The following is a 72,089-nucleotide window of genomic DNA, read 5'->3' as shown; positions in this document are numbered from 1 at the left end:
TTTTTGGTTTAAACTTGCTTTTGCTTCCTTGATATTGTTAGAGTATTGTTTGTTTGTATTATACTCTAGGTGATAATTTTCAAATAGCACAAAATCATGTTCGTGTGATACTTTCTAAATTGTCAGCAAAATAGTGGTAAGAGAGCAAAATAGTGGTAAGAGTGTAAACATTTGAGTGCTTTAATTTCTAATACCATATTTGCTAGTTCTTTTTGTTTTTTTGTTGATTTAAGGAAGGATGAGTCAAGACAAAAATCTGGTGGATAATGATGATGAAAGTGAACCGGACATGGCTAGTGATTATAAGCTCTTCAAAAAGTCAGTTGGTGGTGAGTTTGGAAGGCTCTATAGGACTTTTGAGAGGATGACCAAAGTTATGGAGAGTTTGAAAGTCTCACAGCCTTCTACTTCTACAAGAATGTCTCAAAGAACACTTAATTCCAATAAGCTTCAAGTCCAAGATGAAGAGTTAATGCGTCAGAGATTCATCTCCTCATACTATTATAGGGATTTGAACAACAAGTTAGTAAGACTAGTGTAAGGAGGGAAGATGAAGAAAGAAAATGAGAAAGAAGATACTAAAGTTTTAATCTCAACTTCCATAGAGATTGAAATTAAAGAGGAATGTGTAATGTATGAAGTTAATGTAGTTGTTGCTGAAAATTCCATCAATGAGCTTATAGAAGAGATTGTGAATGATAGTGGACATAGGGAGGGTATGATTAATGAGGTGGAAAAGGCGAATGAGGTTGTTTTGGAAGTTGTAGAGGAGAATGGATCACATCTATAGGATCTTTCTATGACTAACATTGTTATGTCTAGTTCATTTGTTCTTGATGTGCAAGTTGTTGATGAAAATATCCATGATAAAAGTTTTATATTATTTTCACTTATTCAAGAGGAGGTCTTTGAAGATGCATTGGTTCCTAAAGCTTCCATCCCTAACATGAACATGAGCAAGATTCGAGGATGCATCTTTTCTAAAAAAGGAGGGAATGATACGAATCCAATAGGGCAAATTTTCATCAAAGGTGTGGAGCAACCTTATATCATTCAAATGGGTTTAAAAGGAGTTCAAAATCATATTCATATGATCCAAATACATTTGGGGCTTGCTTCAATTTATATGGGACAAATTTGGTGCAATACTTGTAATATGGGCTTAGGAAGCCTAATCAAACCTATGGACTAAAACTATACAAAGGGAAACTAAAGTGAAGATCAAGAAAGGCATTTGTAAAGATGGGCTTGCTATGTATTATTATTCAAATACTTGCTTCTTAGCTTTGTTTGGACTTATATTCTGCCCATAATTTTATCTTCTAAGTTTTAGATATTAGATCATATTTTGGATTTATGTTTTATTGCTTATGAGTTGATGTGTTATTTTAGTGTGTAAAAGGGCTTGGTCTTGTGTGTGGTTCGGCCAAATATCAAGACAAACAAGGCAATGGAGATTTCGGCCAATAAGAGTAATCTTTGAAATTTTTTTTTTTTTTTTTTATTATAGATTTTAAATTTGTCAGATTAGGTAACGATTCAACAATGAATAAGGTGGAGCCATGGACACAAGAACCTTCACTGAAATCAACAAGGGAGAAGAAAGGAAAACTTAAAAAATTCTAGAATATTAGAATTTACCTCACTTTGGTTCTGATGCCAACTGACGTGGAACCCTATGACACAAGTCTCAAATCCACACGCACAAGTAGATATATAATTCAAAGATTTGATAAAACCACCTCCTATGGCACTAAAGGATTTGATACAAAATCAATTTAGATACAATTTCTTTAAATATGCACTTTAGAAAATATATAAAATTTCTTTTATCGCCTAATTTGAATTCAAGCAAATTCAAAATTTAAATTAATTCTCACAAAATTTTGGCCATCAATTGAGAAAGATAAGACAATATAGATGAAATAGGAAATATATCACAATTTTCAGCCAAATTAAGAAACAAAACACAAATCAGAAAGCAAATCTCAAGTGTTCGTCCAAGAGAAATTCATGAAGAAGATCTCACCAATTTCGGCCAAACATCAAGACAAATAAGGCATTGAAGATTTCGGCCAATAAGAGTAATCCTTAAAATTTTCTTTTTTTTTTCTATTATAGATTTTGAATTTGTCTTTCAAAAGAGATTAAGTAACGATTCAACAATTAATAACGTGCAACCATGTACACAAAAAACTTCACCAAAATCAACAAGAAAGAAAAAGAAAGGAAAACTCAAAAACTATAGAACCTAAGATAAATTAAAATTTACCTCACTTTGCCTCTGATACCAACTGACGTGAAACCTTATGGCACAAGTTACAAATCCACATGCACAAGTAGATATAGAATTCAAATATTTGATAAACTTACCTCCTTAGACACCCCACACTTAGAGATACTGAAACACTAATGATAGAAGGATTTAGATGAGAATCCGATAAATGCCACTGCCTACAAGTGTTCCATATCTTTATATACTAAAGAGAAAAATTAAAATCTTAAGACATACTTCTTAAGTTTGGCTGAACTACACATAAGGTTCAAGCCTATTCACACACTAAAATAACACCTTAATTTATAAGTAATAAAATATAAGTCCAAAACATTACCGAACACTCTAAATAATAATACATAGCAAGCGCATCTTCACAAAAAGCTTTCTTGATCTTCATTTTAGACTTTTTTTTGTATAGTTTTGGCTCATAGATTTGATTAGGCTCTCTAAGCCGCAAGTGTTTTATCAAATCTGCCTCATATGAATTGAAGCACGTCCCAAGTGTATTTAGATCATATGAATATGACTTTGAATTCCTTTTAGACCCATTTGAATAATATAAAATTGCTCCATATCGTTGTTGGAAATTTGTCCTATTAGATTTATATAAGTTGTTGCATTTACTATATTAAAAAATCTAAATGTTTTATATTAAATGAACCTAGATTGTAAAAAAATGGATGGTATAAAAAAACTTAAATGATAAATTAAATAAAGGGATTGTGAAAACAACCGCCTACTAATAATAATATATGCAAAATGCACCAGTGAACCAAAATAAATGTAATTCTATCTTCACAAAAGAAAATTTTATATCAAATAAGAGCTATAAGTAATTTAAAAGAAATTCAAAAATATTGAAAAAAATTAAATTATAAAAATAATAAGAGATAAAAGTATATCTTACATAAAAAAATTTATAAAAAAATGAGTTATATAGATAAGAAGAACACAAAATAAGGCTAAAAAGTTTTTGTCCCTCAACTTGAAAGCTAGCATGAAGCAGATCAAAATTCTCCCACTACATTGACTATAAAGAAAATTTTAAAATATAATTACTAAAAATATGAAAGCGAAAAGCAAAATTATAACAGAAAAAAAGAATACCTTCAACTTTCTCTTTATTTCAATAAATATATATAAATAACTCAAATAATTCTTTTTAAAAGTTTAGTTTATCAGAATTAGATTAGATCATGAGATTAAATGATAATTTTAAAATTATCAATTATTCATTGGAAAATATAATTTAGTTGGCCAATCAAAACATAGAAAAATTTTAAAATTTTATTAAAAAAATAGAATGCTGGATTTTAAATAATTCAAAATTTTAAAAGTTAACTTTTGGCATGATTGATTAGATTAGATTATAATACATTTTAAAATTATCAATTATCATATTATATATTAAATATTAAATTAAAATATAGAAAAGTAAAAAAAATTAAAATTTTCTTAAAAAAGAAAAATAGAATCCTAAACATTAAGAAGATCTTGAACTTTCTATTTATTTCAGTTTTAATATAAATAGCAAATTACGTGCATTCTTATCAATTTACCTAGTAATTAAAGAGACGTAAAAAAAAAAAAAAAAGTAAAAATTTAAGGATAGAAAATTGTTTATAATGACTTAAACTCATATGAGAACTAAATTAATAAATTAAATATTTAAAACGAGATTTACACAAAATTAATTAAATTATATGTAATACATTTAAACACAAACATTCAATCTATCGAATAATTAAATGTAGAATTATAAAGTTTATTCAATGCATATTATTAATATATAAAAAATTATTCAATTCGTTTTATAACTTTTGTTTATTTTATTTTTTTATATATTTTAAAATTTTAATTTTTTAAATAAAAGGAGAAGATAATAATTTTAAAATAACTAAAAAATAAATAAAAATTATGAAAAAGAGAAATTTTAACCATAAAAATATACATTTATCATTAAAATGGTAGCTTTTTATATTATGACTGTATTAAATAAAACTTGATTTATATAAATGGTAAGTGAATTTTACTAATCATAACAATTATGAATTTTATTTTTATATGAATTCGAGTAATTTTATGTTTTTATCTTAATGATAAAAATTTGGGAAAAAAGTATTTGTAATTAATAATAAAAAATTTTAAAAAATAGAAAAAAAATAAAACTATATTATGTATCGGTAATTAAAGTAATTTTTTTTCTCTAAATATGATTTACTATAATATTAAAATTAAATAATAATATTCTCAATAATTTATTTTTTTAAATTAAAAATTAAAAATTAAAAAAATAAAATCTAAAATCTTTCAAATTTATTTAAATATATTTTTTACCTATTTAAACAGATGAGTATATTTTCATTCTCCGTAACTTATTAAAATCTGTAAATAAAAAAATAGAAATAATCATATCGTTTGCCTTTTATCGATTATAGCTTGTGCTTTTAATTTTATTTAATTTAACTAATTTTAAATACAACTAAAAGATTTTTTAGGACCTAAATTTTATTAATTTGTACAATTCAGTCGGTATAAAAAGAAATTAATATTAATTTATAATTAAAAAAATATTTTTATACTGTGTAGATGAATAAAATTTATATTTCAATTAAGTTTATAACAGTAAAAAATAGGAAACTTTTGAAATTAAGCTAAATTAAATAAAGCTAAAAGTATTAATTATAATTAAAAAATAGCATTTTCTATCTATTTTATATAAAAAATAAAAAATAAAAAGTGGGACAAAAACGCAACAGATGTTTTTTCCGTTTTCTTATAGTAAACCAAAATGACATATTTTCACAAAAGACTAACGGAGGTTTAGCAGAGGTCTGAGGTGGCAGCTGCTGCTTCTCAATACAAAACGACATAATTTTGAATACCTTAAATTTAATTGTTCTAAAATTTTCAAGCTTCAACTACACTAGTGTTTACTTATTTTGAATTCTAGAAAAATAATAAATTTAAATTTGATTTATTTTAAAAAAAATAAAATAAATTGAAATTTTATCTATTTAAATTTCAAATAATTTATGAAGATTTTAATTATTTTATAATTTTAATAAATTTTATATTAAAAATAAATAATTTTAATTAAATAAAATTATTCTCGCATTAGCTAGTTTATATATATTTAAATAAATGATTTATCAATTCTTAATGAACTCAATATTTATAAATTCTACCATAAAAAATTAGATTCAAATTTATCTCATTTGACAGTTGAATTTTTATTAAGTTTAGCATCAGATAACTCACAAGTAAGTTATTGCAAAATGAGAAAAAAGAGCTTAATGCTAATATTTTCAAAAAGTAAAGGTAATAAAAGAAATTATGAAAAGTTTGGGGACATTACGCAAAAAACACAAAATTAAAAAAGTTCGCCAGGGCAGTGGGAAGACCGCGAGAACTTGAAACATCCGCCAGAACGGGTTGTCTGGCAATGCAATGCCAGCGTTTATTCAATTATTATTATTTTTAATTTTTTTTTTTTTAAAAAGGAAAGAATTTAAGAGAGAGAAACACATACATTTCGTGATTCGCATATACAGAGAGAGAGAGAGAGAGAGAATCTGTGTCTTGGTAGAATCCGCCTTTTTCCCCCGAGATATATGTATATATATTTTGACATAATTTTCTTTGTTTAATTTGGCCGAGTAGCGGAGGAGCTCTGATCCTTTTCTGATCCAAAAACCTCTCAACCTCAAACCTCTCTGTCTCTCTCTCTGTTTTCACTTGTTTTTATTGCGTATTTTTTAACAAATTTGATTTCGTTGCTGGGTTTATGCTCATACGTTCAAACGTTAAGTAAATTTGTTAAGACAGGTTGAAAAAAGAAGAAAAGAGAGAGAGAGAGCGAGAGAGAGAGGGAGATACAAAGATTTCGGCTTTGGATTGAGAAAATGAATTCAAATTTGGCTCCCTCTTCTTCTTGTTCTCAACGCATGACCAAGGATAAACCCAGGAGGCTCTATCAAGTCTGGAAGGGGAGCAACGTCAGTATCTCTTTCTTTTCTTATCACTTATTTTTTGGTGGTATAATTTGATGATGGATTGAATTGGATTTTTTTCTTTGTTTTGCACGAGTACTTTTATCGGGTATTCCGTTCTTTGTTTTCTTTTTTCTTTTCTTTTTTTTTTTTTGACATGGGATCGATCTTTCTGTGCAGAATTGACTGTGCTCTGATCTTCTTTATATACAGGTCTGAACTGATAGTGATAGAGTGATTGCCATATAGATTAGGGCAACTGAAAATCAGAACTGAAACTTGTATTAGAAGCCATAGGTATGATTACTGGCAAGAATACTCTCCAGGTCTGGTTGCAGCTCATGTTAAAAATATTAGTTTAACCAGATTTCGTTATAGCCTACTCCTCTATATTAGTTGACAATTGCTGGGTTCAATTGTTCTGTAGGCAATTTTTATTGGGTTCTATTTCCCCTTCTCGGTATAATACATCTTATGTTTTCTTAAAGTTGAAGGAGCATAGCCTTTTGTTTCCACCAAGTTATCCATCAAGGATTGTGAATCTAATTTGTGCATCAAACCAACCTGTTATGTTATGAACATCTTTATTTTTTAAAACTAGTGGAAAGAAATCTGTACAATAACCTTAAAGATAGCAGTTAGTTGCAGCAATGTCTGTTGAATTGCTTTCTGTTTTATTGTGCAAGCTTTGTTATTGTGTCTGCATTTTTGTATTCTATCATGTATTCACATTTAGTAATTCAGTTATGTGATTAAATTTATTGATCTTGGCATGAGACAATCAGTGCCTGTGTACCCTATCCATTAATGGATGCATGCTCATGTCAATTTTGTGATTACAGTAATAAGTAATTGTACTTTTAGCGTACTGCAGCCTCTCATTTACTGTATTCAGGTGAAATTGTCCAGTTTTTTCATTCTTCATTTTCTGAAATATTTAATTCATTTCTAAGCAACAAATGATTCACTTAGTTAACTATACCAGCCTTAGAAGCTGCTTGATGTTCAAGAATTCTGTAATCATTTGCTTGGTTTAATGAGAGACTTTGTTCTATTCTTCAAAATCCTTAGCTTGTATGAATCCTTAGCTAGTATGAATCCTTTCACTGACACAGATTTGCTGTTTATTATTTTGGTTTTGTCAGAGATTTCTTTTTGGTGGGAGATTGATATTTGGTCCTGATGTGGCATCAATGTTTTTGTCTGCACTTCTTATTGCCGGCCCAGCAGTTGCTTTTTGTATAAAAACTTACTTCAAGCTTGTGGACAATAACACAGAACATCCTGAGCATTGGTATCCTGTGTTAATTGTGGGCTCCATCTTAACTATATTAGTAAGCGTTTTGTTTTTGGTATAGCCTTGAGCACTGATAGCAATTGACAATATTTTAAATATCTTTTTTGAAAAGATACCAAAACATTGATTGAATTGTTCCCTATGAGCCCTTACTGTATGATTTTTTTTTTCCATTATTAACCTACATAACCTTTGCACATTTTTCTTTGGACTCATTCTTAAGCTGTAGTTTTGACATGAAATAACCTTAAAGCCATGAAAGTCTTAATGGGCCCATTGTGGTGTGGAATTTTTTGCACATAGTATTTCACAGTATACAATTGCCTTTTTGGGTGATATAATGGACCTAAATAAAAGTCAACATATTATAAAGGTGCTATAACTAAGAAGTAACAAGTAAATGACATGTTCTGTTTTTCTTTCCCCCCTTTCTTTAAAAAAGATCCTATTTTATGATTTTGCTTTGTAGCATTTTCCCTTTTTTTGTAGCATCGTCCTATTGTGAATTTGTGATTCATTTGTAGGATCAAAATTTTCTTCTACACCATATATCTTATTTGGAAACATACACAATTCAACTGAGTATAGTACTTGGATATATTCAATTCTCCATACTGTGAGTCTGATAATTAAATATGGATTGGAGAATCATCTCAATTCTTAATAATTCCACCTCAATGACTGCGTTTTCTCATCCCTCAAATGACCTTAGTACTTTGTTGGCCGGCCCTTTTTATATTTCTGTGCATCTAAGCATCCTCATTTCTATAACGCTCACTTTAGGGCCATTTACCATACATCTGAACCTGCTGTTTATTCAGAAAAAGGAGAAGTGGGTATTTTTTTTTATGCTGTGCTAAAGTGCTTGTTGTATAAACAGTTTTTTCTATAGGTTTTCATCTTCCTTGATTTTCTAGTTACATGAAAAATTACAGCCATGAAGACTTTTTTTCTTCTGGCTTTTAGAGTTTCAGTGATAGCTTCCTGCATAATAAGTTTAAATTTTGACATTGAATTCAAAATTTCCTCAGGATTTAGTCTTTCTCTTCTTGACCTCTAGTCGAGATCCTGGAATAGTCTGTAGAAATTCACGGCCTCCCGAATCAGATGAAGCATTTGATGCTGCTACTCCTTCTATGGAATGGGTCAATGGCAGAACCCCTCATTTAAAACTACCCCGGACAAAAGATGTTGTGGTGAATGGCCATACAGTGAAAGTTAAGTACTGCGATACTTGTTTGCTTTATCGCCCCCCTCGCTCTTCTCATTGTTCAATCTGCAACAACTGTGTTCAGAGATTTGATCATCACTGTCCATGGGTTGGTCAATGCATTGGAGTAGTAAGTTCAATATTTTCTTCTTATCTCATATTTATATGGAATTTTTTTTTTGGGTTTGACAGATACTATTACTTGGGCTCACTGCCAACTTCTATTGCTCTGACTCTCTCATACTTTAATGCTATGAATACTTGGCTAGGATGCAAATGTAAGGGGGAAAAAAAAACTTGTGTTCCACATGGATAAATTTCTGAACTTATATTCAAGTTTGAGCAACATAGCTCCCAACTCAGAAACTAGAGCAAGCCCTAGTGAACATTAAATAATGTCCTGAAACCTTTTCATATTTTTTGTCTATTGACTGGATGAGTCACAAAGATCAACTAAAGATGAGCGATCGAAGTAAATGTTTATCTTTTCTTATTTATATTTTCTGTTTTTTACATTTATAGGATTTTTTGGATCTTCTTTTCGTTCATTTTTTGCTCCTTCATTTCCTCTTTACTCATCATCTTCTTTCATTTGGTAATTAGGGAATGTCATTCTTCACTTCCTTTTATTGGCAAAGGTCCTATTTTACTGATAAAATTGTAAGAATATCTTTTTCCTCTAAAATCAGTGTTTACAGAGATTTGATTTGGAGTCTGGAACTAAGTAATCAGAGATGTTCTCATTTCAATTGAATTTATTGCGTTGCTAATTAATAGAAAGGCATATTTCTGATATTCATATGTAGCAAAAGATGAAGACGCCTTGAACAACCTTTTTCTTTTATTAAGCTGTGATCATTTAACTGTTACTTGGATGCCAATCAAGTAAGTATGTTCGATGTATTCTTACAAGGAGCGTACTTGCAATTGGATATTTAAAACTGAATAACATGAATGAAGGCACAATTAGAGCCAGAAAATTTTGGTACAAGGTTCAAAATAATTATAATAATTAATAATCTTAATACGCTGTGAATGGATGAATGATTTTCATTGATTGTTAACAGATTCTAAGCTGGCATTATTGCCCATTATTACATTTTTATTTGGAGCTGATAGCATTACTGCATATTGATGTGGTTTGCAGCGCAACTATCGGTTCTTCTTCATGTTCATATCAACAGCAACCATCTTGTGCGTATATGTCTTTGTATTTTCTTGGATTCATATTGTCAGTAGAAAGGAGCATGTTTTGAAAGCCATATCTCAAGATATCCTCTCTGATTTTCTCATAGTATATTGCTTCATAGCCGTCTGGTTTGTTGGTGGCCTTACAATTTTTCACTCCTATCTGATTTGCACAAACCAGGTGACTATCTTGACACTCTAGATGCACAAAAAAATTGATGGGAAGTGCTTTTTCTTCACTATTTGTTAATTGCATTTTAACGGCATGTCAATGTATAAGTTATTTGTTGTTTGGTGTACCTTATTCATATATCTTTACAAATTATAGAATCTTGATACAGTTCACTATCTTATTCCATATACTTCCATCATGTTCAATAGTACAAAATGATCATTAATAGACCTGCTGTGTTGAAGTTCTATTTCTATTATTTAGTTTTGTATTTGTTTATTGTTTTATTTACTTGATCATGTGTGTATATTTAAGTGTGTATTTTGCGTGTATATAATGTTTCACAGTTTGGTTATATGTGTTGTTTTTTTGGTCTTGCAAAAGCGTTATCCATGGAATGGATATTAGCAAAAACACATTAACCGTATATCTCTTGCTCTCATGGTTATATGTGTTGTTTTTTTGGTCTTGCAAAAGCATTATCCATGGAATGGATATTAGCAAAAACACATTAACCGTATATCTCTTGCTCTCATAGTTATTAAAGCCTCTAAGGCGCACCAAGGCGCCAAGAGGTCTTGGAGCCTAGGCACGCCCTAGGCTCACGCGAGCGCCTGAGCCAAGCAAGGTGAAAAAATAAAAATAAATAAATAAATATGAATAACTTTTTAAAATTTAAAAATACAAGATAACTATTTAAGTTTATGTACTTTCATTATCATAGAATTTTCACTTTTGATGAAATGTTCAAATTTTTTATTATAAATTGTATTTATTTAATTGATTTATTTTTAATATATATTAACAATATAATAATTATTGATGACGACAAAAAATCGTATAAATTTAACTTACTTTCATAATTGTCTAATAGTATGCAATTTAAATGGTAGTAACAAGAAATTTTAGTTGTAAAAGTAATTCAAAATACCTAAAAATTTTAATCACATAAAATAAAGAAATTGTGATTAATTTTTAATGTTAAAAAAAATGAAAAAAATGCATGAGGATTTGATAACTCCTAGTGTCGGCAATCAAAGAGAGATTGGGCAGCATACTTGTATAGAAAATAGAGATTAGAGAAGAATCCAAGAGAAGAAAGAGACGAAGAGGAGAAGAAGAAGAATCAAAAGAAGAATAAAGAAGAAAGAAAGATAAGAAGAAGAACAAGACGATGAAGGAGGAGGAAAGCAATTGACCTCTAGTTATTCAACTTGAAGGAGATTGGAGCGCACAAGGTAAGTCCATGTTCTTCCTCCTCCTTTGTTCTTCATGTTTATTTCTCCTTCTTCTCCTTCTTCTTCTTTCCTTTCCTATGAGTGGCTGGATTTGTGATCTGGGTGGGAAAAAACAGTCATCTTTGAATAGGTTGTGCCTTGCTTTGCTGCAGTGCGCCTTAAGTCTTGATGCGCCTGGGTGCGCCTTATTAATGTTGCCTTCCTTACCTGGTGCAAGGCGTAGGACTTTGAGCCTCTTGCGCCTTGCACCTCAGGCGCACTTTCACTACTATGCTTGCTCTAAGTTTGTTAATTCACCTTAATAAATTTTCAGCATTTTGTGAAGGTTATCTAGAATTCCTAACATATTGTCATTATTAAATTTAATGTGGATTATTGATTTTATTGTTGTGGTCCTGATTCAGATAGAATGGTGAATCAGAGTTTAGTTTTAGAAGTACATGAACTACAGGATTCAAGAAGATCCAACCAGAGAAGCCAACTAAAGCAGTTTCTCGAATTTTCATTACATGTATGATGAATTGTAGGCAAGAATGTCAAACTCTAATAAACCTTGATCCCAAATTAGCATCCACTCTGCATTCCACTTGGTTTAGGGCTGCATCTGTTTTTGATATGTCCCTTGCATTCTTCTCTTAGGCTTAACCCTCCTTTGTATTGGTACATTAACCCTCCTTTGTATTGGTACATTTGCTGGTCTATGGAGTGTATATGTGATTGTCTCAGTCCCCCTTCACCAAACCTCCTTAATGTTTGCAACACTTCCACCAATATATTCTCTTGTGGCCTAGTTCACCCATATATTTCAATGCTTTTGGTTTGGCATCGTCATGTTTGTCACATTAATTTTAGGCCTCATTTTGTTTTTTCACCTTCAAACACGGGTTGCCATACTTAGTAGTTGGTTAATCACCATCCTATATTTATTCTCCTTCAACTTCAATGTACTGGGAAATCAAGCGTGGACGAAGAAGAAAAAGATTTGTGTAAAGCTTTATTATTCCCCTCAAGTTGATTGGGGTTGTATAGGATTTACATAATACACTAAAAAGGAAGATATACTGTAAATAATATTTAGCAACTAATTAAGCTAATTAGTATCCTAATTTCAACGGCTAATCAAACTATTTACACCAAATATCTTTACAGATCTTCACACTCCTTTTCAAGCTGGAGCGTACATGTCATGTGCTCCAAACTTGTTACAAATATACTCAATATGAGAACCTCTAAGAGATTTGGTCAAAATATTTGCTGACTGATCATTAGAGTTAACAAAACTAGTGGTAGTACAACTTGACTCAATCTTCTGTTTGATAAAGTGACAATCCACCTCAATGAGTTTAGTTTTTTCGTGAAAGACCGGGTTTGAGGCCATATGGAGGGCAATTTGATTATCACATATCAACTTTATTTGTTTGGTTTCTCCATATTTTAAATCTTGAAGAAGCTGCTTTAACCAAATAAGCTTGTAGGTAAATAAGACCACAACACGATATTATGCTTCTGCACTTGACTTACAACAGCATCTTGTATTTTTTACTCTTGGAGGATATTAGATTTCCTCCAATCATGACTGTTAAATTTGGGGCAAGTCTAATTCACCTAAAACTAGCTCAAGGGAGAGTGCCTAAAACTCTTATAAGGGTTACGTTACCTCTATCCCAAATTGACGTGGGATTAGCGGGATTGGCTCATATAAGAGGCACATTACTCCTATCCCAAACTGATGTGGGATTCAACACACCCCTTACTTTTAAAACTTAAACTTTATTGAAGCGTGACATATTTATGGGAGGCTCAACATCGTATAGGAAGGCTCTGATACCATGTTAAATTTGGACCGGGTTTAACTCACCCCAAAAGCTAGCTCCTACATTACTTGGAATTCAACACACTCCCTCACGCCAGAACTTTACTGGGACGTGACATATTCATGGGAGGCCCAATATCGGATATACCAAGCCTAACTCACCTCAAAAGCTAGCTCTTACATTATGTGAGATTCAACACCCTTCACACTCAGAACTTTATTGGGACATGACATATTCATGGGAGGCTCAACATCGAATGGGAAGACTCTGATACTATGTTAAATATTGGTGGCCTAACTTACCCCAAAAACTAGCTCAACGGGAGGAGTGTCTAAAGCTCTTATAAGGAGCACATTATCTCTATCCCAAACCGATGTGGGATTGGCGGGATTGGTCCATATAAGGGGCACATTACTCCTATCCCAAACTAATATGGGATTCAATAATTATACAATATCTTGAATTAGAATATGATGGGAATCTCGCCCAATCTGCATTTGAGTATCCAACAATTTAAGAGTGACCCCTGTCTTCATATAATAAGCACTGTCCTGGAGCTCCTTTGATGTACTTGCAGATTTCTGTATCCCAATGACTGCTACATGGAGACTAAAGAAACTGACTAACTACACTGACAAACAAATAAGATATTTGGTCGTGTGATTGTAAGATAGTGTAGCTTACCAACCAATCTTCGGTATCTATCGGTCCAACAACAAGTTTGACATTCAAATCCATGACGGTGTCGATAGGTTTGCAATCTAACACATGTCTTCTCTAATATATCTAAAAGATACTTTTTTTTATGAAATAGTGATACTAGTTGTGGACTGTGCTACTTCAATTTCCAAAAAATATTTTGATTTTCTGAAATCTTTGATTGAAAGTGACTAAACAAGCCTTGCTTGAGCTGCAAAATCCTTTATCATCATTGCCTGTTATAACAATATCATCAATATACACTACCAAATAAATACATTTTCCCTGTTCATGATGACAAAAAAATACCGAATGATTAACTTCACTTCTATACATGCCAAATTGTTGGATTACGGTACTGAATCATTCAAACCATACTCTTGGTGGTCACCTTCCCACCTAGGCAGGAGCACCAAAAGAAGGTTAGGTCACCTCTAGAATTCTGTTGCCAGAGAGGACTCTTATCTTTATATTAGTTGTTTATTTAAAAATAAAAATACAAAAGGACCCCTATCTTATAGTAGTTATTTATATAAAAATGGCAAAGGAAAAAGATTCTTGATTTAATACCTTCAAAAAAATTACATTGAGTATTAAAATTAATGAGATTTCCATAATTTAAGAAGAAAATTACTCTTTAATCTATGGATAGTTGTCTCCATAATTTAAGGATGGTCTTCTCCTTGATTATGTGTCACAACATGGGGCATGTTCTCACTTCCCATTTGGGTTGTTGGTAGTAATTTACATGGCAACATAGGTCATACATATACAAACAAGATCAACAGTTGTCTACTTAAATATAGGTCGACAATTTAATTATTCATTGAAGTATGCACTTCTGACGTAATGCAGCTAATTAACACTTGCACACACACTTGTGAGAAATAAAGAGTACGGGGGAAATTCTCCATTGTATGCTTTATTAAAGTGAAAACTGAATTATGAAACATAAGATAATAAGGTATTTATAGAATTTTAATTCCTATCCTAGTTAGGATAGGAGTAGAGCTCTATAATTTAGAAAAATAGCTCCTACTAAAATAGGGATAAATTAATCCTAATTAATTTAGGATTTATAAAATAGCTTCATAAATAAAATAAAAGACCCTTAAAATTAAAATAGAAATAGTGAGAAAGTTTAACTAGGAATTTCAAATAACATAAGAATCCCAAATAACATAGGAATAGAAAAAGAAGAATCTTAATCAAAATAGAACAGAAAAATTTCCTATTAAAATAAGAGACAACTACTCTTTATTCTCCATATCAGTCTCCTTCCTTTGAGAAAAACTTGACCTCGAGTTGAAGCCATCAGTAGGATACAAAGGATGATCCATGGAATGAAAAGGATATAAATCAACAATATTGAAGGTCCTTGAAATTCTTAAACTTTCTAGCAAATCAACAACATAGACATTGTCATTGATCTTGTGAACAATTACATAAGGACCATACTTCTTTGGTTTTAGCCTCTGATAAGTGTCCACAGGAAATCTCTCACGCCTTAGGAACACCATTATCTTGCCCCAACTTCAAATGCTTGCTTCCTTTTATGCTCATCAGCAACATTCTTATACTTCTTGTTAGTCTCTTTAAGTTTTGCTTTTACTTCTTGGTGCCCTTTCATTTTTGCTAACTTCACCAAGCCAAGTGCATGTTGAGGCACTTTAGTATAGACTATTGAAAATGGTAACCTTCCAATAGCAGTATGAACAACACTATTGTAGGCAAATTCAGCTTTTGGAAAAGCAATATCACCCTGCTTCGGCTTATCCCCATAAATGCTTTGAATCAATTTTCCTAAGGTGCGATTGACCACTTCGGTTTGACCGTTACTTTGTGGATGTGGAGTGCTACTGAAATTCAAAGAAAAATCAAATAATTTCCATAAAATCCTCCAAAAATACCCAAAAACTTGCTATCTCGATCTAAAGTGATAGATTTTGGTACCCCATACAAGCGTACTATTCCTTTGAAGAACAATCGGGCAATATGAACTCCATTAGAAGTTTTCCTACAAGTAAAAAAGTATGCCATTTTGGAAAATCTGTCAACAACTACAAACACAAAATCCATTCCTCTTTGTGTTCTTAGTAAGCCCAACACAAAATCCATAGATAAATCTTCCCAAATATTTTCAAAAATAGGCAAAGACATGTACAAACCAGTTGTTTTGGGATTGTCCCTTGGATCTTTGGCAAGTGTAGCACTTCATGACAAATCTTGTTACATCCTTGTGTAATTGAGGCCAATAATATCTCTCTTTCACAGCTGCAATGCTCTTATCTCTTCCCAAATACCCAGCGAGTCCTCTATGCAAGTCACAAATCACCTTTTCCCTTAAGGATGTTGGAGGAATACAAAACTGGATTTCATGCATCAAATACCCATCAAGCACATAGAAATTATCAACAGGATGGCCATGGGAACACTTATCTCAAATTTCTCCAAAATCTTCATCATCGGTATAGAGTTCTTTTAGTTGTTCGACCCCACAATCTCATTGTTCAATGTCACCAACATAGTCTCTCGTCTACTCAAAGCATCTGCCACCCGATTTTAAACTCCATATTTGTGCTTAAGCCGAAAAGGAAATTTCTGCAAGAATTGGCACCACCTTGCATGCATGTCTTTACTAATCCTCTTTTGGCTGTTGAGGTATTTTAAGGCCTCATGGCCAGAATACAAAACGAATTATTTTCCTATCAAATAATGCTCTCAAGTTTTGAGAGCATGAACCACATAGTAGAATTCTTTGTCATAAGTGATCCATTTTCTCCTAGCATCACTTAGCTTCTCACTGAAGTGTGCTATGGGTTTATTCTCTTATGATAAAACAACACCTATCCCCACTCCACTTGCATTACAATCTACTTCAAATAGCTTTTCAAAGCAAGGTAGAGTTAACACACCTATCCCCACTCCACTTGGATCACAATCTACTTCAAATGGCTTTTCAAAATAAGGTAAAGTTAACACCGGTGCAGTGTATAACTTTTCCTTAAGGACGTTAAAGCTATTTGTAGCTTTTTCACTCCATTGGACCTTCCTTTTCTTTAAGCATTCAGTTATTGATGTTGCAATGGTGCTAAAGTCGTCGATGAAGTGTCAATAAAAAGTGGCTAACCCATGGAAACTCCAAATAGCCGACACATTAGTTGGGAAACTCCGAATAGCCGACACATTAGTTGGGATTAGCCATTCTTTTATTGCTTCTATTTTTGCTTCATCAACATGAATGCGTTGTGCACACTTACAACATACCCAAGAATAATAGTCTGTCGGTTAGGAAACTAAACTTTTTGAAGTTGATGTATAATTTGTTTTCCTATAAAGCTGTCAAGACCTTTCTCAAGTGCATTAAATGTTTATCTTTTGAGTTGCTATAAATCAATATATTTTTAAAATATATAATTACAAACTGCCCAATGAAGGGTTTTAGCACCTGATTCACCAATCTCATGAAAGTACTTGGTGCATTGGACAATCCAAATGGGATGACAAGCAATTCATAAAGTCCCTCCTTCGTTTTAAAGAGTATGAGAGAAATTATCTGCTGTATACTTTATTAAAGTGAAAACTGAATTTTGAAAACTAAAATAATAGGGTATTTAATTATTTATAGAGTTTTAATTCCTATATGAGCTCTATAATTTAGGAAAAATAACTCCTAACAAAATAGGAATAAACTAATCCTAACTAATGTAGGATTTACAAAATAGTTCCTAAATAAACTAAAAGACCTTTAAAACTAAAATAAAAATAGTGGAAAAGTTTAACTAGGAATTGCAAATAACATAGGAATAGAAAAAGAAGAATTCTAATCATAGTAGACAAAAATTTCTTATTAAAATAGGAGACAACTACTCACAATTCTCCAAATCAATTTCATTTTTGGGTTTTGTTTTTGTTTTTGCTAGGTTTCTCAGCAGCAATGTTTTTCTATTTTTTTGTACATCTTTTAATCGCATTGGCATACATTATTTTCTTCCAAAACCCTATTGAACATATTATGATTCTTCTCCTAATGCAGACCACTTATGAGAATTTCCGCTACCGATATGATAAGAAGGAGAATCCATATAATAGGGGAATGATAAGGAACATTGTAGAAATATTTTTCACCAAGATTCCACCTTCAATGAATAACTTCCGTTCATTTGTGGAGGAAGATGAACAGATGGTGGCTGCATCAGTAGTGCCACACCTGACAGAAGATCTCATTAGCTCAAAAGAGAAAATCGACATTGAAATGGGAACTAAGCTTGCAGAAGATAATAACTATGCCCTTCCAGAAATTTTGCGAAATTTGGATTATGATGATGATTCAGAAGATGATTTCAAGATGAAGGAAGGAGGCCGGCCATCTTTTGACCAATTCTTTCCTGATGGGCAAGATGTAACAGAATCATTGAAAATATCTGTTGTTGGAGATGAATTGATGGAATCCATGCGAGGTCCAATTATTGGGGATGGTGTTAAAGAATCTGCATTAAGCCCAAGTGAATCTGTGGAAGGTTCTACTGCTGGTGGAGTGAGAGGTTCTACACAAAGACCTAATACTGAAGCCGAAGTAAGAGAGTCTCCACAAAAATCTAATGCTGAAGCTGAACTAAGTGATTCTGCACAAACATCTAATTTTAAAGTTGAAGTAGGAGAATATGCACAAAGCCCCAATGTTGAAGGGAATAGACATGCCATCTGGAGCTCTACTTCTGGAGATGAGACTAAGTAGAGGGAATCTAATGATGTAACCAGTTCTTCAGTATGGAGGTTATGATCTTGCCTTTCTCTCCATTAAAATTATTTTTCCTCATGTCTATTTCAGCTAAGACCTTATTAATTGCTAAATCACGTAGTATAATGCTGAAGTGCTGTAAATAATGATATTATATGAGTAAAATTTCTGTTATTAGTTAGTTCAGTTACAATGGGATAGTTGCTGTTTTAATCTCATATCAAGTATTTTCCAGATAGAGATATTTGGATTTGATTTTGTACAACGACTCCCTTGAATCTCATTGCTGATATGTTGAGAATGTCTGTTCATATAATTTCCACTAGTGCCTTGCAAATGGAACCAATGGTCATTACTTCTAACATTTAGAGTTACAAAACATCAAAGGTATAGAAGTAGAATTTTGAAATTCTTTGATTTTCACTAAACCATTATAAATTCATCTACAAGCTACTGCATAAGCTTATTTTACAAAGAATTAGTTTTAAGCTGTGGGTGAATAATTAGGAGAATCAGTTTCATTCGCTACCTTTTTAGATTCTCATTCTTTCTGATTCCCTATTTATCCTGTTATTTAATTTTAGTGGCTTCTTCACTTACCATTATCACTGATGTATCCTTGACAGGTTTTTATTTGATTATCAACTGCGTGGGTTGGTCACTTCAAAGGGCTGTAAGTTGGCTTTTTGAAGGTTGAATGTTATCTGGTTCGATATTGCCTTTCTCCCCCCTTTTCTGGGAGGAACTAGATTTGGAAAACTTTCATTTGTTCGGTTCAATTTGGATTTCTTTTGTTGGAAGTTGTAAATTTATGTTGCAGAAACACACAAGGCTCTTGACAGTGGCTGTATAGGTAAACTGGTCGAGATATGGGTGATAGGATTGTTTTACATTTATGAATGAATAGGTATGCTTTTGAAATGAACACAGATATGAATGTCCAAAAACAGAAATTTTTTTTTATAAAATTTTAAGAAAATATCAAATTCAAATTTTGCATCATTTGAAATCCATGTCTATCCAAATAAAACATCATCCGAGGCAGTTGATGAGTTTCCTGTTTGATTAGGTTATATTAGATTTGCAGGCTATTTAGAATCAATTCTTATTTGAAGATAAACTAGATTGAACAGGATGCAGCAAGTTTGTAATCCAAATCATGTGATTTTGTGCTCTCAAGTGAAGCAAACTAAAGTGAGTTAGCTTCTTGTTCTTTTCAACATAATAATATTCATCTAGTGAAGCTTGCTTCTCCACAGCTACGACTGCAAATACTTTATATTAAGAGTTCTGCTCATCAGTGGACAAAGAAGCCAGCTGCTCAATAATTAGTTTCTTTTGTGCTTGGGAGACGATTAGCCCCAATGCCTCTTGAGCTTTGGTCTACTGCTTGCTTGCTTGCTTGCGTGCGGGGTTAAGTTTTGCTCGTAAGCTGGCAATATCTTTAGCTGCCAACATTAACCTAAGGCATGGTGGCAAGCTCACAAATGGGTAATGTTGAAGTTATGGACGTCGTGTGCATGTGTGATTAGAATAAGCGAGAGGCCTAATAATAAAGATCAAAAGTGTTGAAAATACTCGAGTAAGAAGCATCGGAACAAGTACTCACGGGCACAAAACGCCATGGCTAAACTAATAATACCCTGAGTTGCCCTACGTACGGTAAGAGTGCCAATGATTGATTGGTCTTCTTGGGGGCTAAACACTGAGCGGTTGAAACTGAAAAATCAAAACGAATCCATTTAATATGTTTTTGTTTTTAAGTAAATCAATTCGATTTTAGTTATTATTTTTAAGACTTTTCATTTTTTTTTTTAATTCGGTTCTATTGGATTATTAAAATAATAAAGCTAAAATAATCAAACCAAACAGATTTTTCCCCTGAACTACACCGTTTAATTCCTCCCCCAGATCCTACCTATTTAAACCTGTTTACTCCTCTCCCCCCTTCTCTCTTACAAGCCGCCCCATTCCTCCTCCTTTGTGTCCTGTGGACGTGCTAAAGTCGTCCCGTGTTGTAGTGTTTCGCGTCTGTTGCCTGTGGATGTGCCACCGCACTCCTCACCTTCGATGGTTTATGGATGTGCCATTGTTTCACATCTAATGGTTGTTGGTGTGTCATTGCGGGCCTCACCTCTAATGGCTATGGGTGTGCCCTATAGATGCACCACTATAACGCCTTGTACCGCCTCTTGGATAGCTCGTCTCTACCACGCGTCAAATGGCATGTCCTTTGGTTGTACATGGGCTTCTTAGCTTGGTGTCTCTTTTGGTTTCAATGCCATTTCCCTCCTCAAAATGCATGTTTAAGGTTCTGCTTTTATTTGCGGTGTCCTTTGATTAAGTCTGATATGTTTATTTGCATATTTCTTCAATTTAGTTTACCATTATGGTAGATCTTCTTTGGTTCTGTAATTTTGCAATTTGTTTGAAAAAGGATAGCGAGAAATCCTTTTTATATGTTGTGCTTCCATTTTTTTTTAATACAAAAAAATTGACATTGAATTGAGGTTGTAGAAAATGGTCTGGGAAGGGGCTTTGCCACTGTAATGAGGAATTGAATTAGTATTAAAATCTATCTTTATTTAATTTGATTTGATTCGGTTTATATCTAAGTTCATTTGGGTTCCATTTAAAAAAAAAAAGAAAAAAGAAAAGCGCAATTCAGTTTTATTTTGTAGTTCAAATTGAATCAATCAATTGTACTACCTACTGGTGATGCAATGGCACTCAAGGAATGCGACTCTAAGGCACTTGCATCACAAGAGAGACCTAAAGACACGAGTTCTATTAGAAGAAAATTACTTCCACCAAGCGTCAGCCAACAAATATTTCACCAAGTGGGGTATTATGCTACAAAGTGACTATTTGAACGCATTATTCAGCAACAATTTTGATGGTAGTTTTTAATGTTTTTACTCAATTAAAATATTGATATTCAAAGGAGAGAATAAATTAAAAAAAAAAAAATATACTTTTTAAAATGTTTGACTAACCACTGCTATAATAATTATTAGCTACTAAAACAAATAACAACTACTGAAATAATTAGTATTACAAAATATAATATATATATTTTTTGTTGGAGACATTAAGAATTACAAAACATATTTTTGAGCGGTTGCAAGTTTCATCTTTGGTAGAATATGACTAGTTTTCTTACCAAAATAATGAAACTTGCCATAAGCCCCATCTTTTGCAAAACATATAAATATAAAAAGAAAAAAAAAATTGAATAATTGAATGAACATGTGAAAAAATAATAATGTTGATATTGAAAATTAAGCAATGATGTATTACTAGATTAAATACATGCGTATTATCTTAAACATGCCTAACTTTAGTTTCTGCTACGTGGTTGCCCTATTTTATATGCTTCTAAATTATTTTCATGCATATGATTTATTTATAAGAAAAATGGGGATCCCATCCATGCATAGGTAAGATGCACTTATGTTTTTAACATGCATATTGGTTTCAAAGTTACCAAATGAACTAATAAAAAAACATAGATTTAAAACCATATAACCAAGGCCTTTAAATTGTAAGTCTAAAAGAAAAGAGGGAAAAGAAAACATTATAACTTTTAAAGGGTTTGAAAAAGCCATGAAAATACGTGAAAAATTATAAAGTACAACAGTTATATTATTATATAGCATATAATAAATTAATAAGGTAAAGACATATAAAAGTAGTGAGACCGACCGATGCAGAATTCAGAATCAATTCGAAATCAAAATTTTATTGCACAATTTGATAAAAAAATGAGACAAAATATTATTTAAAAGGTTGCTCTACCGTATCTCTCATCAATCAATGTGATTAGAAACGAAGATTATGAAGTGAGGGTCTATTTCACCTCTAACCAAGTGATGTGGTTAAAAATGAAGATTATAGAATAATAAACCAATTAAAAACGTCACAAGGAAAATCTTGATAAGTTTACTAAACACGGAGGTACATAAAGAAAACTTACCTTTATATTATTCATTACATCATTTCTATTTATTTTATAATTTCGTGATTGCCATCTTAAGGTGTTTTTATAATCTCTCAATCCTAATTTTAGTGTAGGAAAGTATAACTACAATATAAGAAGGGTATCTAGTCAAATAGTCAAACTTATATTATATTAAAGATTATTTTCCTAAATTGTTTTGGAGAAATTTTCTTTCTAAATGAGTTGCACAAATTTATCTTCTAATTTAAGCGAAATTAATTTAAAACAAATTCCACAAAATACTAAAATACTAAAATACCAAAATAACAAAATTGACCTAAGTATAATTCGGCCATACATGTATTATGCGATTTGAAATTGTATTACTCATTCATATGTGCCGAAGATTATGTTGCTTATTTCTTTATTTTTCTATACTTTTCAAATATAGTTCTTATCTTATAAGTCTGAATTAAGGGATAATAATTTGACTTATCATGATTTGAAATTTTTCATATTAAATCTTCAATTTACAACTTCTTATTGAAAAATCGTGTCATTCCTGTACTCGTATCGTTTTTTCTTTCTCGAAAAGTTTCGTCTTTGAATCTTTAATCATAATGACAAGAAACATATCCACGTATATGGAATCCTTTTTGAATTCAATATGAAATTTCACGAATGAAATATTAAATTTTGACATCTCTTTTTTTTTTTCTTTTTTTAAATCAAACAATTTAAACAATTTTTTTTCTTTAATTTTTTTTAAAGTCACACACAACTGAAATATTTTTTTTTCTTTTTTGTAAATTGAAATAACAAGATAAAACTAAAATTAAACAAAAATAAAAATAAAACTTATGAAATAGATAAATATAAATAAATAGAAATTTATCTATTACCATGCTCTAATACCAACTGATGCGGAATTCAGGATCAACTCGTGATGAAAAATCCTAAACACACACTTGACAAAGAACGATATAAAGATATCTTCTAGAAGGTTGCTCTACCACACCCCTAACTAACCAATGTGATTACAAACATAGATAATCAAGCGATTCCAGCTTGAAAATGCCATAAGAAATTCTTGATAAGTTAATTAAGTATGAAAGAAATCTATATTAGAAAACCACAAAATTGAATCTTGATAAATTACTAAACATGGAGGAGGAGAAGAACCAAAATATTGTTCATAATATAATCTCTCTTTATTGTTCCATTCCATATAGATACAGGAGCATCCCCATTTTTCCTCCTATTCTTGTTTAATTCATCTCACTAAATACTAGCATGATTTTAGAACTCAACTGCAGTAAGCCTAACCTACTTTCTTCAGAATAGTTATTACATGCAAAAATCAGTTCTACCTTTCTCTTTCATTCCAAGTAATCTTCTGGATCGTACCTACCATTGAATGGTGGTATTTCCATCTTGATAGGTTTACTCAATCCACTTTTAGGATATATTTATACATTTTTCACTTCTTATTAGTTTATCATACTCTCTCTCTATATATATATTTAGGGATGTGTCTCTGATTGGTGATAGCGTGTTGTTTCTTGCACATTTAGACTTGAATATGCTTAAGTTAGTTGCCAATCAAGTCCTTAAACTTAGCTTTTCACGGATAGTTACAAAAAGATGATAAACATAAAAGTCGCTTAGTGTTTGGGTTTTGTTGCATGTTAAGGTCTTCTTTTAAGGAGGTAGTGGAAAGATTCTTGTAATGGCATGAGAAAGGGGATTGGTGCTAGGTAGGATGTTGATTTGTTTGCTGTGTTGTTGGTGCTGATGCATATAGTTTGTTTGCTGTGTTGTTGGTGCTGATGCATAACTATATGCAAGACCTTCAAGGTGCAAGAACCATCGTTCAAGCTCTACCCATTGTGTATCAGTCTTATGGACACTTGAAAAGGTACTTTGGTTTTCTGGATGTTATTCAGGCCGGTTGGTCCAAATGCTTCAGTAAGCTCCTTCCTGTTGGAGACAATTCAGAGTAGGCAAATCCCCCCATTGCATCTCTCATCCCAATAGCTATTAGGTTTTCTTTTTTTTTTTTTTTGAGCCTTGCACTTCGTTTTAGTTTTTAGGTGGATTGATTATTCAATATTTTTTTTTTATTGGCAAAGCCCTAGCCTACACCTAGAGGTGTAAACGAACCGAGTCGAGCCGAGCTTTGAACAGCTCAAGCTTGGTTCATTAAAATTTTTTTGAGTTCGAGCCGAATTCGAGTTTTACTCATTTCGAACTCGAGCCGAGTATTAAGAAACTCAAGCTTGGTTCATTTAGCAAACGAGTTTAGACGAGTCAAGTTTTTATCGAGCTGAGTCGAGCTTTTATTGAGTTTAGTCTCGAATATTTCACGAGTAGTTTAATTTATTTATATGTATAATGAGTTTTAGTTTAAAACTAATAAGTTCAAAACTAAAATAATTTTAGTTAAATAAGTATATCTAGAAATTAGCATGTAAACTGATAAAGATGAGTTTTTAAATCTTAATAATCCAAATATATGCAAGTTTAAGAGTGTAACTAAACTATATAGAGCTGAATTTTAGAAAATTTAGATTTGGCTCATTAAAGTATATGTAGAGTTTGAGTTTATTTCTCTTATGATAGTAATTTCAGTTTACTTAACAAGACTGTTTACGAGCCTATTCGCGAGCCTGCTCATAAACTCAGAAACGAGCCGAGCTCACGAGTCTTAACAAGCCGAATACTATGGAGCTCAAGTTTGGCTCGTTTATCAAACGAACCTAAAAATTAAGCTCGAGATTAACTCGTTTAAAAATCGAGTCGAGTTCGATCGAGTCGAGTTCGATCGAGTTTTTATCGAATCAAATCTCGAATAGCTCACGAACGGTTTGGTTCATTTACACCCCTACCTACACCCTTTTTCTCTAGTTAATGAATCATTTTATCTATGACATTAAAAAATAAATAAATAAACGTATTTCCTATTTTTCCCCTTATTTTCATTAAATTCCAAAATTTCAGTTTATGTCCAAAAATTATAAAATTAAAGCCAAATAGTATATAAAATTTCAAATTGTTTACTTGCGCTAAAATATAAAATTTTAAAGCATTATACTTAGTTTTTAATAGGTGTATTATATATAATTATTTTTTATGGGTAACAATGAGCTTTTTAGCCACATATTACAATCTGTTAATAATTTATTTATCAATAATTTTTTATTTTATTGAATTAACAATAAATAATTTAAAAAAATTTTAATGTCAATGTTGATCCAATGATATTATTTGTAGATGCATCATACTAGCTATCTTTTCGTTGCGGAAAATTGATTTCATTAATTATAAACTATATTATAATTAGTTAGAAGGAATAATTACTATTAAGTCACTCAATTTTTTAAAAAAATTATTAATTGATCCTTATTTTAAGATTACTTGATTTCAACGTCCTTGTATTTTGTTAAATTAAATTATTTAGTTATTATATCAAGGAAACCATTAGTCAAATTTATTTTAGCCTTAGTAAGAGAGGCTAAATAATATGAATATTTAAAACTACAAGGATTAAATAATACATATAGTTAAAATTATAGGAACTAAACAGTATAATTAATTTAAAATAATTAATTTTTAATAGAAAAATGAAAGAATTAAATTTTATAAAATATAAAAATATTTTAATTTAAAATAAAAATAAATAGTTAATTTTATAAAAATTCAGAGTAATTTACCTTAATCAAAGCCATAAGTCTTGCTTTCTATTGTGTGGTTTTTTTTAAAGAAACTAATTATTTGTTTAGATGGTTGATAATATGTTAATTCAATTCAATATTTATTTATTAGTTAAAATTTTCATTCACTCAAATTTAATCAAACATTAGAATTAAAATATTTCTAAATAAACATATGATCTTAAAAAAATTAAATAATGAAATCTTAGTCTTGTATTCACGGACTTAATACAACGCAACTTCATTAATTTTTTTTTTTAAAAATAAGAATTGAGAATTAGGGAGTATAAAATCTGAGATTTCTCAAATTTATTCAGATGCACTTATCACCGGACTAAACCTGTGATAGCGCAACTTCATTAACTTAAATTTTGATAAGTTTCAGAATCAATTCCCAATTAATATATATAAACTATGTGCTAAAGACATTTATATTGTTTGAATGGAATCGGCCAGATTGATGAAATCTAAGGTTGGATCAATTAATCGGTTTTAATTTTTGAATGAAATTGAAATATTAAATTATAGATTTTTTTTTATGACGAAATCAACGTAAAATAGACTGGTTTAAATTACTGATTTGAACCGAAACAAGTCTGACATAAAATTTTATTTTTCTCTTGTTAATTTATATTGGTTGAGTTTGATTTATTTTTAATTTTTTAACTAAAATAAATATAGTGGCAGATATGATATTTACGTTTAACAAACATAATATTTAGATTTAGATATCAAAATTTCCTGTTCCTTAAGTGCATCACTCCATAAATATATGACATTATATATTCAAATTTCAAAAATTTATATATTTTAAAGTGTAAAACATTAATGTAGCTATTGTTTTTTTTTAAAAAATAAATCGGTATTGAATTATAACCCAAAGAGAATCATAACCGCTTTGAACGGTAACCGTTGAGGAAATCGACAAATCAAAGTGGTTGATGATTAATTTTATCTCTTTACTTATTGAAATGTTTAATTTGATGAATTTTAAATTTTGATTAAAATTATTGAAATAATAGCAAAAAAAAAAAACATTCACTTTTTGAACTTTAAAAATTAATTAATATACTCTAAATTAATCACCTATATTTACTTATATTTTACTATTAAATTTCAAAAAAAAAATATCGTGTCATCGTTGGCCACCACAAAAACTTAATATTTTAATATAATTTAATTTAAATAAATAATTATAAAAAAAATTTAAATGTGACTAATTTCAACAATGATATCATCAACTTGTTTTTAACCAATGTACTTCAAATTAATTTTTTTATTTATTTTAATTTTAATTTTGATTCAATTTAGTTATAATTTTGGATTACATATTTCTAAAAGCCGATAACTTATTTTTTCATTGTTTTTTTCTTTTGCATTGATAAATATAATTTTTTGCGAAGTTATCGATTATAAGTGTTGTGATAACAATATCACTAATAAATCAAACATCACGATTCTCACTATCTAAAAAATTAATTATATTTATCGTATCAATTTTAATAGAGTTGAAAGTTAACGATCAGTCTAATTAATCGAAAATAACTAAGTTTAATCTAATTTATGACTACAAATTATATTGTCTCTAATGAATTTAGCCATTTTGAATTTATTAAACAAATTATTGATTTTTAATCTAATTAGAGTAGATGCAATAAATATAACTAATTTTTTATGTAGGGAGAATCGTGCGTCTTGATCAACTAGAGCTAATGTTATCACAACACTTATGATCTATAATTATACAAAAAATTACACTTGTTGATGCAAAAAAAATTGAAAAATGAGTTATCGGTTCTTAAGAAATTTGAAATTATAAAATACACTGAATCAAAATTAAAAATCAAACCAAATTAAAAAATTGATTTGGGGTATTGATGAAGAATTTTCCTCTTGCTCCATCATAAGGGTCTCTCAATCCGCGATCTAGGAATGAAGACCTGCAAAATGGAGAAAATGGGGTTAAGGATCTACCGAAAATGCCCTCAGTGAAGACCCTCTGACGTTCAAGTAATTTTAGAGTAAAGTTTTAATGGTAAGAGATGCAGAGAAAAGTTGTAATACCCGGCTAGACTCCGGTATCGGAATTCCTACCGTCCGGTGGAATCTCGGATATCGGAGGCCTCTAGTAGGGTAGAATCATGTTTTCATAAGATGTTTTAAGGTATTTCATGGTTTTAAGAAAAATGGAAATGAGTTTTTGCTTAAAAACAACCTTGAAGGAAAACTCAGGTTCGGCCGCCAAACATGCATGCCTTCGGGGGCGCCTTTAGGCCCCCGAAAGCATAAGTGAGGAAAGTCCAGGTTCGGCTGCCGAACATGGCATGCATGCGGAGGCACGTTCGGCCCCCGAACGTGGCCTGGCCAGCCACTATAAAAGGGTCCCTTAGTCGAAAACGGGCGAGTTTTTTCCCCATTTCCGGCCAAGGTGAGTTCTCCGCCACCCCTCACCGATCTTGAGTCTTTTCCTTCAGATCTTTCGAGTTTTTCACTAGTTTTCATCTTGTTTTGAAGATTTCTGAGTTTTGAGCAAGTTTTGAAGCTTTGAGGTTCAAGAACTCAAATCTCTTCCAACTCCAAGTTAGATCGCCTCTACCCGCGATCTTCAAGAGGTAAGGGTCGATCTCTAGCTTACTTTATGTTTTAAGCAAGTTTTATGCAAGTTCATGGGTTAGAAAATGCATGTGTAGCTTATGTTGAGCTTATGGGTTTTTGATGTGATTTTGAACAATGTGGCTTGCAAATGTATGTTGGATGTGTTATATATAGGGTTTTAGCTAGTTGTTGCCCCTAGGAACTTGTATGCTTGTGTATGAGTGTTGTAGAATAGGTTTATGCATGTTTGGATGAGATTGGAGGCATAAATGCATAGGGGAGCTGAGTTTCTGCCATTCTGGGAGAAACCAGGTTCGGCAGCCGAAGGAACTTTCGGCCGCCGAACGTGCTTGTGGAGGCAGCCTTCGGCTGCCGAAGCTTGCCCCCGAAAGGAGACTTTCGTCTCTGTCTGGGAGTTTCGGCCGCCGAAAGTGCCGCCGAACATGCATGAGTTTCGCCTCTGTCTGGGAGTTTCGGCCGCCGAAGGTGCCGCCGAACCTGCCTGACTTTCGGCTCTGGAGGGACTTTCGGCCGCCGAACCTGCCGCCGAAAGTGCCCTGTCCAGCCCTTTCTTGCATGTTTTTCTATGATTATTCCATGATGTTTTAGGGGGTTTTGGGGGAATAGTTTAGAGTTATGTTCATGTATGTTTGGTCCCTCATTTGAGTCCACCTGTGTAGGTTCGGACCCGAGGAACCGAGGACCCCAGCAGTGAGTCTGTTGCTCCAGTGTCTGGTCAGAGCTATCCAGAGGTGAGTGGAATAAACCTTTATGTTTTTAAGCAAATTAATCGTATAGTTTTGAGCATGTTCATGCATCATGAATGCCATGTGATGAATTAGGTTGCTTGCACTAGAATTCACGAATATGTTGCATTGTACATTTTAAATGTTGATGTGGATGAACGTTGGATGATCCATAGCCCTCGATCTATGATATGACGATGTGATATGTACGGTACGGAAAGTAAGACCAGTGGGACCCATTCTACGTTCGCTGGCACTATGTAAGAGAAAGACCAGGACCCATTCTATGTTCTGGCACAGTTGGACCATGTGATGTTATGCTATGTAAGGGAAAGACCAGGACCCATTCTACGTTCTGGCACAGTTGGACCATGTAGAGGGCTATTGGTGACAGGTTCATCCTTGATGTGATTAGCTGTGATGTGATGCATTCCATGATCCATATGATTTAAATGTTTTATTATTCTGCTCACTGGGCTCTAGTAGCTCACCCCTCTCCCATTTCCTCAGGATTGCAGGTACAGGGTAGACCAGGAGATCCATAGGAGTAATGAAGTCATGTGTATGTAATAGATAGTGTGGACATGATAAATGTATTAATGTTATGTAAAAGTACAGTTTCAGTCATGTAATGATATTGAGGATTAGAGATTGTGCTTGACTTTATGTTTGAGGTATCCCTTTTAATACATGATCTTAGATGTTTTATAATATTCATGTAAGCCAACTCATCTCATGTTATAGCGCCCTTTGGGGTATTGATGAGATCCCACAGAGGGGTCATGATTATGTTTATGTACAGTGCATGCACAGGTTGAGTTTGGTTGATGTATATGGAAAGAAAAGTTTTTTTAAATTTTTATGCATGTTGTTGATTATATATGGGATTATACAGGTTTTCAGGTTTCATGTCAGGCTTGCTACGGGTCTCGGCGGCCTTAAGCCGACCTGGATCCTAGCGCCGGTAGCGGTCCGATACCGGCTAGACTCCGGTATCAAAATTCCTACCGTCCGGTGGAATCTCGGATGTCGGAGGCCTCTAGTAGGGTAGAATCATGTTTTCATAAGATGTTTTAAGGTATTTCATGGTTTTAAGAAAAATGGAAATGAGTTTTTGCTTAAAAACAACCTTGAAGGAAAACTCAGGTTCGGCCGCCGAACCTCAAGTTCGGCCGCCGAACATGCATGCCTTCGGGGGCGCCTTTAGGCCCCCGAAAGCATAAGTGAGGAAAGTCCAGGTTCGGCCGCCGAATCTCAAGTTCGGCCGCCGAACATGGCATGCATGCGGAGGCACGTTCGGCCCCCGAACGTGGCCTGGCCAGCCACTATAAAAGGGTCCCTTAGCCGAAAACGGGCGAGCTTTTTCCCCATTTTCGGCCAAGGTGAGTTCTTCGCCACCCCTCACCGATCTTGAGTCTTTTCCTTCAGATCTTTCGAGTTTTTCACTAGTTTTCATCTTGTTTTGAAGATTTCCGAGTTTTGAGCAAGTTTTGGAGCTTTGAGGTTCAAGAACTCAAATCTCTTCCAACTCCAAGTTAGATCGCCTCTACCCTCGATCTTCAAGAGGTAAGGGTCGATCTCTAGCTTACTTTATGTTTTAAGCAAGTTTTATGCAAGTTCATGGGTTAGAAAATGCATGTGTAGCTTATGTTGAGCTTATGGGTTTTTGATGTGATTTTGAACAATGTGGCTTGCAAATGTATGTTGGATGTGTTATAGATGGGGTTTTAGCTAGTTGTTGCCCCTAGGAACTTGTATGCTTGTGTATGAGTGTTGTAGAATAGGTTTATGCATGTTTGGATGAGATTGGAGGCATAAATGCATAGGGGAGCTGAGTTTCTGCCATTCTAGGAGAAACCAGGTTCGGCGGCCGCCGAAGGAACTTTCGGCCGCCGAACGTTCTTGTGGAGGCAGCCTTCGGCTGCCGAAGCTTGCCCCCGAAAGGAGACTTTCGTCTCTGTCTGGGAGTTTCAGCCGCCGAACATGCATGAGTTTCGCCTCTGTCTGGGAGTTTCGGCCGCCGAAGGTGCCACTGAACCTGCCTGACTTTCGGCTCTGGAGGGACTTTCGGCCGCCGAACCTGCCGCCGAAAGTGCCCTGTCCAGCCCTTTCTTGCATGTTTTTCTATGATTATTCCATGATGTTTTAGGGGGGGTTTTTGGGGAATAGTTTAGAGTTATGTTCGTGTATGTTTGGTCCCTCATTTGAGTCCACCTGTGTAGGTTCGGACCCGAGGAACCGAGGACCCCAGCAGTGAGTCTGTTGCCCCAGTGTCTGGTCAGAGCTATCCAGAGGTGAGTGGAATAAACCTTTATGTTTTTAAGCAAATTAATCGTATAGTTTTGAGCATGTTCATGCATCATGAATGCCATGTGATGAATTAGGTTGCTTGCACTAGAATTCACGAATATGTTGCATTGCACATTTTAAATGTTGATGTGGATGAATGTTGGATGATCCATAGCCCTCGATCTATGATATGACGATGTGATATGTACGGTACGGAAAGTAAGACCAGTGGGACCCATTCTACGTTCGCTGGCACTATGTAAGAGAAAGACCAGGATCCATTCTACGTTTTGGCACAGTTGGACCATGTGATGTTATGCTATGTAAGGGAAAGACCAGGACCCATTCTACGTTCTGGCACAGTTGGACCATGTAGAGGGCTATTGGTGACAGGTTCATCCTTGATGTGATTAGCTGTGATGTGATGCATTCCATGATCCATATGATTTAAATGTTTTATTATTCTGCTCACTGGGCTCTAGTAGCTCACCCCTCTCCCATTTCCCCAGGATTGCAGGTACAGGGTAGACCAAGAGATCTATAGGAGTAATGAAGTCATGTGTATGTAATAGATAGTGTGGACATGATAAATGTATTAATGTTATGTAAAAGTACAGTTTCAGTCATGTAATGATATTGAGGATTAGAGATTGTGCTTGACTTTATGTTTGAGGTATCCCTTTTAATACATGATCTTAGATGTTTTATAATGTTCATGTAAGCCAACTCATCTCATGTTATAGCGCCCTTTGGGGTATTGATGAGATCCCACAGATGGGTCATGATTATGTTTATGTACAGTGCATGCACAGGTTGAGTTTGGTTGATGTATATGGAAAGAAAAGTTTTTTAAATTTTTATGCATGTTGTTGATCATATATGGGATTATACAGGTTTTTAGGTTTCATGTCAGGCTTGCTACGGGTCCCGGCGGCCTTAAGCCGACCTGGATCCTAGCGCCGGTAGCGGTCCGATTTTCGGGTCGTTACAAAAGTAATGTAGAAGAGAACATGAAGAATAAGCTTAGGAGAGAAAAGAGAGAGAGAGATCTAGAGGGAGACAGAAGATCTCATGAAGAGGAAGAAGTCTCCCTCTCCCGCCTCCCCCGTTTTATCATATAGGAGACTCCTTTTATCAAGGTATGCTAACCTTAAAAAAGGAGTCCCTTTTTTGTCTTGTCAAGTATTGTTTATGGGAAAGCACAAGTATATTCTATGGTATATTATTTGGTGAGACCTATTTTTTAGATAAAGTAATATTATAATTTTTATATGTTATCAGATACCCTTTTACTTCTCAGAGAGTTATTTATGACGGTTGGAGAAGGGACTCCAATCTATCGCCAGGTGTTCATTTGGTTGATGTTTACGAATTTCAAAGGAAAGTGGGATTAGTTGAGTCGGATGACTAAATGTAGATCAGACTGAGGAAGTACATTCTATACTTATAAAAAGAGAGAAAATTCTAAACATATTATTTTGTTAATGGAATTATTTTTCTCTTATTTTTAAAGGTCTTACCTAGGTCTTTTATTGATAGTCCTCCCTTTGGAAGGTTTGATCATGGAAGGTCTTTCTTGGGGAAAGTCTTACCTTTGGAGATTGTAATACTTGACTAAATTCTGGCGTTGAAATTCCAATCTTCTGACGGAATCCCCGTTGGAATTCGGAATCTCGAAGCTGGAATCTCTTAGAAGGGTAAAATTAAGGTTTTCATAAAATGAATTTGAATTTTTAATTTTTATCTTGAGAAAAGAAAAAGGAAAAATTTTTCGAGCAAACCCCAGGTTCGGCCGTCGAACCTTCAAGTTCAGCCATTGAACCTTCAAGTTCGGCCATTGAAAGTGGTTCCTCTATGCCGCTGCTGAACCTTCTTATTCGGCCGCCGAAGGTAGTTTCTCCTACCATCTATAAGAGGCCTTCAGCTTGAAAATGAGAGAGCTTTCTCTCCATTTTCAGGCAGAGGTAGGTCCATACCCTCCCTTTGTTGTTCTTATTATTATTCCTTCAAAATTTCAGAAAATTCATGAGTTTTCTTCTGTTTTTGAAGATTTGAGTTTGAATCTAAGTTTTAAACCTTGGAGACCTCCGGAGATCGATTTTCTCTCATCTCCAAGTTTGGGTTGCTGTTACCTTTAAATTTTCAAGAGGTAAGTTTAGATCTTTGCTTTTTCTATATTTTAAATAAGTTTTAAGAAGGGGTTAAGGGTTGATAATGCATGAAATGGTTAAATCTAAAGTTTTAGGGTTTGAGTTAGGTTGATAATGAATGTGTTCTCTTGTGTTGTTTTTGTTGTTGCTTGATGGGGATTAGGCTAGTTTTTATGTCCCTTATGCATGTTGAGTGAATATGAATGTTTGTGAGTTATTGGGTGTGAGGATCAGAGTGTTTGGTGGCTGTGTACATAGGGCAGAATTGGGTTCTGCCTTGCTGGAGAGTCTAGGTTCGGCCGCCGAAGCAAGGTTTAGCCGCCGAACCTGGTTGTGGAGGCAGCCTTTTGGCTGCCTAACCCACCTCCGAAGGTTCCAACCTTCGGATCTGTGTGGAATTTAGGCCGCCAAACCTGCCCCTGAAAGTTGTTGACTTTCGGATCTGTGTGGAGTTTAGGCTGCCGAACTTGCCCCCGAAAGTTGTTGTCTTTCGGATCTGTATGGAGTTTAGGCCGCCAAACCTGCTGCCGAAAGTCCCTTGCCCTGCATTTTCTTGCGTGTTTCATATATATGTTTTGGTATATTTTAGGAGGGTATTGGGGAGTTGTTTAGAGTCTTGTAATAGTTATGTTTGGTCTCTCATTTGAGTCCATCTGTGTAGGATTGGACCTGGGAGACTGTAAAGGCCTGCAGTGAGATAACTATATCAGTTTTAGGCGAGCGTCGGCCAAAGGTGAGTAGAACTAAACTGAATCATTATTTTAAGAAATTCAAACTTTTTAAGTATGCTCATGCATCACGAATGCCATGTATATGTATTAGGTTATTTGCATTAGAAATCACGAATATGATGCATTGCATAATTTACTGTTGTTGTGGATGGATATTGGATGACCCACTAGCCCTCGAGTATGATATGTTATGATGTATATGGAAGTCTAGGTCGAGACTCATTCTACGCCCCTGGCAATATGTAAGAGAAAGTTCAGGTCGAGGTCCATTCTACGCCCCTGGCATTATAAATATGTTATGTTATGTTTAAGAGGAAGTCCTGAGGAGCTCCTATTAAGGGCCGGGCATTATTGGAATATGTAGAGGGTTATTGGTGACAAGTCCATCTTGATGTGTATTATTTGTGTTATGACGCATTTCATTCGATCATGTTTATTAAACTGTTTTTATATTCTGCTCACTAGGCTCTTGTAGCTTATCTCTTTCCCCTAACCTTAGGTTTGCAGGGTCAAAGATAGCTCGGGGAAGTCGGCATAGTGGCTGGTATAGTCTAATGTAATAGTATAGTTGTGAACATGGATTAGAATTGTGCTTTGCCCTAGTTTTTTACCTTGTAATCCCTGTTTACATGATTCTTATATAAAAGTTTTAAGTGTGAGTTATGTTTGAACTAAGCTTGAGGCATGTGATGTTTACCATACTGGAGCATTTGATGAGGGCTCTAGTATAGATTTTTGTGTTCAGTTTTGATGCATGCACAGGTCGAGCCTTAGTTCATGGGATGTTTATGTTTTTGTTATATCTTGTGATCATGTATGAAATTTTATTAGGTATAACAGGATGTATTGTAAGCTTGCTACGGGCTCCGGCGACCTTAAGTCGATCTGAACCCTAGAGCTGGTAGCGATTCGGTTTCTGGGTCGTTATAGAGATCTTTCATTGATGATCCTTTCTTTGGGGGTCTGATCTTGGTGGTCTTCCTTTTAAAAGGTCTAACCTTAGTGGTCTTCCTTTTAAAATGTCTGATCTTGGTGGGCTTCATTTTGGGGGGTCTAACCTTAGTGGTTTGCCCTTCCAACCTTAAACTATCCTTTCGACCTTGCCCTTCCAATCTTGTTCTTCTGGGTCTTGCCCTTCCAACCTTGCTCTTTCGACCTTGCCCTTTCGGCCTTGCCCCTTTTAGGTCTTGCCCTTCTAGGTCTTACCTTTCTAGGTCTTACCCTTCCAGGTCTTATTCTTATGGGTCTTGCCCTTCCGACCTTGCCCCTTTTTTAGAGGTGTTCCCTTTCTAAAAGAGACCTTCCCTTTTAGGACCTTCCTCCTTAAGGAAGGTCTTCCACTTTGAGGTCTTCCTTCTTGAGGGAGACCTTTCCTTTGGATGTACTTTATTAAATTTTAAGCAATTACATGATGTCATTTTAGACCTGTAAATCTCTCATAATAATTTTTTTATTGGTGGTTCGAATATTCAGGCTCATGACTTTACTGGTGATTTTAAGTACTCAGACTTGTAGCTTTATTAGCGATTCCAAGTATTCAGACTCATAGCCTTATTGGTAGTTTCGAGTAATCAGACTCGTAGCTTTACTGACAATTCTAAATATTCAGACTCATAACTTTACTGGCGTTTCAAAGTACTTAGGCTCGTAGCCTTATTGGTGCTTCCAGGCTTTTAATCTTGCTTGGTATTTAGGTCCGTAGCCTTAATTTTATTTTAAAAATTTATCTATAAAATAAAAGTTTGCACATGTATGTAACAAGAATGTGAAGTTAACAATATTTGTCATCGATATCGAATATTTATCATGAAAAATAAATGTTAAAGCAAACTCCAAAGCTCTTGCCATTTGTTATTTATGAGAGAGGTAACGAAACTTAAATAAAATATTTTCATCCTTCATCATTATTAATTCTACATCAGTAGAAACAGTGTAATATTCACAGAATCTCTGTATAATACATCTAGGTATCACGTGCAGTATGTGCTAAAAACCTTTACCCCAATGTAACTAAATATCGAGTGTTTTCCTTTAATGAAGATGTACATATAAATATGGTGATTTTGGGATATTATGAACCAGTTAAAGTAATCGTTAAACGATTCAAATGACCATGCAAAAGAAAGCATAGTAGCATTGTAGATTGTGTGCAGAATATATAATTTAATGGAATTATATAATTAATTATCGTTATAATTATTGCTATCATAAATTTGGACACTTGTTGGTTGATTAGATGCTGTTACACTACAAATGACGTAAAATTCTCATATGTTTACGAGACAAAACTTTTATTTAATATTGAAATATGCTATTAGTGATTACTGTCTTGTAAAGGCATTTATGACTATGCTATTAGTCTTCATATGGGTTTGAAAAATTACCTCTTAGTGGCTATCATCACAGCTTGACACAAGATGATGTCATCTTCCTGTGCATTTCCTTCTTTCCAGCAATTGAAGTAGTAATGAACTCAACACGTCTTTCTTTCTCAATATCCAGGTGTAATTTAAGTGTGTAGCCAACGTAACACTGCTATGGTCATTTTTAGCTGAACTTGTCAACCTCATGATAGACTGACCTGCATAATATGGTTTGCTCATCTCGATCAAAACAATGACTTTGTCCCCCAGGTGGCCCGCTTAGTCCGCACCAGATTTGCTCAATGGTAACCTTAGGTTCACCGACTTCATGCTTAACTGGCCTGACAAGTCCATCGATGTCCTACTCGATATGTGTTTCAGATCTAGTAACGCTGCCCTAGCCAACTTGCTTAATCCAATTTTAGCGACCTGACTGTGTCTGATTATAGTTAAATTTTTGAGCTTGTTTTTCGAATCATGCAAGAAAAGAAAAGAAAAGAAATTGAAAATCATACAAACTAAAAAGTTATTTTCAGATTCATGATATCAAACAAATCTTGTTAATGCTGTAGAACAAAGAGTTTGTTTGACATTCATAGTGCGGAACATACCTGATATATTGGCCAATATCGCCACATCAGCTCCACATCAACTCATGTGCTTAAAAACACTTTATATATTTATATTTTATATTTTTAGAAACTATACCAAAAAATTTAGAAAATTTTAATTTTTAGCCAATTTACAAAATTTTAAATAATTTGAATAATGAAATCATCGTTTTGTATGAAAATATAAACTGGATTTAGGAGTAAAAATTAAAAATTTTGTCAAATTGAGATATTCTTTTATCAACTTGATAATGGTAAAAAAAAAAACTTTCAAATCTAAAGGTTTGTAGAGTAATTAAAAATTAAAACTCATAAATTTTTTTTTATAATTTTTTAAAAGATATAAAATGTAAATGTATAAAGTGTCTTAATTTGAGTTTGCATATAAAAGCTAACGTGGAGTTGATGTGATGATGTTCGCTAACGTATCAGAAAAGTTTGACATTATGAGTATCGAACATTTCTGACATAGCATGTTCGATACTTTGAGTGTTGAATAAATTCTTTTTTTGACACTCAAAGTGTCGAACAAGTGAATAAACTTGTTTGACGCTATGTATCTGAAAATAATTTTTTAGTTTGCATGATTTTTATTTTTATTTTCTTTTCTTGCTTGATTTGACAAAAAAAACTCTAATTTTTCTTCCCGACGTCTATGATCCAACAACTAGTTATGGTTTCCCTGATATGTTTGTGTTATATGCTTAGGATCCTCTACTGACCTCTCAGTTGTGGATGACCAGTGTAGTGTGCCTCAAGTGCATAACTAGTTCATTCTATTTGCCATGCATTTGGCTGACCAATTTGAACTGCTTGGTTTACAGTCATAATTGCGATGCTTGGCTGGACCGACCATTTCTACACATCAACATGCTCAATTTGGCTCTTTCAGGAAAGATAGGGCACTCTTATTTCTGGGTTATCTTATTTATCGTAAACCACTCCTTTACAACATATAATTGGCCAGATATCTAATACGGGCTTTCTTTTTATCATCTGCTTAAGTTTGAGTTCCTCTTCCAACCGATCGAGCTCATGCTCACTGTTTGAGTTATTCCACCGGACTAGCTATGGTCCAATTGAGTTTATATTGCATGTTCAAGCTCCACTGGTTACGACACCTATTCTCTCCAAAGTTGGTAATTGGTTTGTTTCAGCTTTAGTGTAACGAAATTCGCTACATTCAAGGTAGAAGAAGCCATGGTGAGTGGACAGAAAGAAAAGAAAAAAAGAGCGATACTTTTGCTCTTTCTGGCTCTGATACCAAAAGGAAATTATAAAGAAATGTATTTTATTATAATTGAATGTAGCTCAGTATATCAATGAGCTAAATTACACAGCTTTAAATAAGTAGAAAAACAACCATAGTAGCAAATAAACAGGAGAAAATAACTGAACTAACTTAGGCAATCAAACTCATCACTCGCAGAATCATAACCACTTAGACACATTCAAAGTAAAACATATTTACAAAAATACACCTTATCACTCCAATGCTCTAGCACACGGCAATCACCTTATTACTCCAGAGGGATGAACACATCCTTATAACTCCTTAAGCTATTAAAAGGAAATTATAAAGAAATGTATTTTATTATAATTGAATGTAGCTCAGTATATCAATGAGCTAAATTACACAGCTTTAAATAAGTAGAAAAACAACCATAGTAGCAAATAAACAGGAGAAAATAACTGAACTAACTTAGGCAATCAAACTCATCACTCGCAGAATCATAACCACTTAGACACATTCAAAGTAAAACATATTTACAAAAATACACCTTATCACTCCAATGCTCTAGCACACGGCAATCACCTTATTACTCCAGAGGGATGAACACATCCTTATAACTCCTTAAGCTATTATCCCCCCTCAAACTTTGTCGGGGCTGAAGACAAAGTTTGTGTCGAAATTGAGCCAGGCGAGCTTTAGTCATTGACTTAGTAAATATGTCAGCCAGTTGGAAAGTGGACGGAATGTGCTTAGTGATTAAGACCCCTTGAGCAACTCGTTCTCTCACATAATGATAGTCCAAAGCTATGTGTTTGCTACGAGCATGAAGAACCGGATTAACAGTCAAATATAAAGCACTTAAGTTATCACCATAAAGTATAGGTGGATTACGTTGAGGAACTCGTAAATCATCCAACAGATATCCTAACCAAGTTAGCTCTGCGGCGGCATGAGCCATAGCTCGATACTCTGCCTCGGTGCTGGAACGGGCAACAGTAGTCTGTTTCTTGGCACACCAAGAAACAATATTAGACCCTAGAAAAGTGCAGTAACCAGTTGTGGAACGTCTTGTCATCTGACAGCCGGCCCAGTCTGCATCAGAAAAAGCAGAAAGAGCAAGTGACGTATCTGCTGTAAGAGAAAGACCTAAGTCAAGAGTGCCTTTTAAATAACGTAAAATACGGCGAACATATTTGAGGTGGGACATGTGAGGAGAGTGCATAAATTGGGAAACATAATTAACACTAAAAGAAAGGTCTGGACGGGTAAGCGTGAGATACTGCAATGACCCTACAAGCACACGAAAATAACTTGGATCATCAACAGGTGTGTCAACGGATGTAGACACCGATTTTTGGACCAATGGCGTGGGCATAGGCTGGCATTCTAGCATTTGAGCACGCTCCAAAATGGAATAGGCATAATGAGTCTGGGATAAATGAAGTCCAGTGGTTGTGGATTGAACCTGAATGCCCAAGAAGTGATGTAAAGGACCAAGATCTTTCATAGAAAATTCTGAATTTAAAACCTGCAAAAATGACTGAACAAGAGTACTGGAAGAGCCTGTAAGAAGCATATCGTCAACATAAATTAGAAGAATTAAAGTACCAGCTGCCGAATAGAAAACAAATAGAGAAGGATCTGCAAGACTACAATAAAACCCATATTTCAGTAAAAAAACACTCAGTCTATCAAACCAGGCACGCGGCGCCTCTTTCAATCCATAAAGAGCTCGTTGGAGCTTACAAACATAGGAAGGATTATTAGAATCAATCATTCCTGGTGGCTGTTCCATATAAATATTCTCAGAAATAAATCCATGCAAGAAAGCATTTTTCACATCTAACTGACGAATAGGCCAATGCCTGACCAACGCAACAGTTAAAACCAAACGAATTGTGCCCGGTTTAATAACAAGTGAAAACGTTTCAGTGTAATCTACACCGTCTAGCTGATGAAACCCTTTAGCAACAAGACGGTCCTTTAACCTATCTAAAGTGCCATCTGGTTTCAACTTAGCTTTATACACCCATTTACACCCTATAACATGCAAATCAGATGTACGGGGAACCAAAGTCCAAGTCTTATTTCTAGTCAAGGCATTAAATTCATCAAGCATAGCATTTTTCCAACCATTATGAGCAAGAGCATGTTTAACATTTTTTGGTTCAAGCGGAATAACAGAAGACATAGTAACATTCAAAGCATATCGTGGATTGGGTTTAACAATACCTGATTTTGAACGTGTAATCATAGAATGATTAGGTGCTATATCCTCAACATGCTCCTCAGGTACATTAATTTCAGCTAAAGAAGAATTACCTGCTCCTGCACTAACCGAATCACCTATGTGTAGAACCTCTAAAGACTGCTCCTATTGTGCACTAGATTCAATCATGTGCTGATCCGTGATGGGTTGATCATGGAGCAACGGAGCGGCAACAGGAAGCTCCTCTGGTTCCTAGTCTTGAATCAACTCGGCTTTTGGTTGTTCTGCAAATACCCCAACTGCAGAAAACTGATAGGCTAGTACATCTGAAGTATAAGATAGAACGTGGTCTGGTAATTGGTGATGAGATGTTGTAGATGAACCAGCTTCCTGAGCTGCTGCTGGTACAACAGCAGTTTGGTCCGTTTGCAAGGGCTATCCAGCAGACACAGCAGTGGCTGTTTGTTGAGTAGCTAGTGGGTCAGCGGGTGACTGTAACACTACTGCTGACTGTGTGCCTGCTGCTGGCGGGGGCAGCACATCAGACTCTTCTTCACACGGCAAAATAGATGCTACATCAACAGCTGAAATAAATGGTGCACATTCCTGTAAACTAAGAGAAGAATCAGTTACATTAGTTTGGGTATTTAAACCAGAACAATCAGGTACCCAAGAATTCATAATTTTAAGAGCAAAGGATTTATCAAAAGATGACGACTTGAAAGGAAAAACTGCCTCATCAAAACTTACATGACGGCTTATGATAAATTTTTTAGTTCTAGGGTTAAAGCATTTATAACCTTTGTGTTTTTCACTGTAACCAACAAAAAACACATAAGCAAGATTTTGGATCAAACTTATGACTTCTAGAATCCCAAATGTATGGAAAGCACTTCGAACCAAAGACCCGTAATGAACTATAATCAAAATGGAATCCATGTAGCATATAAAATGGTGTCTCATTGCCCAACACAGTAGTAGGTAACCTATTCAAAAGAAAGACAGCAGTCTGAAAAGCCTCTACCCACATACATAACGACATATGGCTATGGTACATCATAGTTAAACCTAGTTCACGTATTACTCGATGTTGCCGTTCAACGGCACCTGTTTGTTCAGGAGTATATGGACATGAAATGTGATGTTTTATGCCATGTGCAAGAAAATGAGAAGACAAAGCATTATTAACAAACTCACCTCCTCCATCGGAATGAAAAACTTTAATTCGCTTCCCAAATTGTCGAAATATAAATTGTTCAAATGCTAAATAAGTAACAAAGAAATCAGATTTCTTCTTTAAAGGAACTATCCAAGAATATTTTGAAAAGTCATCAACAAAACATGCATAAAACTTAAACTTAGAAAAAGAAATTACAGGGGCTGGTCCCCATAGATCACAATGAATCTTATCAAAACTAGATGAACTAGTATGTTCTGAAGAATTAAAAGGAAACTTACTCAATTTGCCTAACTGGCAACTATCACACAAAAACTTAGATTGCAATGAACCTTTTACATCAACTAGATTTTTATTAAATAAAACTGAAACTGCAGAAGCTTGTGGGTGTCCTAATCGTTGATGCCAAATCTCAGCGGTACCAGTCCTAAACCGATTCGAGAAATAAGCTGTAGGTACTCCAGACAACGTATACAAATTACGCCTCCTTGGTCCTGTTAAGAGCACCTGTCCCGTTTCCCGATCCTTTACATTAACAGACACGTTAGAGAATTCACAGTTTACAGGATATTCATCAGTCAGTTGGCTAATGGATAACAAGTTCTGTTTTAAATCAGGAACATATAACACATTAGAGATAGGCAAATTATATTTTTGGTTTAAACAGTCTGTACATACACCATCAATTGGCAGGAAGGTACCATCCCCTATCGTAATCGAATCAGGTCCATCATACTTATCAATATTTTTTAGAAGAAGTTTGTTACCTGTCATGTGATCAGACGCGCCCGAATCAGCTACCCAGTCTGTTTCCACGACTCCATTGTTAAGCGTGAGAGCTGCAAGGGCTTGTGGAGGATCTTCACGTTGTGCTTTAGATATCCACCAGCAGATTTTGGCTATATGCCCCTTTTTGCCACAGTATTGGCAAATTTCATCCTTATAAAGTTCCCGTTCAGCGGGAGTCATTCTTCGCTGACCAGGTGGTGGAGGGCGATGTTGAGAGGAGTAAGATCCTCTGTTCTGACCCTGTCCTCGAGTTTGTTGGGCCTGAAACCCCCGTCCATGAGAATCGAAATTGTTGCGTCGATTCGAACTGGAATTGGCTTTTTTCTGTTGATTACCATAAAAGGCAACATGCGCGATCTGGTCAAGCGCAGAATCCGCTTGACCGATTCTCGACGTCTATGATCCAACAACTAGTTATGGTTTCCCTGATATGTTTGTGTTATATGCTTAGGATCCTCTACTGACCTCTCAGTTGTGGATGACCAGTGTAGTGTGCCTCAAGTGCACAACCAGTTCATTCTATTTGCCATGCATTTGGCTGACCAATTTGAACTGCTTGGTTTACAGTCATAATTGCGATGCTTGGCTGGACCGACCATTTCTACACATCAACATGCTCAATTTGGCTCTTTCAGGAAAGATAGGGCACTCTTATTTCTGGGTTATCTTATTTATCGTAAACCACTCCTTTACAACATATAATTGGCCAGATATCTAATACGGGCTTTCTTTTTATCATCTGCTTAAGTTTGAGTTCCTCTTCCGACCGATCGAGCTCATGCTCACTGTTTGAGTTATTCCACCGGACTAGCTATGGTCCAATTGAGTTTATATTGCATGTTCAAGCTCCACTGGTTACGACACCTGTTCTCTCCAAAGTTGGTAATTGGTTTGTTTCAGCTTTAATGTAACGAAATTCGCTACATTCAAGGTAGAAGAAGCCATGGTGAGTGGACAGAAAGAAAAGAAAAAAAAGAGCGATACTTTTGCTCTTTCTGGCTCTGATACCAAAAGGAAATTATAAAGAAATGTATTTTATTATAATTGAATGTAGCTCAGTATATCAATGAGCTAAATTACACAGCTTTAAATAAGTAGAAAAACAACCATAGTAGCAAATAAACAGGAGAAAATAACTGAACTAACTTAGGCAATCAAACTCATCACTCGCAGAATCATAACCACTTAGACACATTCAAAGTAAAACATATTTACAAAAATACACCTTATCACTCCAATGCTCTAGCACACGGCAATCACCTTATTACTCCAGAGGGATGAACACATCCTTATAACTCCTTAAGCTATTAAGTTGCACCCTTTTAGCTCAGGCTCTTTCATTAACCAATCAAGCATAGTTCGGTCGAGCTCTTTCACTGACCTGTCGAGCATGATTTGGTCTTTTTTTTTTTCATTGTTTTCAGTGTGTTTCGATCGAGCTCTTTCACCGACTTGTCAAACATGATCCGGTCAAAGCTCTTTCATTGACCTATCGAGCATGATTCAATCTGATTTTTTTTTATTATTCTAAGTGTGATCCGATCGAGGTTTTTCACCGATCTATCGAGCGTGATTTGCTGGAGTCTTTCCACTTGAAGGTTGATCATCTAGTGCCTTTGAAACAATTTAGATTAGCTGACCCAACATATTTATGCTAACAGGCAAACTATTTAAGCCGTTTCATAAATATATATTCATTATTTATTATTCTTATTTCATTTTTCCTATATAATCTTTTTATTTCCTTCAAAAAATTGAAGTAAAAAGTACACGCAAACTGTCTTTATTCAATTATTTTATTTTATTTATTATTTTTTATGCATATACATATACAACGAAGCTGTCAGAGAAAGATTTTTATTTCTCAACTCCAAAACATTAAGTTCCTAAATGTCCTTATCCAAATATTTCAAATGGCTTTTTAATGGATTTAACATATGTAAGTAATAAAATAAATATGCTAACCGGGCACGTTTCACCCACCATTAGGCAAGATCAAATTAAGAAAAATTAAAATAATAAATTTTATAGTTAGTTGTAGCAAGTCACTGACCTTCTTTTTACATAACCTTATATTTTCTCACTCAACCGTTGCTCTCTTACCTCAAACTTAAAATAATAAAATGATATTCATTAGCAAACGAAAAAGAAAAATAATAAAACGGTAATTTCTTTAGCAAATGAAAAAGGAAAAGAAAAACTTTTTATGTCAGATTTTCATAAACGATGCAATTTAATGAAAATTTTTTTTCTTACTCTATTATATGATTCTTTCAATTTATGATTTAGGAATAAAAATCTACAAAATGAAGGAAATGGGATTAGAAATTTATCTCTCGATAAAAATCCTTCAACTTTTAAGTTTTAATGGTAAGAATAAAAAAAAAAGTAATATAAAAGAGAAGAGGAAGAAAAAGCTTAGGAGAGAAAAGAGAGAGAGAGCTTCAAAGGGAGAGGGAAGATCTCATGAAGAGAAAAAAAGTCTCTTCTTATATAAAAAAAAAATGACCCTTTTATTAAGGCCTGCCAGTCTTGAAAAATGAGCTCCTTTTTTATCTTGTTAAATACTGCTTATACGTTATAGGAAGTACAAACATATTATGTGGCATATTCTTTGGTTGGACCTATTTATTGGTGGAGCTTATTTTTTAAATAAAATAATATTATAATTTTTATATTATCAATATATTTATTAAAAAAATTAAAAGAGTATAATGATTAAAATTTATAAAATTTAGATTTTTTTTAATAAAAATATTAATATTTGATGTTAATTAGGATGATAATTTAATATTTTTATTAAATTTAACGGTTAAATTTAATTATAGAGTATAAATAAATTTAATAGTTAATTTATGATATATTAATTAATGTTTATAGTTTGGGTATATGTCTGAAATCATGAGTAGTTTGGAGTTTTTTAAGTCATTATTTTAAATTAATTTAGAATTTCATATTTAAACTCAATTTACTCTAAAATATATTTTTTTTGTAATTTAAATCAAAATAAAAGGCCTAATTTTTTATTTTTACATAAACTCCTTGATTTTTTTTTTTCATTGGGTTAAAAATTCAGCCTATTAAAATTGGGCTTAATTTTTTATTTTCTGAAATTTTAAAATAAAATAAATTAAAGTGTAATTTTGAAAATAATTTAGACAAAAGATTGAAAATAGGTCTAGTGTACGAAAATATAGTGGGAAATTTGCTGAAGTGGCAAAACGAAAATCATGAAATTAGAAAATCAGATAGAATCTATTTGCAGTGGAAGACAGACCACAAAGCCATTTTCCAAATGGCATTATCAGGAAGCAATGAAGCGTAGCCTATAACTCGCCACGCGTCAAATTCCCATTTAGACTCCTAGATTTCATTGGATGAGATTAAATCATCTGTCAACCAATTATATGTTACATATCCTATCCTTCACTTTCTTTAGCTCCTTCCTCAGCTCACTTGGTAATTGCATTCAGCCTCTCCTTCGACCAGTTTCACCGCCGTACCCGAGAAAAATGGCAGCCGAGATGGCCCTTGTGAAACCCATCTCCGCCTTCGGCAGCCGAAGGAGAACATTTTCTTTCTCAAAATTCACCACCATTAGAATTTCAGCGGCTGCAAATCCTACCAGCATTCCAAAACCAAAGCCAAGCAAGAAAGCTAACAAGACTGCAATCAAAGAAACCCTCTTGACACCAAGATTCTACACCACTGATTTTGATGAAATGGAGACCCTATTCAACACTGAGATCAACAAAAAGCTTAACCAGTCTGAGTTTGAAGCTCTTCTGCAAGAATTCAAGACTGACTACAACCAGACCCACTTTGTGAGGAACAAGGAGTTCAAGGAAGCTGCTGATAAGATGGAAGGCCCTTTGAGAACTATCTTTGTTGAGTTCTTGGAGAGGTCATGCACTGCTGAGTTCTCTGGCTTCCTTCTCTACAAAGAGCTTGGAAGGAGGCTCAAGGTATGTAATTTTCTTTATGTTATCTTCCTCTTTTTGTGGTTCAGCTATCACAAGCTTGACAATTTCTTTTTCTGCAGAAAACCAATCCAGTGGTTGCAGAGATTTTCTCTCTAATGTCCAGGGATGAAGCCAGGCATGCTGGGTATGTCGAAAGCAGCTCTCTCTCTCTCTTTCTCTCTCTCTCTCTAAATTGTGCAATAATTTCTGAAGAAATTCTTGATAATCATTGCATAGAGACATAATTGCAGCAAGCAATTAGATGATGGTGTTGCTTTGGTTTGCAGATTTTTGAACAAGGGTTTGTCTGATTTCAATCTGGCATTGGACTTGGGATTCCTGACAAAGGCTAGGAAGTACACATTTTTCAAGCCAAAATTCATTTTCTATGCTACATATTTATCTGAGAAAATTGGGTACTGGAGATATATTACTATTTACAGACATCTCAAAGCGAATCCTGAGTACCAGTGTTATCCCATTTTCAAGTACTTTGAGAATTGGTGCCAAGATGAGAACAGGCATGGTGATTTCTTCTCTGCATTGATGAAGGCACAGCCTCAATTTCTCAATGACTGGAAAGCTAAGCTGTGGTCTCGATTCTTCTGCTTATCGGTAATTTCCAATGCATACCCATATGTTCTATTTTCGTTAATCTAATGTTAATTGTGGCTGATCTATATGCACAAAATATATATGCATTTGTTTCTGGGTTTAGGTAAGAAGTGTCCTCTTTGATGAATTAAATCTGAAACTCAATGTTAAAATTCATTCTAGTTTGGTGTTTCTATATGCAGTTGGTAATTCCCTTTTAATTAAATGTTTGAGAAATGATGTTGCAGGTGTATGTGACAATGTACCTCAATGATTGCCAGAGAACAGCTTTCTATGAAGGCATTGGATTGGACACCAAAGAATTTGACATGCATGTTATCATTGAGGTGAGACTGATTTCAGCTCTGTAACATCCAACTCATACTTTTCTGCTTGCTCCTTGACTAGATAATATCTTGAGATTGGAAATTTTGTTCCTTTCAGACCAGGGAATTGATAGAAAATAAATCAATTTTATTGAATATTATGAATTTCGAATTTAAGTGCTAGTATGAAACATTTTTAGAACTTGAGAAGATGCCCTTTAATAAACCTACCTGGTACAAATCCAAATAAGTTGAATTAGTAGGTTTTGGATAAGAGAACATAAAAGAATCAAAGTTGTGCAGCCGTAAACTTTTACAAAATCATGGATGATTTTAGTTTCTTTAAAATGAAAATTTTTGAGAATTAAATTCTTTCATTCCAAATAATATTAAGGAATTAATAGAAAAACTGAAACTAGTGCAACCGTAGACTTAGCTTGGTGATAGTCGCATATTGTGGAACCTGAGAGTTCCGGCTTCAACTCCCCCCTCCCCTTAGCCAGTAGTAAAAATAAAAATATAAAAGTGGTGTTATGATGGTTCTGCTTTTACAACGCGTCCAATAGGATGTTCAATTGTGACCAAATCACTATATTTGCACAAGTCTATGAAGATAGTTGTCCAAAATTTTCTTTTCTATGCAGACAAACCGTACGACAGCAAGAATTTTCCCAGCAGTGCTGGATGTTGAGAACCCAGAATTCAAGAGAAAGTTGGACCGTATGGTGGAAATTAACGAGAAGTTGGTTGCTGTTGGGGAAACCCAAGACAATTCATTGGTGAAGAACTTGAAGAGGATTCCACTTGTTGCAGCATTGGTTTCTGAAATCTTGGCTGCATATCTGATGCCACCAATTGAATCTGGTTCTGTAGATTTTTCAGAGTTTGAACCACAACTGCTTTACTGATAAGTTTTCCTTTTGTTTCTCATGTAATATTCATCATATAAATCTGAGGAAACATTTTCATCAACCTTGTTATAATTTTCTTCACCGTCCACATGTCTCCTTATGATTAAGATTTATTAAAATCCTACGGTATTTTATTTGCAATTTTATGATTTCCTACAATTTAATTTCTGTAATGTAAACACATACAGAGATAAAAAATTTTAAAAAAACAACGATCAAATAGTTAGCTCTTAAATTACAGATTTCACTGAATTACAAAGATCAATTTACTAAACTATGTTAATCAAATTATGTTTATGTAGGTGATAGGGAAAAATAAGCTCTTATTATTATGTCTAACTACATGTGCATCTTTCACTTTCACATCATATCATCTTTTTAATTCCATATTTACACTAAACATATAAAGGAAGTTCAGTTTCCTAATTTTTTGATAATATTTATTAAAAAGTAATTAAGAAAATTCTAATTTTATTTAATAATTAAAAATAAAATAATATTTTATTATTGTTAGTATAAATATCTAAAATCTATTAAACTTGAATTAGAAAAGATGAGATTATGTGAGATATAAAAAGAGAAAAACACTATTTTTTTGATTCAAAAAAGAAAAACACTATTTTAATTAAATTAACTTATATAAAATGAATTAAAACACTCACTTGTTTCCACACATCTAGTTCACAAGCACTTTAAAGCATTATCTCATATTATGTCCTTCTAGCAATAGCATAAGGAAATACGGGTATATATTTATATAACTTCTGTATTCATTACTGTTTAATACGTACATACTAAAATATAATTGAATAAAACACAAAAGATTATGATGACTAGTTATAATGTAGATCTATATGCAATTTAATTATGGACAATAAAAATGATATAACATAAGTATGATAAGCAAATCCAGTGCCCCTAATTAACTAATATCAAGATTTAGCATATACAAACAAATGAACTTTAGATATTCTCATATATTTCTAAGTATACATGAAATAAATATTTAATTGATCTTTGTCATATTATATGACTAATGCTTCCACATTTCAATAATCAAATGCATAAATGGTAGCTCTATGAACATATATGAAAAATCATAGGATTATTGTAAACTTTTAATTAAATCTCAGTAATTATAAACACACAGCGAGATTGACTAGATAGACAAAGTAATTATAATTATAGACATGGAGTGCCAAATAGTAGACTTAATAGCTAGATTTATAAATGTGATGGTAGAGCTCAAAAGCTGAACTTGTAAGGTATCTCATTGTACCCTTTGAATATAAGTCAAACAAAAGGTATTAGTATTGTAGATCTGTGTATATAACATGTCATATCCTTATACTAATCTCGACTTCTACTGAGTTTACTAGAACTAAATACATTAGATATCACTTATCAAATTATATTAGATAAACATATGCATTATTCCATATCATTCTTTAAACAAAAATATCAAACTATGCATATTGGCAATATTGTAATTTCATATTATTGGATGCTCATTATCGGTAGCATTATTTCAATGCACAATTTTAATAGCTTAATAATTTTAGTGGCATAATAAGTAAACTTGAAATAATCATCTTGAACTTCAAGCAAGCATGAAATGGTCATTTTGTACTTATTGATGCACGAAAAGTTTTTCGATAATCTAGCAAGTACATAAACTAAGCATGTCAAGCAAGCATATGCATAATTCTAACAAAAAGCAAGCACACCAAATTTTTAAGCCTATTATCACACTAAGAATACATTCAATCCAAATTTGTGACACATTTTAAAAGACAAAATTAGAGTAAAGTCTCTTCATGAAAGTTGTATATTTTTATCTTAACTTTCAATAAGGTATGGTATACTTAATACTTAACTTATGAATTTTATTTTATAATCTGCCTTATAATATGTTTAACAGTCTAGATTAGATATCGATTCTAACTTACTAAAGAAAATAATTTAGTAATTTTGCATATATAATTAGACTTAGGTGTCTTTTACAAAATTTTAGTTCTACTTCTTACAATTCATTTGGCTCTAGCCTTACCTTATTTTACTAAGTATAAATCTAGTTAAAGTTTAAAGAATATAGACCGTTTTGGATATACTAATCCTAGAACCGGTTTTGTCTTGTATTTTTCATTATCTTAGATTTAGAATCAGAAAATGATATTTCATTAAAGTTTTAGTTTATTGTCTTAAGTTTCTTTTGTTCGTGTTACACCTCAATTGAATATTTACACAAGAAGTTAAAACTTTCTAAACATATATTGCCCAATAGGTATACAATTTGCCGCATTAGGATTTAATAACTAAACTAGTTTTCCTTCATTTTCAATCTTTCAAAACTCATTTCTAAATTTATATAGCACTTTTAAATATTCAATTATATACCACCAATAACAACACATAAATCCTAATTGTACAAATTCAAGAAAAATTCAAAGAAAATTTAGAAATCAAAGAATACCAAACTTTTTACTCCAATTCCTTTCTAATTTCTTTGTTTCACCATCTTTACCCTTCACTATTTCTTTTTCCGTTGAAGTTGACTCACCTATATCAATTTGTATTATAAAAGAATTGAAAAAAAAAAGAAAAAGAAAAAGAAAGCTTTATGCATTAAATTAGTATATGAAAATATAAAAGGATGAAACTTCCTACACTTTTCCTTCAGGTTAAGTTCCTTTAGTGTAGGAAAATTTTTCAAGACTCTTGTGATTTGTATAAATGTAACGCTTTTCGCCATAAATATATTGCCTCCATATCTTTAATGTAAAAATTATGGCTGCCAACTTCGAATCATGGATGGGATAGTTTTTCTCATGCAATTTAAGCTGCCCAAAACCATAGACAACTACCTTTCCCTCCTACATCAAAATGCAACCAAGTCCATAATGAGAATATCACTACAAATCATAAAATCCTTGTCCCACATTGGTTGATTAAGGACATGTGCTCCTACAAGCATCACTTGTAGTTTTTCAAAGCTTTCCTAGCATTTTCCATCCTATTTAAAGTTAGTATTTTTATGCAACAATTTAGTTAGTAGAGCTATTATAAGTGAAAATCTCTTTACAAATCGTATGTAATATCCAACTAACCTGAAAGAAACTTCTAATCTCTGTAGCATTCTTATATGGCTTTTATTCAAGGATTGCTTCAATCTTTTTAGGGCCAACTCTAATCCCCTTTATTGAAACATAAGTGTATAATATAATCAATATCTAATACCCATAACTGATTTTCAAAAACAATATTAGTATTTATTTTAATAATATAAATATTAGTATATCCATTCATCTTCATCCATGTTGCTCAGTTGGAGTTCCTTCCAACAACTCGCAATAGAATAACAGTTTTGATATCTCATATCGTTCCATGCGACATTATTTTCTTCAAATGGAAGATGATTGTATGAGCATCCATATGCTCGTGTTGCTTTTAGAGCTCTGAAGATATAGAGGCAAGCATGATGCATGTTGCATGTTGCCCACTCACTATCCTCAGTATGCTTTAGATAAGCAGCATATTCCTCAGCAAGTGCATCATCTCGTGAACTAGTGGAATAGCCTTATCCAACACATTAACTACTTTTTTATACTTAGAGAACAATTCTAAAGTTTTAGTACCAGGCCATGAAGTTTGAGCCAGATAGATTATTTGCATCAAGAATGCTTTCCAAGTTAATGTTTTAAGTTTTCATGATGATGATGAGATAGATGTAAAGAAAACATATTAGAGTATGAATATGAATGCATTATTTATGGTCTTTAAATTATGCATTTTACCCACTATTTTATTGCAAACCAATAGCCCTCACTATTAACTCGAGAAAGCTTATTGGGGTTTTCCTAGTGAGTCGGTTTTCAATTAAATTAAAATTAAGCATTGAGCATGCTCAATAAATCCAATTTTAATTTTTATGGTAGGTATCTCATACCAATTGCATCTTATGCTACTATTGAATCATTGGAATATCAACTCTTAATTAATGTATATCTCATATATATAATTCCATTCTTGCCTCTAATTTTAACCGTCTTGAGTATGCTCAACAAATTAAAAAAATTATTTAAGACATACCCATTAATAAGATTTGAACATATTCGATGTAGAATTAGTTTGAGTATATTCAAGAATCCAGTTGTAAATAGAATCTTGGTTTCCACTTTATTAATAAAAGGCATGATATCTTAATGCTATTATGAGAGATTTTTTCCTTTTAATTCTCATCATACATAACATACATACTTTTATCATACAAAAGTAAATATGATTTAGTTATGAACTTTTCTACATTGGATTCTTCGAGCCATGAAGCATGAGGTCTCTTCTAGGCAGATTGCATGATTTACAATCTAAAGAAAATAATTACAATCTATCTAATTTTCTTCTTTGGATCTCCTTTCGAAATGCCTCCTACAAGTTTCCATGTGCAACTTCTTACTTTGGTATTTAATTCTAATATAATTCTACGTAATTTAATTGTATAATTCTTTTCAAAAATATCTCAAGTTGCATTTGAGGAGAGTAAGATGAGAAAAGAAATACAATAAAGAGATATAGAGAAAGATAGGATATACATGCCCTATTTTTCAAAAATAAAAATTATACATGATCAATCATATTGGTCATTTTAATTCATAACTAAATCATCATACCATCATACACTCTTAAATGCAAAATCTGGTGCAAAGAAAAACTCCGCATATACTTCTGTCACTTGATGGATTTTGAGCATCCAACTTTTGAATTTCAATTTTTTTACATATATCTATTTTTATTATGGAATTCAAATTGAATTAAATAATCTCACTAATTTAATTTGAAAATTATAATATTAAATATGAATTTTAATAATTAAATTAGATTTTATAATCTCATTATAATTTTTTGTTAGCCATTTTCTTGCTTAGAAATTAATCCAAATGACTTGGACATAATTTTAAATCTTATGAACATAAATTATAATATATTATAATTAATATAATTAATGAATAACAGCATCTAAGCTGAAACTAGCTCTAAGAGTTAACAAGAAGCTTCTAAACTTAATTATATTGCATGTTCAGATTTTGTGCAAATTGATTTATTATTAAAATCTATCAAATATTACATATTATATAGCAATCAGATTTAAAAATTTTGGGATTAATGGTCACCAAAAGCTCTATGTAATGAATTTAATTCACTACTCAATTTTATTTTGGCCAGAATTTCATCTTAGACCAAAATTCTTAATTTTAATTGCAATAAAATTCCAATAAAACACTGATCTGATGTTAATTGAATTAAAATTATTTTTTATTTGATTAACTGATCTAATTTTAATTGAATTAAAATTATTTTTTATTTGATTATATCTGAATTTTCATCTCATGAAGATTCCTAAACAACAACAATTTCAAGATTCTTGCAAAATTGTATACCATGGCCGAATTCTCTTCTTTGCCGAATCTTGATCCTATTTTTCAATCAAAATCAGAACTTAATCAATTCTAGTTATTTCAAAAATATTTGTAATTAATTTAAATTAGGTTATTCATCTTATAAAATAATTGCGCAATCAGCCCCTATCAAATTTTTTTTTCCGAATAATTAGTTACAAGGTCAATTCTAAACTTTTTTTACACTTGTTTATTAATCAAATTTAGATTTTACTTATTCTTAATTAATTCTGTATATTTATAATTAATTTAGATCATATTATTCATCAAATAAATAATTAAAAATAATTGCACAAATCAACTCCTATTAGATTTGTTATAGAGTATAGGAAGTAAATATCTTAATATGGGAAGTAAATATTGATAGCTGTGTTAGTTGCTTAATCTTATAATTGTATAATCATAGACTTAATTTTCCTTCATGTTTAGATACCGTCTTTTATATATAAATAGATTATAATCTTTATTATGAAATATAATAATAAAATATTATATTTCTACATAGTATCAGAGTTAGGTTCGTAGAGATTTATTTTTTTTCTCTCTCGTCAAGTCTTAAATTTTTGGAGACTCAAGACTCCTATTCTTTTGTGTTATCTATCTAGGATAATATTTGTCTCTCACCGTTCACCTAAAGAGGATGTCAAAGTCGCCTTTCAGCTCCCTTATCAGATTTGCGGTTCGTTTAGGTGTTGGGTGGAGGCTTTTTTTGATACTATTCATTTGGGTTATCCATAAAAGGTAACATTTGGAGACTTAGGGCTTTGTTCATTTGGGTTATCCATAAAAGGTAACATTTGGAGACTTAGGGCTTTGTTCATTTGGGTTACCCATAAAAGGGTAACATTTGGAGACCTAGGCTCTGTTCATTTGGGTTACTCATAAAGGGTAACATTTGGAGACCTAGGACTCTGTTCATTTGGGTTATCCATAAAGGGTAACATTTGGAGACTTAGGGCTCTGTTCATCAGGTATTATTCACGGGAATTATTCATCGGGTACTGTTCACGAGTACGGTTCATCGGGTGCTGTTCACGAGTCTCGAGTACTGTTCACGGATTCGAAATTCTATTCACAGTAAGATGATTAGTCTTATTAATCATTCTAAATTTGTTAAAGAATTAATGGAGTATTTGAAATTTCTATATTCTGGCAAAGGGAATATTTCTCGTATTTATGATGTGTGTAAGGTGTTTTACCAAGCTAAGAAAATGTGGCCTCCCGTTGTAGTGTTGAACCTGAATGTCAAGTCATAGCACAAATCATTTGTGAAGTTCTGTAGGTACGTCAATTATTGGAAGAAGTTAGATTCACAAATTCAGTGTCTGCTAAGTTGTATGGGACGAGTTGAGTTACCCATAAAAGAGTAACATTTGGAGACATAAGGCTCTGTTCATTTGGGTTACTCATAAAGGGTAACATTTGGAGACCTAGGACTCTGTTCATTTGACTTATCCATAAAGGGTAACATTTGGAGACTTAGGGCTCTGTTCATCAGGTATTGTTTGTTGGAAAATGGTAGAAAAAGATAGAGAAAATAAATAAAAGATGAGCAGAATATTGCTTGAGGCGTGATAATAATCACTGTCCTTAAGGATAATTCACCTACAGTTGCGTATCCTCCAGGATTCAACAAGCCTTCTGAATTACAAGTAACCCAGGAGCAAGAACAGCAGCTTATGTTTAATTACCCAGAAATAGAGAAGAAACAATAGAGAGAAAAGAGAAGTATTTAGTTTTTTTGTGTGTATCCCATAACACATAAATGCACTCCTATTTATAGTGCTTATGGTTATTCAAATCCACAATATCAGATAAAAATATTATTCAGTTAAGATAAAGATTTAAGATATCCACAAAATCAAATAAAAAATCTGGTTTAGTTAGGATAAAGATTAAGATAATTTAAAGTGGAAAAAATCTTTTTAACCAACTTAAAATCTGTAACTTATTTCAAAATATTTTTATGATTCTTTTGAAATAATTTGTTAAATATCCAACATTGTTCACGGGAATTATTCATCGGATACTGATCACGAGTACTGTTCATCGGGTATTGTTCACAAGTCTCGAGTACTGTTCACGGATTCGAAATTCTATTCACAGTTGTAACAGCCCGGAAATCCGGACCGCTACCGGCGCTAGGATCCAGATCGGCGTAAGGCCGCCGGGACCCGTAGCAAGCCTGACATATATCCTGTAAACCTGTAAATCCCATACATGATCAACAAAACTCATAAACCTGTAATCATTCTCATATAACAACCAAGCTCAACCTGTACATAAACATAAACATATCATAAACCTCCACTGGAGCCCTCATCAAATGCTCCAATGGGGTATCTCATCATACATAAACTTGGCTGAAATATAACCTCATGTCTCATATCATAAAGACCATGTACATACAAGTGGGATCAACAATCTGTATTGGTCAAGCACAACTCTATCCTCAATATTCAAAATTTCACAACATGAATTAAAACTCTTTTACATTACATCATAATACAATGGTCATGTCCACAATCTAACTATTACATAACATTGCTTCATACTCTGGCTAACCTCCTGGTCTACCCTGTACCTGCACATCTGGGATTAGGGGAGAGGGGTGAGCTATAAAGCCCAGTGAGCAGAATAGAGAAAACATATATTAAAATATTTCATGCTTCCATGAAATGCAACACATCACAAACATATCACATAAGGATGGTATTGTCACCTATAGTCCTCAACATATTCCAATCGTGCCAGGGGCGTAGAATGGGCCTCACTGGTCTTTCTCTTACATACATAACATAACATAACATTCCAATGTGCCAGGGGCGTAGAATGGGCCTCACTGGTCTTTCTCTTAACATAGTCCAGGGGCGTAGAATGAGCCTCACTGGCAATCCGTACCGTATCATCATCATATCATACCATAGGAGGACTAGAGGATCATCCAATAGCCAATCCGCATCCACATCATATTATGCAATGCAACATATTCGTGATTACTAATGCAAACACCCTATAATATCACATGGCATATATGATGCATGAACATGCTCAAAAAGTTATATTTCATTTATTTAAAAACTTAAGGTTTATTCCACTCACCTCTGGCTGAAGCTCTACAGACTCTGAAGCAGCTATCTCACTGCTGGGGTCCTCGGTTCCTCGGGTCCGAACCTACACAGGTGGACTCCAATGAGGGACCAACATACATAAACATAACTCTAATAAACTCCCCAAAAACCCCCTAAAACATCAGGAAAACATCATATAGAAAGATGCATGAAATGGCTGAACAGGGCACTTTCGGCGGCACCTTCGGCGGCCGAAAGTCCTGGACAGATCCGAAAGTCAGGCACTTTCGGCGGCACCTTCGGCGGCCGAAAGTCCCAGACAGAGACGAAAGTCTCTTTTCGGGGGCAACTTCGGCAGCCGAATGCTGCCTCCACAAAAGAGGGTTCGGCGGCCGAAAGTCACTTCGGCGGCCGAACCTGAGCTTCTCCCGAAGGGCAGAAACTCAGCTCCTCTATGCACATTTTGCCTCCAAAGCTCAAATCATGTAAAAACTAGTTCTAAAACATGCATACCTCACATACATTACACCTAGGGGTCTCAAGCTATCATATACCCCAACTACAACACTTCAAACAACACATAACAAGCTACATTGTTCATCAAAGCATTAAAACCCATAAACTCAACATACACCCTAACATGCATTTCTACCCATAGATCTTGCATAAAACTTAGTTAAAACACATAAGGAGCTTAAGATCAGTTCTTACCTCTTGAAGATCGAGAGGGAGACGACCTAAACTTGGAGATCCACAAAAATGAGCTCCTGAGTTCCCAAAGCTCCAAAACTTGTTTCGAAAGCTTAGATCTTCAAAACCAAGGGAAAACAAGTGAAAATCTTGAAAGATTTAGAGGAAGAACATCAAAAATGGGTGAGGGGCGGCGGAAAGCTCACCTTGGCCGAAAATGGGGAAAAACTCGCCCGTTTTCGGCTAAGGGACCCTTTTATAGTGGCTGGCCAGACCACGTTCGGGGGCCGAATGTGCCTCCGCATGCATGCCATGTTCGGCGGCCGAACATGAGGTTCGGCGGCCGAACCTGGACTTCCCTCACTCGTGCTTTCGGGGGCCTAACGTGCCTCCAAAACGCATGCATGTTCGGCGACCGAACTTGACCTTCGGCGGCCGAACCTGGGTTTTGCTCCAAAGACTTTTCATGTAAAAACTCATTTAATTTCATACTTAAAACATTAAAATACATGAAAACATTTTATGAAAACATGGTTTTACCCTTCTAGAGGTTTCCGACGTTCGAGATCCCATCGGACGGTAGGGATTCCGATACCGGAGTCTAGCCGGGTATTACAACAGTAAGATGATTAGTCTTATTAATCATTATGAATTTGTTAAAGAATTAATGGAGTATTTGAAATTTCTATATTCTGGCAAGGGAATATTTCTCGTATTTATGATGTGTGTAAGGCGTTTTACTAAGCTAAGAAAATGTGGTCTCCTGTTCTAGTGCTGAACCTAAATGTTAAGTCATAGCAAAAACCATTTGTGAAGTTCTGTGGGTACGTCAATTATTGGAAGAAGTTGGGTTCACAAATTCGGTGCCCGCTAAGTTGTATGGGACGAGTTGATTATATATGTAACAAGTTGGGTATAATTAACATTTATGCTCCACCTTGAGGGGAGTGTTATAGAGTATAGGAAGTAAATATATTAATATGGGAAGTAAATATTGATAGATGAGTTAGTTGCTTAATTTTAGGGATTGTATAATCATAGACTTGATTAGATACCGTCTTTTATAAATAAATAGGTTATAATCTTTATTATGAAATATAACAACAAAATATTATATTTTTACAAGATTCTTACTCAAAAAATTAATTACAAGGTCAATCTTGCACTTTCTTATAGAACTTTTTTAGATTTTAATGAATCCTAAATAAATTTGAAACTTTTTAAAATGATTTAGATTAAATTATTGATCTCATAAACTATCCTAATCAAGTTGAACAATTACAAGAAAACCCAATTCCATTAAAAATCTATGTTGGTCAAAACATGCAATAATTGTTTTCTCCTAAATCTTAATGGTAATCAAACTCTAATACCATTTTTGGTCTTTCAAGGTTATAAATAAACATATGACAATAAAAAATTAAATTATGAATACCCAAACAACGGAAGATTTGAGTTCATGAAGTAGAAGGTGCAAAATTTTTACTTTTGAGATTGAAGTTTCTTGATTTCTTTCTTTTAATCGGTTTGATTCAAACCATAATAATCAAATTTCATCACCTCTAATAATAATTCACACCAAGATGAGAAGCCAAGAGCTCTCAAAGAGCAGCAATAATAGTAAAAAAAATTCTCTAGGTGCTACTAAAGGAATTCGGCCAAAAGAAAGAAAGAAAGAGGAGAAGTGATCTTGTCTTGCACGCCCAACCATTCCCAAGATGGGTTTTTACAATCTCCTTAGACTTATTTTCTCTTATAATTTAACCCTAATATAACTTTTATATGGGCTAGTAATTTAATTAATTGATTAGATCTAACTAATTAATTAGGGCCATTATACATATATTAATTAAAAAGTGAGCTCTTTTAATTACTACTTGATATAATGGATTAGACCCTTTAATTTTTTTTCTTTTAAATAGATCCATTAATATTTCATGATAATATTTAAATCATTATTTTACTTTGGATTCTCATTCCTATATGTGCATGACCAAATAAGTTTCTAATTACACATAATTTTAATGTAACGACCCCAGAATGGACCGTCACCGGCGCTAGGATTCAGGTCGGCTTAAGGCCGCCAGAACCCGTAGCAAGCCTGTTATACTCTCTGTGTACCTGTAAATCTCATACATGATCATACATTTTATGTGAAAATAAAAACTCTTTTCCTGATCCAAGGCTTAACCTGTGCATGCACTATCTCTGTCTGTACCCCTGACTAGAGCTGGCTCTAGATGGGTTATCTCATACCTGTTAAGCCTGGGTTTTCACATACTCAGCAAAATATATACATAAACAGATCATGTACAAAAACCAAAGATTTACAACACAACTATGTCAAGCACAATTCTAACTGTAAACACAATTAACATATCTCTTTAATATTACATGTCCACTCTAAGCTATTACAAGTTTCTTCTCTTATCTCTGAACTCTTCTGACCTTCCCCTGTACACTGTATACTGAATCCTGCAAGACTGGGATTAAGGGAGTGGGATGAGCTCTATAGCCCAGTGAGTAGAACAATAAAATCAGTCATAACATATGATCTCATGGAATGCATCATAACACAGACAAGCCACATCAAGAGTAAACCTGTCACCACATAGCCTCAGTAACTTCCGTGCCAGGGCGTAGAATCGAGCACCTGGTCTTCCTGTCATATATGTATATGTGTGTATAACACCTCTGTACTTACCGTTGCCAGGGCGTAGTCAAAGGCTCCTGGACTTTACTATACCTGCCAGGGCGTAGTCAAAGGCTCCTGGTCTTAACTCAGAGACTATTGGATCATTCAGCATTTACTCACACCAACAATTAACAATGCAATGCAACATATTCGTGAATACTAATGCAGGCAACCTACTTGCATAATCATGATGCATGAGATATGATAAAACATTCCATTGTTTCATTAAAAACATTAAGTTTAGTTCCACTCACCTCTGGCTCTGGACTGACTCTACAGGTTCAGTAAACTCTGGAGCAGTACTCACTGCTGCTCTCTCTGGTTCCTCTGGTCTGTATAAACACATAAAGACTTAAATGAGGGACCAAACTATCTTAAGAATAATTCTTTTACACTACCCAAGAAACCCCTTACTCTCACTCTAAAACTCATGCAAAACATGCAAAAGAAAAGCTGGACAGAACACTTTCGGCGGCAGGTTCGGCGGCCGAATGTCCCCTTCAGAGACGAAACTCAAGCACCTTCGGCGGCACCTTCGGCGGCCGAATCCCCCAAACAGAGCCGAACATGCAAAACCACTCGGGGGCAAGCTGTGGCAACCAAACCACCATGCAGGAGGTTCGGCGGCCGAATGAACTTTCGGCTGCCGAACCTGAGTTCATCCAGAACTCAGCTTCAACGGCAAACCATCTCCTTCTTCCCTTCAACTTCTCAAACCATGCAAACGTCACCTCCTCAACATACATATACTCATGTATATGGTTACAGGGGTCCAAACTATCTACTAACCCCAAACAACAAATCAAACATAACACATAAACATGTATACATGCATAACTCATCAAAACTACCATTAATAACCTAAGCATGCATCTCTTTCACCCCATAAAACCTTCAGAAAACATATAAACAGGTTCTAGATCTTCCCTTACCTCTGTAAACAGGAAGATGCACGTACTGAACAAGGGAAACGGATCAACTTCTCTTCAAACTCTCAAAACCTCAAAAACGTAGCTTGAGTTCTCTCAACTTTCAACACCGTTGCAAACACCTCAACCTTCTGTGTGATCAACCAAAACATGTACAGATGAGTCATAAGAGACGTGGCCCCATGGCAAGAATCTGAGGCCAACATCTGTCAAAATACATGACTCAGCTGACCAGCCAACTCAGCTTCGGCTGCCCAATCGCATGCAAAACCATGCAACATTCGGGGGCCGAACTTACCTTCGGAAACCGAACCTTGAGCACCTTCGGCGGCCGAACTTACCTTCGGCGGCCGAACTTGGCTCAACTGCCTTAGGTCATTACAACTCAAAACTCACTTCCATTAACCTTAAAACATCAACACACATCACACCACTTAGTAAAACATAAATCCTACCTTTTATAGAATTCCGACACCCCGGATTCCACCAGTCAACAGGAATTCCGGTGCCGGACTCTAGCCGGGTATTACATTTAATTTATAATTTAAACCCTTTAAATTATAATTCATTCCCAACAATTTATTTTATTTATATTATGTGCTCATTATGAAAGGCATCTAGCTATGTATTATAATTACTAAAATGCGAGAAGGTCAAAGGTGGTTTGACCATAAATCTTCTTATCCAGTTATCATATAATAAATTCCTTTCACTTTATTAAATCAATCTCTATTGAATATGATCTTTGTATTATATATATTTGGCCATAGATTTATTTTAAAAATGATACAACTATATCTTACTATTAATTCAGATATGGTGAATCCTTTATTGATCATTCAATTATCCTAAAGTCTTATATGCTCTCAACTTTCAATACTTCTTGGTGAAGTACAAGCCTTTCAATCAAAATATAGTACTTATATACTTAAGATATCTTTGATGATATCAAGTCTAAGATATTTTCACAATTGGTATGATGTGATATGTTTATTTATATTAAATTCGGGTTTCTAACTTGCTTGTTTTTGAAACAAGCATACATATGTTAATTTAAGCATTTTATATTTTTAGTTTGCTCAAAAGAGTATAATATATGCTAGCCTACCTATATTAATGATGTCTCATCATGTTAATACTATGGTTAGAGATAATTCAGGTATTAACACATTTATATATAGTAGAAACCTCACATTATAAACTCTTCATGCTTTCTTATATATTATAATTTACAATACTAAAGACTTTATTATTAATTAATAGTGAGTACTAATAAATAAAGAATGTCCTTTAATAATAAATAGTTATCCCTATTACAAATCACATTCTAGGGCATACTACTAACATGAACTCCTCTTTACCTTTACAAATATCTATAACCTGCATGTTGTCAAAATAAACACGTTGAGCTTATACCCAATGGGTGTCTAACAAAGCCTAAGAAACACATTTCATAATAAGCATGCATATTAAATCAACTATTTGACATGCAATTTAGTTATGAACAACAAATATAATGTATCATAAGCATAATGAGCAAGTTCAATATCCCTTATGTAATGTTGGCTAATATAAAGGCAATTCAATTCAGCATATACAGATAAATAAATTTTAGGCATTCTCATATGGTTCCAAGTATATATGAAATACATATTTCATTGATCTTTGTCATATTGAATATCCAATACTTTAAGATCTATGCCAAATTCCAATAGTCAAATACATAAATGATAGCTTTGTGAACATATATAAAAATCCATAGAATTTCAGTGAACTTTTAACTAAATCTCAGCCCTTATATACACACATTAGGATTGACTAGATAGATAAGATAATTGTAATTATAGATACAGAGTGTCAAATGGTAGGCTCGCAAGCTAGATCCATAAATGTAATGGTAGTGATCAAAAGTTGACTATGCAGCGATTTCGCTCTAGCCTGTAAATCTTAGTCAAATAAATGGTAGTAATACCGTAGATCTGTGTATAATTGTATATAGCATGTCATACTCTTATACTAACCTCGACTCCTACTAAATTTAGTAGGGTCAAATACATTTAATATAATTTATCAAGTTATATCAAATAAATATATGCATTATTTTATGTCATTCTTTAAGCAAACATATCAAAATATGAATATTGGCAATTTTATGTCACCGGTTGCTCGTTATCGGTAGCATAATAATTTTTGTGTACAATTCAATAACTCTATAATTTTAGTGGCATAACAAGTAAACTTAAAATGGTTATTTCAAACATCAAGAAAATGTGAAATGGTCATTTGTACTTATCTCTTGATGTACAAAACTTTTTCCACAAGCTAGTACATATATAAACCAAACATGTGTAAAATTTCTAAAAAAGCAAGCACGTCAAATCTTTAAGCCTATTTTTACACCAAGGCTGCATTCTATCCAAACTTGTAATAGATTTTTAGATATCTTAAACACATAATTAGATGAAAAGTTTATTCATAAAAGTTGTGTATTTTTATCTTAGCTTTCTAGCAAGATTTGATATTAATTTTGAGTACTATAATTTATGAATTTTTCTTTACAAACTGTCCTAAAGTGTGTTTTCAAGTCCTAATTAGGTACCAATTTTTAACCTACCAAAGGAAAGCATTTTGCCAATTTGCATTTACAATTGAATTTAGGTTTCTTCAATTAAGCAGGTCCAGTACTTCTTAAGGTTCATTTGACTCTATTCTCACCTTATTATAATTATAGTTTAGATGATACAGACTATTTTGAGTATCCTAATCCTGTAATCAATTTTATTTTACTTGTATTTTTTATTATCTTAATTTTAGAATTACAAAATGGTCTCTTTATCAAAGTTTTAGCTTTCTATATTAAGTTTCTTATAGTTTACATTGCACCTCAATTGAACTTCTATATAAGAAACAACTTTCTAAACACAACAAGTATACAAACTATCACATTAGAATTTAGTAACTAAACTAGTTTTCTTCCACTTTTAATCTTCTATTTCAAGTTCATATAAAACTTTCAAGCATTTAATTAAACACTACCAATAACAATACAAACCCTAATTGCTTTTGATTTAATATATGAAATATGAAAGAATGAAGTTTTCTACATTTTTCCTTAATTACCTTTGATTTTCTCTCTTTGGTAACTTAAAACCCTAATCTTCCAACTTTGAAACCTTTCACACTACGGCTTTTTCTTTAGTTTTTTGACTTGGGAAAGGGTTTAGTTGAAAAGAGCTTTTGATTTCATGAAGAAAATGGCTTCGAAATGAAGGAATTGATAAGAGCATGCATTGGTTTATCCATGGTGATGCGAAATCCAAGATCAACTCGTAATAAAAAACACCAAATACATACTTGATAGAGAACGAGGCAAAGATATCTTCCAAAAGTTGCTCTACTATACTCTTAATTAACCAAGATGATTAGAAATGAAGATTATGGAGCGAAGGTTGCTCTATTACATCCCTAACTAACCAATGCGATTAGAAACATAGATAATCAAGCGATTCCAGCCTGAGAACACCACAAGAAATTTTTGATAAGTTAACTAAGTATGGAGGAGATCCATATTAGAATGTCACAAGATTGAACCTTGATAAGTTGCTAAATAATGGAGAAGAACCGAAATATTATTCATAACATTATCTCTATTCATTTTCTCTCATGACTGCCACCTTAAGAGTGTTTTTATAATCTCTGAATCCTAATTCTAGTCTAGGAAGGTATAATTACAATATAAGAAGGGTATCTAGTTAAATAGTTAAACTTAAATTACATTAAAAATCTTTTTTCTAAATTGTCTTGGAGAAATTTCCTTCCTAAATAGGCTGCACGAATTTTTCTTCTAACTTAGGTCAAATTAATTTAAAATAAATCTCATAAAATACTAAAATACCGAAATAACAAAATTGGTCTAAGTGTAATTTGACCGTACATGCATTACATGATCTAAAATTATGTTGCGCGTCCACATGTGTTGAAAAGTGTATTGCTTATTTCCTTATTCTCTCATGCTTTCCAAGTATAGTTCTCATGTGATGATAACTTGATTTTTCATGGTTTGGAGCTTTCCATATTAAATTTTTGAAGAGTGAATACTGATAAGTTTCCTTATTCTCTCATGCTTTCCGAATAAGTTGAATTAGTAGGTTTTGGATAAGAGAACATAAAAGAATCAAAGTTGTGCAGCCGTAAACTTTTACAAAATCATGGATGATTTTAGTTTCTTTAAAATGAAAATTTTTGAGAATTAAATTCTTTCATTCCAAATAATATTAAGGAATTAATAGAAAAACTGAAACTAGTGCAACCGTAAACTTAGCTTGGTGATAGTCGCATATTGTGGAACCTGAGAGTTCCGGCTTCAACTCCCCCCTCCCCTTAGCCAGTAGTAAAAATAAAAATATAAAAGTGGTGGTATGATGGTTCTGCTTTTACAACGGGTCCAATAGGATGTTCAATTGTGACCAAATCACTATATTTGCACAAGTCTATGAAGATAGTTGTCCAAAATTTTCTTTTCTATGCAGACAAACCGTACGACAGCAAGAATTTTCCCAGCAGTGCTGGATGTTGAGAACCCAGAATTCAAGAGAAAGTTGGACCGTATGGTGGAAATTAACGAGAAGTTGGTTGCTGTTGGGGAAACCCAAGACAATTCATTGGTGAAGAACTTGAAGAGGATTCCACTTGTTGCAGCATTGGTTTCTGAAATCTTGGCTGCATATCTGATGCCACCAATTGAATCTGGTTCTGTAGATTTTTCAGAGTGTGAACCACAACTGCTTTACTGATAAGTTTTCCTTTTGTTTCTCATGTAATATTCACCATATAAATCTGAGGAAACATTTTCATCAACCTTCTGAGGAAACATTTTCATCAACCTTGTTATAATTTTCTTCACCGTCCACATGTCTCCTTATGATTAAGATTTATTAAAATCTCTAGATTAGTTCCTACGGTATTTTATTTGCAATTTTATGATTTCCTACAATTTAATTTCTGTAATGTAAATAATTTTTAGAAAAAAACAACGATCAAATAGTTAGCTCTTAAATTACAGATTTCACTGAATTACAAAGATCAATTTACTAAACTATGTTAATCAAATTATGTTTATGTAGGTTAATCACATCATATCATCTTTTTAATTCCATATTTACACTAAACATATAAAGGAAGTTCAGTTTCCTAATTTTTTGATAATATTTATTAAAAAGTAATTAAGAAAATTCTAATTTTATTTAATAATTAAAAATAAAATAATAATTTATTATTGTTAGTATAAATATCTAAAATCTATTAAACTTGAATTAGAAAAGATGAGATTATGTGAGATATAAAAAGAGAAAAACACTATTTTTTTTTATTCAAAAAAGAAAAACACTATTTTAATTAAATTAACTTATATAAAATGAATTAAAACACTCACTTGTTTCCACACATCTAGTTCACAAGCACTTTAAAGCATTATCTCATATTATGTCCTTCTTGCAATAGCATAAGGAAATACGGGTATATATTTATATAACTTCTGTATTCATTACTGTTTAATACGTACATACTAAAATATAATTGAATAAAACACAAAAGATTATGATGACTTGTTATAATGTAGATCTATATGCAATTTAATTATGGACAATAAAAATGATATAACATAAGTATGATAAGCAAATCCAGTGCCCCTAATTAACTAATATCAAGATTTAGCATATACAAACAAATGAACTTTAGATATTCTCATATATTTCTAAGTATACATGAAATAAATATTTAATTGATCTTTGTCATATTATATGACTAATGCTTCCACATTTCAATAATCAAATGCATAAATGGTAGCTCTAAGAACATATATGAAAAATCATAGGATTATTGTAAACTTTTAATTAAATCTCAGTAATTATAAACACACAGCGGGATTGACTAGATAGACAAAGTAATTATAATTATAGACACAGAGTGCCAAATAGTAGACTTAATAGCTATGTAACGCCCCGGAAATCCGGACCGCTACCGGCGCTAGGATCCGGGTCGACTTAAGGCCGCCGGGACCCGTAGCAAGCCTGACATATAACCTGTAAACCTGTATAATCCCATACATGATCAACAACATGCATAAAAATTAAAGCTTTTCTTCATACATACTGTCATCAACTAACTCAACCTGTGCATACTCTGAACATATACATAACATAGTCCCTCTGTGGGATCTCATCAAGCCTTAAAGGCAAAACAACCTGTGTTGAGTTAGTTTACATAAACATCATAACATAAGATCATGTATATACAAAAGGGATTAACAATACATTATGGTCAAGCACAACTCTATCCTCAATAACCTCATTACATAACATCCTGAATATTTTTACATTTCATCATAATACAATTGTCATGTCCACAAACTAACTATTTCATACATATGACTTTTTCTCGTCTTGCCTTCTCTATCTATCCCGTACCTGCAAGCCTGGGGGTTAGGGGAGAGGGGTGAGCTAGATGCCCAGTGAGTAGAACTATAAAAGAAAATATTTAAAACATGCTATCATGAAATGCGTCACTGCACAAACAAATCACACCACGGATGGACTGATTCAAAAATCCCTCAACTCCATGCCCGGCCCTATTATGGGCACCACAGGACTTCGTATTGCCCGGCCCTATTATGGGCACCACAGGACTTCGTACTCGGAGTTATTGCCCGGCCCTATTATGGGCACCACAGGTCTTCGTATTGCCCGGCCCTATTATGGGCACCACAGGACTTCGTATATAGAAGGCTAATGAATCATCCTAATGTCCATCCACTATCATCTATCACAACAATACAATGCGGCATAGTCGTGAATTCTAATGCAAACAACCTATAATATAATCATGATGCATGAAGCATGATAAAAGCATTTCATTTCTTAATTTAAAAGGTTAAGCTTAGTTTCACTCACCTCTGGCAGACTCTGACAAACTCTGTAGCAGCTGGCTCACTGCTGGGGTCCTTGGTTCCTCGGGTCCGAACCTACACAGGTGGACTCCAATGAGGGACCAACATACATAAACATAACTCTAATACATTCCCCAAAAACCCCCTAAAACATACTGAAAACATCACATGAAAATATGCATAAAATGGCTGAACAGGGCACTTTCGGCGGCACCTTCGGCGGCCGAAAGTCCTGGACAGAGACGAAACTCAGGTAGGTTCGGCGGCACCTTCGGCGGCCGAAAGTCCCAGACAGAGACGAAAGTCTCTTTTCGGGGGCAACTTCGGCAGCCGAAAGGCCTGCCTCCCCAGCCATGTTCGGCGGCCGAAAGTGCCTTCGGCTGCCGAACCTGGTTTCTGCCAAAGGGCAGAAACTTGGCTCCCTTGTGCATTTTCGCCTCCAAACTCACCAATCATGCATACCACTCAACCAAAACATGCATACAAGCTCCTAGGGGCCTCAAAACATCAAATACCCCAACTACAACACTTCAAGCACACAAAAATCAACATACATTGCTCAAATCATCAAAATAACCCATAAACTCAACATATAACCTAACATGCATTTCTACCCTTAGATCTAGCATAAAACTTACTTAAAACACATGAGGAGCTTAAGATCGGCCCTTACCTCTTGAAGATCGAGAGGGAGACGACCTAAACTTGGAGATCCACGAAAAAGAGCTCCTGAGTTCCTAAAGCTCCAAAACTTGGTTTAAAAACTCAAAACCTTCAATGCAAGCTTAAAACTCAAGAAAAATGGTAGAGATTTGGAGGAAGAACACAAGAGTTGCAAAGGGAAGGTCGGAAGCTTGCTGTGGCCGAAAATGGGAGAAAGCTCGCCCATTTCGGCTAAGTGCCCCATTTATAGGTGGCTGGCCAGGCCACGTTCGGGGGCCGAATGTGCCTCCGCATCCATGCAAATGTTCGGCGGCCGAACTTGTCTTTCGGCGGCCGAACCTGGACTGCCCTCACTCATGCTTTCGGGGGCCTAACGTGCCTCCAAAACGCATGCACGTTCGGCGGCCGAACTTGACTTTCGGCGGCCGAACCTGGGTTTTCCTCCAAAGACTTTTCATGCAAAAACTCATTTAATTTCATACTTAAAACTATTAAAACATGAAAACATTTTATGAAAGCATGGTTCTACCCTTCTAGAGGTCTCCGACATCCGAGATTCCACCGGACGGTAGGAATTCCGATACCGGAGTCTAGCCGGGTATTACATTCTCCCCCCCTTAAGAACATTCGTCCCCGAATGTACCTCAACTAGCACACAAAGCATGGCAAGGAACATAACACACATACAAGGCACATAAACACATGGGGATCTAACCTTAAAAGAGATGAGGGTACTGCTGGAGCATAGACTCCCGTGTCTCCCAAGTGCATTCTTCCAAGTTGTGGTGGTTCCACAGGACTTTCACCATCGGGATTTCCTTGTTTCTTAACTTTCTGATCTGGGTGTCTATGATCCGTACTGGCTGTTCAACATAGGTGAGATCCTCTTGGACCTCCACATCAGGCTCACTAAGAACCTTGCTCAGATCTGACACAAACTTCCTCAACATTGAAACATGGAAAACCGGATGGACTCTTTCCATCGAAGCAGGTAAATCCAGCTTGTACGACACATTCCCAATCTTTTGCAAGATTTCAAAGGGTCCGATGTATCGTGGAGCTAGTTTACCTTTCTTCCCGAAGCGAACCACTCCCTTCATTGGAGACACCTTGAGCAATACCAGATCCCCTTCCTGAAACTCTAACTGTCTTCTGCGGACGTCTGCATAGCTCTTCTGTCTGCTTGCAGCAGTCTTGATTCTTTCTCTGATTATGGGTACCACCCTGCTGGTGATCTCTACTAACTCAGGCCCTGCCAAGGCCTTTTCTCCAACTTCCTCCCAGCAAACAGGTGATCTGCACTTCCTTCCATACAAAGCTTCATATGGAGCCATCCCGATGCTAGCATGATGGCTGTTGTTGTAGGCAAACTCCACCAAAGGTAGATGCTGCCTCCAAGAACCGCCAAAGTCTAGCACACACATTCTGAGCATATCCTCGATAGTCTGGATGGTCCTTTCTGACTGTCCATCAGTCTGGGGGTGGAAGGCAGTACTGAAATCCAACCTAGTACCCATGGCATTCTGCAGACTCCGCCAAAATCTGGAGGTGAACTGGGGCCCTCTATCTGACACTATCGAAATAGGAACCCCATGCAGCCTGACGATCTCATCGACATACACCTGCGCCAACTTGTCCACAGAGTAGCCACTCCTGACAGGACTGAAGTGAGCAGATTTGGTGAGTCTGTCCACAATCACCCATATGGAGTCCACTCTGTTGGACGCCGCCGGTAACCCCACTACGAAGTCCATAGCTATATTCTCCCATTTCCATTCTGGGATAGGTAGCGGGTTAAGCATTCCAGCCGGCTTCTGATGTTCCAGCTTCACCCTCTGACACACTTCGCAGGCTGACACGAACTGTGCCACTTCTTTCTTCATCGCTGGCCACCAATAAACTTTCTTCAAATCTTGATACATCTTGGTGGCTCCGAGGTGAATGCTGTATCTTGCATTATGAGCTTCCCTCATAATGTCTCCTTTTAGCCCAATGTCATCTGGTACACATAGTCTGCTCCCATAGCGGAGGATCCCCTTACTGTCGAATCTGAACTCGCTATCATTGCCGGACTGAACAGCCCTGGCAATCTTCACTAACTCCGGGTCCTCATGCTGTTTCTGAGCCACCTGCTCCAGAAACACGGGTGCTACTCTCATCTGGGCCACCAAGGCACCTGTACCAGACAACTCCAACTGTAGACCTTCCTCAATAAGCTTGTAGAATTCCTTCACCACTGGTCTCCTCTCTGCCGCGATGTGGGATAGACTGCCTAGTGACTTCCGGCTTAGGGCGTCTGCCACGACATTCGCCTTACCCGGATGATACTGAATCTTGCAATCATAGTCACTCAGCAGCTCCACCCACCTCCTCTGCCTCAAATTCAGATCCCTCTGACTCAAGATGTACTGCAGGCTCTTATGATCTGTAAAGATCTCACATTTTACCCCATAGAGGTAGTGCCTCCACATCTTGAGTGCAAAGATTACTGCTGCCATCTCAAGGTCATGTGTGGGGTAATTCAACTCATGCTTCTTCAGCTGCCTAGAAGCATAAGCGATCACCTTCTCATTCTGCATCAGTACACAACCCAGTCCCACACGGGACGCATCACAAAAGACTGTAAAGTCCTCATCACTAGATGGCAGAGCTAACACTGGGGCTGAAGTCAACCTC

The 72,089-nt window shown here is 34.2% G+C and overlaps 2 protein-coding genes across 4 annotated transcripts; both read left to right on the top strand.

Moving 5' to 3' along the window:
- Positions 1-5,688: 5,688 nt before the first annotated feature.
- On the top strand, positions 5,689-19,631 carry LOC110622781 (probable protein S-acyltransferase 4). Of its 3 annotated transcripts, XM_021767413.2 has the most exons (6): positions 5,689-6,276; positions 7,416-7,604; positions 8,599-8,907; positions 9,925-10,146; positions 17,925-18,664; positions 19,256-19,631. In XM_021767413.2, exons 1-5 carry the CDS (start codon positions 6,184-6,186, stop codon positions 18,624-18,626), a joined length of 1,515 nt encoding a protein of 504 aa, XP_021623105.1. In that variant the 5' UTR covers positions 5,689-6,183; the 3' UTR covers positions 18,627-18,664; positions 19,256-19,631. The 3 variants fall into 3 exon arrangements, with proteins under 3 accessions (XP_021623105.1, XP_021623106.1, XP_021623107.1); XM_021767414.2 differs by lacking the exon at positions 7,416-7,604; XM_021767415.2 differs by lacking the exon at positions 9,925-10,146.
- A 26,968-nt stretch (positions 19,632-46,599) lies between these two features.
- LOC110623376 (magnesium-protoporphyrin IX monomethyl ester [oxidative] cyclase, chloroplastic) lies at positions 46,600-49,030 on the top strand. The gene is made up of 5 exons (XM_021768292.2): positions 46,600-47,141; positions 47,219-47,283; positions 47,426-47,753; positions 47,981-48,079; positions 48,703-49,030. The coding sequence occupies exons 1-5, from the start codon at positions 46,689-46,691 to the stop codon at positions 48,964-48,966; spliced, it is 1,209 nt and encodes a 402-aa protein (XP_021623984.1). The 5' UTR covers positions 46,600-46,688; the 3' UTR covers positions 48,967-49,030.
- The last annotated feature ends 23,059 nt before the right edge of the window (positions 49,031-72,089 follow it).

The sequence above is a fragment of the Manihot esculenta genome, chromosome 9, assembly GCF_001659605.2.
Source record: "Manihot esculenta cultivar AM560-2 chromosome 9, M.esculenta_v8, whole genome shotgun sequence".
Lineage (NCBI taxonomy): Eukaryota > Viridiplantae > Streptophyta > Magnoliopsida > Malpighiales > Euphorbiaceae > Manihot > Manihot esculenta.
Note: the sequence above shows the minus strand (reverse complement) of the source record. Positions and strands in the feature narration are given on the sequence as shown.

Bases quoted from the DNA above. Each gene is read 5' to 3' on its own strand.
- LOC110622781 (XM_021767413.2), top strand. From the start codon at position 6,184: ATGAATTCAAATTTGGCTCCCTCTTCTTCTTGTTCTCAACGCATGACC. The intron at 6,277-7,415 runs GTCAGTATCTCT...TGGTTTTGTCAG, and splicing joins AAGTCTGGAAGGGGAGCAAC to AGATTTCTTTTTGGTGGGAG. The intron at 8,908-9,924 runs GTAAGTTCAATA...TGTGGTTTGCAG, and splicing joins TTGGTCAATGCATTGGAGTA to CGCAACTATCGGTTCTTCTT.
- LOC110623376 (XM_021768292.2), top strand. From the start codon at position 46,689: ATGGCAGCCGAGATGGCCCTTGTGAAACCCATCTCCGCCTTCGGCAGC. The intron at 47,754-47,980 runs GTAATTTCCAAT...ATGATGTTGCAG, and splicing joins CTCGATTCTTCTGCTTATCG to GTGTATGTGACAATGTACCT. The intron at 48,080-48,702 runs GTGAGACTGATT...TTTTCTATGCAG, and splicing joins ACATGCATGTTATCATTGAG to ACAAACCGTACGACAGCAAG.